General features: G+C 34.0%; 2 protein-coding genes across 6 annotated transcripts; both read left to right on the top strand.

Moving 5' to 3' along the window:
* The first annotated feature begins 26,516 nt into the window (after nt 1-26,516).
* LOC131180086 (uncharacterized) lies at nt 26,517-38,481 on the top strand. Its single transcript, XM_058147696.1, has 5 exons — nt 26,517-27,057; nt 27,187-27,879; nt 28,188-28,231; nt 37,861-38,134; nt 38,240-38,481. The coding sequence occupies exons 1-5, from the start codon at nt 26,517-26,519 to the stop codon at nt 38,479-38,481; spliced, it is 1,794 nt and encodes a 597-aa protein (XP_058003679.1).
* A 5,841-nt stretch (nt 38,482-44,322) lies between these two features.
* Nucleotides 44,323-56,994, top strand: LOC110666082 (kinetochore-associated protein KNL-2 homolog). Of its 5 annotated transcripts, none has more exons than XR_002497100.2 (11): nt 44,323-44,511; nt 44,616-44,701; nt 44,861-45,005; nt 45,855-45,984; nt 46,109-46,182; nt 53,305-53,484; nt 54,588-54,669; nt 54,914-54,945; nt 55,254-55,312; nt 56,126-56,171; nt 56,694-56,994. XR_002497100.2 is itself a non-coding variant. In XM_021826459.2 (10 exons), the coding sequence occupies exons 1-10, from the start codon at nt 44,431-44,433 to the stop codon at nt 56,741-56,743; spliced, it is 912 nt and encodes a 303-aa protein (XP_021682151.2). In that variant the 5' UTR covers nt 44,323-44,430; the 3' UTR covers nt 56,744-56,994. The 5 variants fall into 5 exon arrangements, 3 of the variants coding, with proteins under 3 accessions (XP_021682151.2, XP_021682150.2, XP_021682153.2); XR_009148892.1 differs by having other exon boundaries at nt 53,305-53,463; XM_021826459.2 differs by lacking the exon at nt 54,914-54,945 and having other exon boundaries at nt 53,305-53,463.
* The last annotated feature ends 15,095 nt before the right edge of the window (nt 56,995-72,089 follow it).

The raw sequence follows: 72,089 nt of genomic DNA on the forward strand, positions 1-72,089 counted from the left end.
TTTTTTTTATTATTCATAATTTTTTAGAAAAAATCAAATTACTCTTGATAATAAAAAATTTTAAGTTTTCTTTTTGCAAATTTTTGCTATTAATTTTTCTAAACAGTGAAAAAATGATCCATGTTAGCTTATTAAAATAAATTGCAACTATAGTTAAGAAGCATTTAAAACCACACTAAAATTGTCAAAAAAAAAGTGTTAATTATAATTGTAAAAGTTGGAAATTAATTGACTGTCAAAAGACCCTAAAAAATAATATAATATTATTTTAAAATCTTTAATTCATTAAAATTGAAAAATAAAAGCAATGAAAGTAATTTTAATTCATTAAATTTGGTTTTTTTGGGTTCTTCTTTGAGTTTTTCTTGTTTTGGGTTCTGTGTTTTTTGATGAATAATTTTAACAACCACATTTACCTCAGAATATGGGGAGACTGGCATCTCTTTAATAAACTTATAGCAAAGATGGAGCATCATATTATTGTGATTAGAGATCCTATCAGATACCATCATTTTTTAGATGGAGTTTGCTCTTGTGGAGATTATTGACAACGGAAGACCAAGCATGATTACATTTCACTGCCTACATCCTTAAGCATCTAGAAGATGGATGGGAAATGGGAAAGGCAAGAGACAAACATTGCAATTTACATCTAAGAAAAAAATGAACAGCTTAACAAAATTATTTTTCAAGTGGATTATTAGTCGACTAAAGATAGGTGTGATAGTTTAACAACCCACTGAGGCTGCTAGACAACTCCATGTATCAGTATTACAATAAGAAAATTCACTCGTCAATGAGAAGCATACAGAGACAAGGTAAATAATGTCTGAAAACCATACTAACCTTCGTTAATTCTCTGCATATGTACATAAAAGAAGGATTTTGGATCAAGAAATTGAAATCTAAGATTAAGATTAAGGAAAAATAAATGGACGATGATGATTGCCTTAGTTTAAAGCTCGAGTTTGGAGAAAAAAATAGCATCTCTTCTCGATCTAAAGGAGGAAGATAGCTTATTTTAAATTTGGAAAGCTTACAAAATCAAAGGCTTGTAAGAGAAAGAGAATCTCTTCCCAAAAAAGAGAAGCAGGAAGAAGAAAAGAAAGTGAGGATGCAATGGCTGCAGATGGAGATAGATTTATTGGTTAAGGAGGAGAAATGCTGGACTACTGGGTTCTTTCTAATTGAGGAGGAAGATAACCATTTTAATTTTTTATTAAATAAAACTTCTAATTTTTTTAATTATTCAAAATATAAAATATTTTATTCATTAGCTTTTAACTTTACTAATTTTTTTAACAGCATTGGTTAACACCGTTAATTTTAGATTTATTTGTCTTATTTTAATAGTTGACGAGCTTATTTAGAAAAAAAAAAGTTCAATATTAGGAATTATTTAAAGAGTGAAAATGAGCATTTTACCAAAACATAAATTAGTAAAAATAAGATTTAATATTTAAATTTTTTTTGTTATTCTATTTTAATAAATTAAATAATTTTTAATGAATTAATAATACTTTATAAAATTATATGTTAAGAACTATAATAAAATTTCCAGTATAAACAGAATTATTATTGAAATAATATTAAAATTTTAATTTATACTAATTAATATAATATTAAAAATTAAAATTATCTAGAAATTTAGTGATCGAATAATCATCGTTAAAAGTTATTAATGATGACAATATTATATGGATTAGCCTCTTATCATCAAGTATTTAGATTTTATTGCTAAGAGTTATTAGCGATGAAATAATTTAGACTAATGACAGAGTTTTGTCATTAATATATATCACTATAAATACGTTTTTGATATTTTGTAGATAATAAAAATAATGAGAGATATTTTGTAAAATCTTAATGTCTCACCTTTTCACTTTTACATATTACATAAATACAGATAGATATCGATATTTTAATATACAAAATAATTTTTTTATTAATTAATCTCTTAAAATTTATATTAATTTATATAATATTTATTAAAAATTATTAAATAAATGTAGCAAATTTTTATGTTTTATTAATTAGCTCCTCAAATTTTATATTGGTCTTTAATAATTTAAAATGTATATATTATGATTAAATTGAAATATTAAATTATTTAGTCGTCATTAAATAAAAATAAAAGTTCAACTAAAAATTAATTATCCAAACTTTTATATTTACAAATTAAAATTTGATTGGGAGTTGTTATTTGATGAAAATTAAAGATAAGTTAATCTAATATCCCACAATTTAAAATCATATGGGATTTTTCTGTTTTTATTTTAGCTTTCTTTTTCTTTCTAGATATATATATATATATATATAATGTGATTGGAGTTGTTATTTGATGAAAATTAAAGATAAGTTAATCTAATATCACACAATTTAAAATCATATGGGATTTTTCTGTTTTTATTTTAGCTTTCTTTTTCTTTCTAGATGTGTATATATATATATATATATATATATATATATATATATATATATATATATATATATATATATATATATATTACTTTTTTTCTTTTTTTTTTCTTTACTATTCCTGTCGTTTTGCTTTTTTTCCTTTGTTATATTTTAATTGAAAAAATAACATTAGCGATGTTAACTCTAATGCAAATTTTAGATTGAGCAACTTAATTATATATTTACTTTATTATTTTACTAATTTCTATTTTTCATGTCTCTCTAATTTTAATGTTTATTATTATTTTAGTCTTATGCCATTACATCATATAATCTAATTATTTGAGGATTATTTTTATTTTTTGGCTTTTTTTCTCAAGGAAAATTTCATTCAAACAGAAACACCGTTAGTACATAAAGCATGATAAATGAACGAAGGAGGGACAGTACCCCATTTCTTCATACCAAACTCAGAACGGACTATTGTAGCCAATAAGTGAGCAAGAGTATTCGTTGATCTTTAAGCAAATCTAATCGAGCAGCCATCCAGCTCTGCCAACAAACCACGACACCGTTCTACCACTATCCCAAAATAATTTGTTTCATCATTAATACCATGCAATGGTTGCACGAGCAGCAATGAGTTAAACAGTACAGCCACTTGGCGAAATGCCTTCGACTTCATCCAGATAAGGGCCTCCGGTAAATTCACGACTTCATGTAACCTTGGATTCCTAGGACCCATCATCATCTTCTGGCATGCTTGAACAAATAAACCATCCTCCCTCCGGAGCACCCAGTCAGCACTCGGAAAGTTCTCTACTGCCAATAATGCAACATCCACATTACATTTCATCATCCCTGCTGGAGGGGGTTGCCACTTATCCATATGCAAATGCAAAACTCGTTGAGCAAAACCCTCCAACCTAGCCTGAGCAACAATCCAGCGCTGAAGATATAAGGTAGCCACCCTCCCAACTTGAGAGACGTCACACTGTCTTTAGCTCCAAAGAATTTCATTCTGATTCGTCCATAACATCCACAGAACCATGCAACACATCTGACAGTCCTCTACTGATAGTGTTGAGAAGACCTGACAAAACCATTGAAACACTGGTTGCATAAAAATAGGTAACATAGCTGGAAGGCAACTAGCCCAAAAATCTCTAGCAAAAGGACGAAAAAAGGAAGACATGCTCTAGGGATTCTGCTTCTACTCCACACACAGCGCAAACCACTTCAACATCTATTTGTCTATGCTGCAATTCCACTCTAGTTAAGAAACATCTATTGCAGATACGCCAAACTAGATTTTGAACTTTAGGAGGGATTTTAAGACTCCAGAGTTTTTTTTTAGAATTCCACTACAAGTACTTGCTCATGCCCATGTAAATGTCGAGTTAGGAATTAATAGGCACATTTAACTAAATAGAAAGCCCTCCCTTCATGTACCCACTGAAAACCACCCTCTTACCTATGACTAGCAGTGGAATGTGCAATTAAACCTCTATCGCGCTCATTAAATAACGAATTAACTAGCTCCCATTTCCAATTCATAGTATTAGAATCAATCAAGTAATTGACTGCGAAATCATTTATACCTTCCAGGGGTAAACTTGAAACCCGAGCATTCTCATTATCTGGTAACCATGGATCCTTCCAAATAGCTATCTTAACCTCTTGTCCCACGCGCCAATGGCATCCCTCCAGAACCATAGGAAGAGTGGAGAATACATTCCTTTAGATATAACTCGGGTTAGATCCCAATTAAGCATAAAAAATATTATCCCTGGGAAAATTTTGGCTTTATGTAACCGTGTCACTAATGAATTAGGACTAGTAAGCATACATCAAACTTGCTTACCTAAAAGAGCAACATTAAAATCCCTGACCTTCCTAAAGTTGAGACCACCTTCCATTTTATTTTTACAAAGAAAATTCCAACACTTCCACTTAACGCCCTTTCGTTCAACAGCTCCAGAACCCCACCAAAAATCATTTATAATTCTCTCTATATCCACACGCAGCTCCAACGAAAGAAGAAACACACTCATAACATGCATAGGAATTGCTACACTACAGACTTAAGCATAACCACTTTTCCAGCTCTAGATAAGACCTACGATTCCAAGATTGCATCCTACTCCACACCCTCTCCTTCACATAGGCAAATGCATCTTTTTTGTTCCTACCCACTCTAGTTGGAAGACCCAAGTGGAAACCCAACACCTCCTCTTCCCTTACTTTATAGATAGCATGCACCATGTCCTTATCATAGGCCATAGTATTCAAGCTAAAAGAGATAGATGACTTTTGAAAGTTAATTACCTGTCCCAAAGCAGCTTTATAGAATTCTAGGCACCCTTTAATCACTCTACTTTTAGAAAAATTAGCTTAAAAAAATAGCAAACTATCATTCGCAAAAAACAAATGGGAGATTGAAAGTGCTTTGTTTGCCACACGACACCCATGCAATAACCCCCGCCTCTCTTTGTCCCTTAACACTCCAGATAAGCCTTCAGCACAAATTATAAACAAGTAGGGGGACAAAAGATTCCCTTGCCTCAAATCACATCCTAGAACAATTAGTCCTACCTCCCTACCATCCTAAACAATATTATAGGTAACTGAAGTAACACACATCAAAACCAAATCAATAAATCCCTAAGCAAAACCCATCTTAACCATCATCCCTTCCTAAAAAAACCACTCAATCTGGTCATAGGCTGTAACTCATGTCTATTTTCAATGCAGTAAAACCATCCTTACCCTGTCTCTTCCTCTTCATATGATGGACCAGTTCATATGCAATCATAATACTATCCTAGATAAGTCTCCCCGAAATAAAAGCATTTTAGTAAGGTGAAATCAAATCAGGAAGAACATGCTTAATGCGATTGGCTAGCGTTTTAGACGGGCAAATGGCAAAAAAGGTGTAATAAAAAATACAAAATACAAAAAAAGGGTGAGTTTGAAACTAATTACTAAAAAAGGGTGAATTATACTGAAGTGGAAGAGGTGAGTGCGGGACGCTAACTATAATAGCTTTTTTAAGGTCCGGACGCTATTCAAAATAGCGTCCGCGTCAAAATTTTGAAAGGAGAGCTGGACACTATTCAAAATAGCATCCAGCTCTCCTTGTTTAAAGGTTGGACGCTACTTATAGTAGCGTCCAACCTTTTTTTTTATTTTTAATAATTTTATTTTATATTTTAAATAAATTAAAAATATTATTTTAATAAATAAAATTATAATATGTAATATTATATATTATAATATTTTTATTATAAATATTATTTTTTAATTTAAAATTAAATTAAAATTTAATAAAATTAAAAATTAAAATTAAAAATAAATAATTAAAAAAATTTAAGAAAAGTTAGATGCTACTATAAGTAGCGTCCAACTTTTCTTTAAATTTTTAATTATTTTATTTTATTTTATATTTTAAATAAATTAAAAATATTATTTTAATAAATAAAATTATAATATTTAATATTATATATTATAATATTTTTAATTATTTTACTTTATATTTTAAATAAATTAAAAATATCATTTTCATAAATAAAATTATAATAATTAATATTATATATATTATAATATTTTTATTATAAATATTATCTTTTTAATTTAAAATTAAATTAAAATTTAATAAAATTAAAATTTAAAATTAAAAAAAATAAATAATTAAAAAAGTTTTAAAAAAAATTAGACACATCTAATTTTTTTTAATTATTTTATTTTATATTTTTATTATAATTTTTTAATATTTTTTATTTTTTAATTTATTTAAAATATAAAATAAAATAATTAAAAATATTATATAATATATAATATTAATTATTATAATTTTATTTATTAAAATAATATTTTTAATTTATTTAAAATATAAAATAAAATAATTAAAAATTTAAAGAAAAGTTGGATGCTACTTATAATAGCGTCCAACTTTTCTCAAATTTTTTTAATTATTTATTTTTTAATTTTAATTTTTTATTTTATTAAATTTTAATTTAATTTTAAATTAAAAAATAATATTTATAATAAAAATATTATAATATATAATATTACATATTATAATTTTATTTATTAAAATAATATTTTTAATTTATTTAAAATATAAAATAAAATTATTAAAAATAAAAAAAAGGTTGGACGCTACTTATAGTAGCGTCCAACCTTTAAATTTTTTTTAATTATTTTTTTATTATTATAAGGAGAGCTGGACGCTATTTTGAATAGCGTCCAGCTCTCCTTTTAAATCTTTGACGCGGACGCTATTTTGAATAGCGTCCGGACCTTAAAAACGCTATTATAGTTAGCGTCCCGCACTCACCTCTTCCACTTCAGCATAATTCACCCATTTTTAGTAATTAGTTTCAAACTCACCCTTTTTCTGTATTTTGTATTTTTTATTACACATTTTTTGTCATTTGCCCATTTTAGACACTATCTTAAAAACCACATTGCACAAACAAATAGGTCTAAACTCAATCATATTTTATGGTGATTTCTTTTTGGGTATTAAAACAATATTTGTCAAGTTAAGCTCCATAGGCAACACACCATCATAAAGAATATCAAGATAAGAAGCACTTGCATGGTTGTCGATAATGTCCCAAAAATGGGAAGGCTGGATTTAAACCATATAGTCTAGGGCACTTATTTTGATGCCTAGAAAAAATAGTAGACTTTACTTCGTCTTGTGTAAATGGTTGTACATGGAAACTATTTTGGTCAAAAGAAACGCATAATGAACACAATCATAGACTGGTTGGCTACTCCAACCTACGACTGAAGCAACTCCCCAAAACAATCTCTAATCAGCCTCTTCAAACCAGCACCTCAAGTCCTTCAAACACCATCCCCATCCTATAACCAAGCAATTGAGTTAAGATGCTTCCTAGCTCTCGCATTTGCATGAAAAAAACTTAGTATTGGCAACTCTATCTCTCAACCAATGTTGCTTTGCTCGTTGTTGCCAATAATAGTCCCATCTTCCAAAGCCTTCTCATATGCCATTTTAGCCTCCTCATATTGAAAAATAGAGTTAGGATCCCTATGATCCCTTAAACGCAACATCTGTTCCTTACCTTGCCAAATTTGTTTTGTTTTGCCCCGCAAACACACCACCACACCCCCCCCCCCCCCATCACTGTAATTCCTGACTAGAAAGATATCTTATCCAAAAAAGAAGAAGTCCCCATGGATGACCAGCACTGCAATACAACCTGCTTACCATCATCCTCTCATAACCAAGCATTTTCTGTGACGCCTCTTACCCGTCTACAGTGTAGCCGAGTAAGGCATACCACATTCGGTGCCGGAGTACCCTATCTTGTCTTGTCTTATACCGTATTAATTTAGATTCCATGTATTTGTATTATCTCATATGTTGAATTTTTTTTTAAAACGCGTCACTAGGGGTTACAAACCACCAATTTATAAATCCAGCATCTCTCTCGTGTTTTGCCGATGTGGGATTTGCCTAGGGTGTTACAATCCACCCCCTTATGGGACTCAGCGTCCTCACTGAGATTTGCCCCACCATCGCTCAAGGTTGCACGCGGAGCGGCTCTGATACTACAAATGTAATGGCCCGGTCCACTAGTGATATTGTTCGCTCTGGGCCGAAGCCCTCACGGTTTTAAAACGCGTCACTAGGGGTTACGAACCACTAACTTATAAACTCAGCATCTTTCCCGTGTTTTGTCAATGTGGGATTTGCCTAGAGTGTTACAATCCACCCCCCTTATGAGACTCAGCGTCCTCGCTGAGGTTTGCCCCACCATCGCTCAAGGTTGCACGCGGAGCGGCTCTGATACTATAAATGTAATGGCCCGGCCCACTAATGATATTATCCGCTCTGGGTTAAAGCCCTCACGGTTTTAAAACGAGTCAATAGGGGTTACGAACCGCTAACTTATAAACCCAGCATCTCTCCCGTGTTTTGCCGATGTGGGATTTGTCTAGGGTGTTACAATCAAATGTAACGACCCGGTCCACTAGTGATATTATTCGCTCTAGGCCGAAGCCCTCACGGTTTTAAAACGCGTCACTAGGGGTTACGAACTGCCAACTTATAAACCCAGCATCTCTCTCGTGTTTTGCCGATGTGGGATTTGCCTAGGGTGTTACAATCCACCCCCCTTATGGGACTCAGCGTCCTCGCTGAGGTTTGCCCCACCATCGCTCAAGGTTGCACGCGGAGCGGCTCTGATACCACTGTTATATTAGCGTATAGCGGGTTCTATTATTTACCTGTTAAAAAGAATTCATATCCATTTCACTTATCCATATGTCATATCATGTCATCATAATTCTCGTCACATCATTGTTCACAATCATTTCAAGTAAAATAAATACTTCATTTCATTCATATAAAATTCATATACAATAATAAAATTCATATATAACAATTTACAATCTATTTACAATACCAAAATGAATTACATTCCATTTAAGTACAATGATCAAAATATAAAATCTAAATATACATGGGCCCTATAAAAAAAAATGGACTGCTGAGGTGACACATCACGCTACTGCAAACTTGCTCCAATCACTGTCTGGACTGGTCTTGCTCACCAGTACCTACGCGATGGAAAAACTAACGCGCTAAGTATAATGCTTAGTGGTGCATAAAATAAAGTAAAAATAACTAAATAATTAAAGAAAATTATTCCAAGAATAATTTCATGAATTTTGAGTCATTTACATATTTAATGAACTTTGGGAGCAATTATAAATATCAGGATCTTTTCTGCTCATTTATCTCATATTCAATCTTATTAAATTCATATCAGTGATCTCTTCACGTAATTATTTAATTTTAAAGTTTATTACTCATATCTGTGTCCAAATAACCTATAACAAACTATAAAGACTGGATACACGATAGTATATTAGTTAGACATCCATATGTCTATCATGTATACATCTGTCATGTCAGGTACAAGGCCAACGGGCAGGCATAAAACCAGAAATTAAATCAGGCACAATAGCCAACGGGCAGGCATAAAGCCTATAGAACAACCATATCAGACATATATTGTCTATCAATGATTATTCATGTGGGCAGTATTGTAGTCTGTAGTCCCTAATTGGTATACCAATCGATCCATGCTATATACATAAGTCTAGGTATACTTTGGGCAAATTAATGTTATTAAGTACTTATAATTTCATTATTTCATGTTATGTACTATTTGTGTTTCATAGTATTTTCATGTTACTTATGATGGAAAACATAAGTCCCACATACATATTCATATCACTTTTATATTTAGTAAATCATTTTAGTTAATTCCATATCATATGCCAAGTCATTTTATGAACTTTTTCAAGGTCCAGATTTGGTGTCTTAAATTCACCTAGCAAATTGATTAAGATATAGTCACTGTTTGGCCACACTTCCTTCATAGAAGTTGTTCCTCTATGTCTTATCTTTGTTTTCCTTTTTGAATCATATTATTTAGAGTTTTAGAACTCAAGTTATAGTCAATTTTCCAAGACTGGTCCATTGACCCTTTATTGTTCCAGAAACAGGTAGATTCTGGAGTCAATTTTTGTCTAGTCATTTGGGCATGCTACAGTCATATTTAGGCCTAATGTCCTTCATATGAGTTGTTACCCTATATCTTAGGGTCACTCAGGTTTAAGAATCACAATTTTTTAGGTTATGTAGGGTGAGTTATAGCTAATTTATTGACCTAGACTCATGAACCATGTGCCTTCAAGATTTCAGGTTCAGGTTAGTGCTTTTGGTTCCCATTTTAGGGTCCTTACACTCAAAATTTAGGGAAAGTTCCTAAATCAAAGTTGGAGTTTATTTCTTAGGTTTCCAGAACAATTTAGCTCATTCCAATTGAAGTTTTCTAATAGGAGATATGATATAAATACTATTTTGGGGTCAAGTGGCAGTGTAGTTCAATTTCAGGATTTTGGGATACTGAATTGTTCTAATAATTTGGCCAAGTTCCATTAGGTTCTGGATTTGGGTCAAAGCACCAAATTTATATTTTTAGGTCTTATAAAAATTTTGGTTTTGGTTTCACTGCATTTGCAATTTTGTGGACCAAGTTATGGCATTTTTGCCAAAACTGGTCGGGTAGGTCCATACCCAGAATTTCAGGTCAATTTTGGTTCTAATCAAAATTGTTAACCTAAATTGGTTGGGTTACAGTCAGAACTGGGCTCTGTGTTCTTCATGAAAAATGTGCTCCTATGTCTAACATTTCCAATGGTTCAAGAATCAGGTCATTCTGACCTTCCTAGAGTGAGTTATGGCCATTTGAACTTTTACTATTCATATGATCATTTTTCCAGGTCCAGCATGTGGTTACCCGGATTCAAGTAAATTTTAGGTCTTGTTAGGTTTAGTTTTTAAGGAGGGTCTCTACATGAAAAATGTGGCAAATTGTCCTAGGTATTATCTCCAATTAGGCCTACACCAATTGGAGCAATATAACTCTACTTATGGCCATAAAAGTACATTGGACTCAAGGTCTAGAAATCCTACATGAAAACAACATTCACAATTTCTCAATTCCACCAAACTCCCAAACTTCAATTGCATTCATGGCACTTCAAATAGTCAACAAGCAACCTCAACAACATCAATTTCTAGCCACAATACAAAATTCCCAAATTTAGGTCAAAACCCTAACTTCCATAATCATCTTTCATGCAAACACATACCAATCAACTTATCTATTACATATACTCATTAACAACACTAACAAACAAATTAATTTCATCAAAAATCACCAAACCCTAAATATCCTCATGGCTGTTGAAATTTGGTCCTTCAAATACTCATCATATTTTTCTCAATTTCATACAATTCCTACTCCTTTTAATATGCTTATTATAATTAAAGAAGAGAGAAAGAGGAAATCTTGCATTAACCTCAATTTGACCAATTTCTTAACTTGTAAATCTTCAATTTCTTTCCCTTTCATGGCTGCCAATAGGTTTTCCAAGGTGCAAGATCAATTTTTAGTGAAGGAAAATATGACTTTTAGGGTGAGAAGCTTGGGGAAATCAAGCTTATTGTGAAGAAAATGGTGAAAGCTCTCTCTCTCCCATGGAGTTCAGCCAAGTGAAGAATAAAGGAAGAAGATGAATTTGATTAATGAAATTTTGTCTATTTATATGTACATTTATCCTAATGTATTTGTATTAATTTTTTAATGATGTAATTTTGTCATCATGCTTAAGTCATGCTTGTGTCATTATGAGGTAATGCTTACGTAATAATTCTATTTTCATTTACTTTTCTTTCTTTTTCCATTGCCATTACACAATTCATAATTTTAATTTATTTTATATGTTTTAATCTCTCTTATTTTAATTGACATTTAGGTCAAAATTCAACCTTGAGGGTGAAATGACCAAAATACCCTTTGTTGATTTCATCGAGTTATAATTGTCTGTACCGATTGACTTAATTTTTTTATATTTTTCTTGGCATTTTTATTGTTGTTTAGACTTCATAAATTCCCCAGTTAAGTCCCAATATTTATCTTACAGGATTTTCCCACGAGTCTGGAGTTGCCAATTGTCTTCACAGTCACTTTCCGTTAAGGTTACCCATTGTCGTGACCTCCGACTCATTTAATCGAGCTGCACTTTGCTTCTTTTATTTTTCATTAGTTTTACTTGATCTTTATTCAATCAATTTATATCTTCTCACTCTAGTTTAAGTGTAGTTCTAGACATCCTAACTATTTGAACAGACGATAGTCATAGAAACAATAGAATGTACGGACTACGTAAAGTAAGGGCGTTATATTTTAATACATAAACTTCCTTGCCAACATAGTCTATGGCGTTTGGTTCCACTTAAAAAGAAGGGAGAATGATCAGAACAAGTAGCATCAAGATTAAACATGCTCATCGTAGAAAACATCTCCAACTAAAATTGTGTTACTAACACTTGATCAAGCTTTTCTTCCACCCAATGCTCTAAAGCTCTCCCACGCTCCCACATAAATTAGTGCCCCTCTAAAACCAAATCACGGTGATGAGGAACTGGTTGTACCAATTCCACACCAAGGGCCAATAACTAGAGCAATAGCTAAGAAACTTTAAGGCTTAGTGCATAAGCACATCACCAAGTCCAACCTCTTGCAAGTATTCGGTTTGGACTTGGAAGAGGGAAGCCAACCTTGCTGTACATTCCTCTGCATATTTGAGGAGCCAAGAGACCAAGTGGCATCCATCCAAGGTGGCTTACATGTGGTAGCCACGTCAGCAAGTCCATTCTAGTTGGCATCCAATGTGGCGTCCAGGTGGAGTGCCTAAGTGGCAGCACAATTGCAGCCCATCTCCACCAACCTTTTAAAGATGCTTTTGTCCATTTTGCAAAGATTGGAAGCCATAACTTTGTCCAAGAGCTCCAGCCATGCTTCAACTATTTATAGGAAAAGCAAAGTTACTACTTTCAACTTCAAGACAAAACATCTCTTTTCATATTGTCTCTCATTTGTAGCCTGCCAAATCTGACCTTCCTATTAATGTTTGAACTTTGTATCTATTTTTAGGAGAGATTGGTGTACTAACCAAGACTTGCACATGTCCCATGGTTGTTGAAATGTCTTGGCAGAATACACCAACCCATATTTCTGCCTTCTTTTGTTTCATTTTGGGGACAGAATTTAGATGGTAATTTTTTGAGCAAAATTGCTGGAGCTTTGCTTCAAAGTTCTTCTTAGAACTCTCTCTATTTTTCTTAGCAAATTCTTGTCTTGATTTGTTAAGTTTTATTATATGTTCAAGGTTGTTCATCAGCATAGGTGAATTGGTCTTATTCTTGGCTGCCTTTCTTGGGAATTATATTTTCAATTCTCCATCTTCAAGGTGAAGGGTTGAAGGTTCAAGGGAGTTTCTTGACTTCTTTTGAAGGTCCTTTGGTCTTTCTTCTTAGTGGAATCAGCTACTAAGGGTAGAAACCGTATCATTTGGTATCAGAGCTTAGGCTCTCTTCAAAACAGGTTGGTAATCCATTTTGTTGTGTTCTTATTTTTCCTTTCTCCTTCTTTTATCTTCCTTATGTTTCAGCCTTGAAGGTTCTTCAAGTCCTTGTGTTTTCTGGTGTTTTTAAAAAAATTTGAACATATTCAGGGCTTAGTAGTGAGTTAACACTCAATACTACTAATCTTAGGGTATGCTAGAGTCTTTCTTGCATCTGTCCTTATTTCTCTAGTTTTGTCACATTTGTGTTATTTTCTACCTTAAACCTTTTCTTCACAACTTGGTTATTTGCATCTTTGTGGCTTGTGAAGTGTGTTGTTGAAGTGTTTAGTGTTGGATGTGTTGAGTGTATCTGTTGTGTGGTTACATGATATATATATATATATATATATATATATATATATATATATATATATATATATATAAGAACAAAAAGAAAGAAGAAAAAAAAAGGTAAAAAAAAAAGGTGCTAAAGTGTATGTTTGAGTGCTGAAATATTTTAAGTTCAACATTTCTATTTGGTGGCTATTTTGGGGGAGGTATAACCAAACCAACCCAGAGAATTCTAAAACTTCATAGGGTGCTTTGTAGGTAAAATTAAGCCTAGAAATCAAATTTGGTGTAAAAATTCTAACATTTACTTGGTGAACCAAATTTAGCGCCTATTAGGCGAATTTGGAGTCCAAAACTTCAAGGTGCTTTCTGGAACCTCTAGACTTGATTTTCTCTACTAAAATTATGTCTTGTTGCTGCACTTAAAACAGTTTTACAAAATTCCAACTTTGCCTTTTTTTCGGGGAGAGGCAAAAATAGCAAGCTAATTTTAAAAATTGGCAAGCTAATTTCGACTCCTATTTCACTTCATTGCTCTAGAGCTTGGTGTCTTCATTTCTTGCTTTAAGTGTCATAACAAATACTTATTTCACATGTTTTGCTTGAGTTTGTGCTTGAACACATATTAAAACTTGATTTAAACTTGCTGGAATTGCATTAGTTCTAACAAGAACTTGGTAAGCAAGCTTGAGTGGAAAAAGGCATCGAGTGGCAAGAACTCCAAGAAGGTAAAAGCCTATAAACTGAGTACAAACACTTGAGTGACCGAAAATTGAGTGAATTTGTGAGGTTGTTTTCTATTTTACTAACTTTTTTGTGCAGGTATTAAAAATGTCACAAGAACACACTAGTGGACTTAATATGGATAATCCCTTTTACCAATAAGCACTTGTTCAACATTTGGAAAGAATTGATAGACAATTGAGCAACCTAGCTGACCGAATTGAAAGAATTGATCATAATAGTGGGAATGGTAGACAAAACACAAATGAGGGGTAGAATAGGGCTAGGGGATCTAGAGTGAACAATGCACCACCTATAGATGATTGAGGGGGATGACAATGATGATGATTTTGATGAAGAGGATGACTAGCACTCTGCTACACATGATGACCACCATAGACCGAGAGGGATGAGAGGTAATAGGGGTGGAAGAGGTGGAGGCAGAAACTTGAGAAGAGGTAATATGGAGGAAGTAAGAGGGAGAGAGAGAGTAGATGGTAACATTAGTGGGATCAGAATGAAAATTCCACCATTCCAAGGCAAAGCCAATCCGGATGCATATTTGGTGTGACACCCCTTACCCGTCTACAGTGTAGTCGAGCAAGATATGTTACACAGTGTGCTGGAGCATCATATCTTATTCCATAACAATTTACCCTTCTTAATTCATTTATTTATTAGTCACCAAGTGCAAAATTTTACCAATTATATCATTTATTTACAAATTTGATTAATCTGAATTTTTCATAAATTTTTATAGAAAATTCGGCAGAGTGCCGGCTATAAATTAAAAAAAAAGTTCTTCTGAACCTATTAAAAAAACCACTTCCAATATGGTTTTCAGATCCAAAACTCCAATATACATACATATCAACTCAATCTCTAAATCTTAACAAAATTTTCAAAATTTTTGTTCATATCACAATTCGAATCAATTTCGTGAATAACTCCCCAACATTTATTTTTTAATAAAATATAATGATAATTACAGTAACATGTAATTTCATATATTTACATTATCATATGATTTCATGAGTTTGTAATTAAAATTAAAACTAGTACAAAATGTAAAGTACAAAATATAACCAAAATCCTAATATCCTACCAAGTGCACTACAGATATGAGGTGACTCTAGACTCTGCGCAGATCTGACTAATCACCCGGTCTAAGGTTTGCTGGGCTCTCCAGCTATGTCTCTAGTACCAGCGCGTGGCAAAAGCGATGTGCTAAGCAATTCTGCTTAGTGGTGCCAATATAAAATAAAATAGCTAAAATAAAATGGATGTGTAGAATATATGCTGACATTTTATGTAGACTAAGTTTCTGACAATTATTGTAGTATTATTTGATTAAAATTTGGTAAAATTTATTTTGATTGCCCAAGTAACCTATACTAGTCGACTGGACTGGATAAATGGGTAAACTGGCACTGGGTACCAAGTACCTAGGGCCATCACACCATCGGTCACATTGTGTCTCCCGGTGTGCAACAAACCAGCTAATAAGCTGTAATAATTATTAGGCATGAAACCCAAATATAGTAAATTCAATCAAAATAGCCAAAGACTATTATATCACAGAATGGCACGTAAGGCCATAAAACACAGAATGTCATAAAGCCATATGCAGTACTACTAACAGAACCCTATTGGCATGCCAACCTATCCAAACCAATCATTCTAGGCATACTAGGGCATTTTACACAGTTAATGATTTAATTATTTATTTTTGTAATGTAAAGGTCACTATTCACTTAACTATTTCCACTCAAAGGTTGAATTTTTAATTTATAATAGATTTGTTGAACCTAAGTTCACCAAGATACCACATTTTGGTTCACAAAAGTGTTGGCATTAGTTGCTAATCAATACTTAAAACCAATAGGAAATAAATCAAAATTTTCAGTTTTGGGTGCTAGAGTTCACTATTCCATTAAGCAATTCTACAATGAGAATTTTGTCAAATGTTCTTAATCAAAGTTGTTCATTTATGTGTCTTCTTTAATTCTCTTTTTGAATCACTCCATTGGAGTTTTCTAGCTTAAGTTATGCTACTTTCTTTAGGACTGGCCATATTAGCATCTACCTAGAATTTCTGGGCAGAAATGGTTCTGGCAGTTTTGATACCCTGATTTTGGTTAGCAATTCAGATGAGTTATGGTCAAAATTTGATTTGGTGTTCTTCATGAAAGTTGTTCTAAATTGTCTAAGCTTTTCATTGATATAAATTTCAAGTCAATTGGACTTTTCTATGCTGAGTTATGACCATTTGAACAAATACTGTTCATTTAGTCATTTTCCAGGGATAGCATGTTGGTCACCCAGATTAGGGTAGTTTTTAGCTCAACTTGGTTTGGTTTTTTGGGTAGGGTTTCTTCACCAAAGTTGTGCCATTATGTGTCTAGTTTCATGTCCAATTGGCCCTACACCAATTGAACTAACACAAGTCCAGTTATAGCTGCCCAAATCTGCTAGACTCATACCCAGTCCTGCAGATCACCAAGGACAGCATACCTAATTTCAATTCCCATGGAACAAATCACTTCATCTCTTAATCACACATAGCCAAATGGTCACTAATTGACCATTAGAACTTTCTTTCACCAATACATGAACAAAATATCAAATTTGGGCCCAAACCCTAACTTTACCATTTTAATTCATGCATTAACTTATATTTCATTATCCTAATCATGAGATTAGTGTTAAGGGTAGCTATGATGCCATTTTAATTCAAAGAAATCTTCAAAACCCTACCAATTCCAAGGCTACCAAAATTTGGGGGGAGGTATACACATAATTTTTATTCAATTTTCTTGTAAATTTCTATTCAATTCCACACCCTCAACATGAATTTAAAGAGAAATGAAGAGTTTGGTCACTAACCTTGAATGGAGTCAATTCCAAGCTTGTAAAAGCTCTTCTTTTTTACTTCTTTTTGCTCCCAAAAGCTTCACTAAGATGAAATATTAAGGTTTTATGTTGGAAACTTAGGGTTTAGTTGAAGAAAAACCAAGGAAATAAGCTTTGGGAACCACAGCAATGGAGGAGAGGGATGAGGAACAAGTTTCGGCCAAAAGAGGAGGAAGAAGGCTGATGGGTTTTTCTAGATTTTTTACTTCTTCTTTTTCTTTTTAATGTATTAAAAATGATTTTATTGCATTTTGATTGGCCAAAAATTTTAAATGACCTCATGCTTACCTAATAAATCAATATTATCTTTATTTCTTTTCTTTTCTTTACTGCTCACTTTTAATTTCATTTTTAGCAATGTTTATTCATATTTGATATCATATAATTTATATAATTAATTGGACAAGTTGGTCAAAAATCATCTCTGAAGACGAAATGACTAAAATGCCCTCCATTTGGCTTACTGAGTTAAAATTGTGTGTACCGATTGATTAAAATTTCCTTGTGTTTTCTTAGCATTTTATTGTCATTAAAACCCTAATAATCCTTCCCTGAGATCCCAAAAATTATTTCATGAAGTTTTTTCCCAGGTCTAGGTTTACTAACGGCCTTCGCTGTCACTTCCCGTTAGGGACACTCATCACTGGGGCTATGGCTCATTTAACCTTAGTGCATTTCATTTCTAAAAATTTTCCTTAAATTTTCTTATAATTATTTGATTTATTTATAACTCCTCACTCTAGTTTAATTATGATTCCAAATATTCTAGCTGCCCAGACTGACATTGGTCACCAGAATAATAAAGCGTACGGATTAGGTAAAGTGAAGATGTTACAGCTTTTCCCCTCTAATAAAAAATTTCATCCTCGAAATTTACCTGATGCAAACAGTTGAGGGAACTGCTACCTCATCGTCTCTTCACTTTTCCAAGTTGCCTCCTCGGTATTATGGTGCCTCCAAAGTACTTTCACCAATGGAATATGTTTATTTCTCAGTTCCTTCACTTCCTGAGCCAATATCCGTATGGGTTCTTCTGCATATGTTAAGTCCGATTGAATTTCAATCTCTTCCATGGAGATGACATGTGAAGGGTCTGAGCGGTATCTTCTTAGCATAGGAACATGGAATACATTATGGATCTTATCCAGCTCTGGTGGTAAAGCTAGCCGATAGGCCATTGGTCCCACACGTTCAATAACTTCATATGAGCTAATGAACCTAGGGCTTAACTTGCCCTTTCTTCCAAACCTTAGTACTTTCTTCCACGGTGAGAATTTGAGAAACACTTTGTCACTAACTGCATACTCTATCTCTTTTTTCTTCAAGTCAACATAAGATTTCTGTCTATCTGAGGCAACCTTCAAATTAGTTTTGATTAACTTTACTTTTTCCTCAGTTTGTTTCACCACGTCTAGTCCTACTAGCTTATCTTCGCCCAATTCAGTCTAACATACTGGGGTTCTATACTTCCTCTCATACAGTGCTTCATACGGGCCATTTGAATGCTAGCTTGGTAGCTATTATTATATGCGAATTCTACCAGTGGGAGATATCTATCCCAACTCCCCTCAAACTCAATGACACAACTCCTCAGTATATCCTCAAGGACCTATCACATAACTCACGTTGTTACTATCATTTCAATTTATTATTGGTAAGAATTCAATTAGTTTTTAGGTTTACCTGAATTACTCGTTCCGACTGTCCATCCGTCTGAGGATGAAAAACCATGCTAAAGTGGAGTTGTGTGCCTAAGGCTTCTTGCAACTTCTTCTAAAATCTCGATGTAAACCTTGGGTCTCGATCAAATATGATAGAAAGTGGGATTTCATGTAGTCTAACTATCTCATTGATATACAACTCTACTAACTTCTCCAGTGAGTAGTCAGTTCTAACTAGCAAAAATGTGCTGACTTTGTCAATCTATCCACTATCAGCCACACTGCATCATGCTTCTTCTGGGTGAAAGGTAGACCACTGACAAAATCCATAGTGACCCGGTCCCATTTTCATTCAGGTATGCTTATAGGTTGTAGTAATCCTGATGGAACTTGATGTTCTGCTTTAACTTGTTGACTTGTTAAGCACCTAGTAACGTAGTCAGCTATATCCTTCTTCATACCAAGCCACCAATAATGAGGCTTCAGATCATTATACATTTTTTAGCTTCCCGGGTGCATAGCATAAACACTGGTGTGTGCTTCTTTCAAAATACTAGTCTTCAATTTCCCATCATCTGGTACACACACTCTCCCTTTGTAGTATAGACACCCATCTACTTTTAGCTCATAATTAGTTTCTTTTCCCTTTGAGATTTTACCCACAATAGCCATTAATTTTTCATCTGCCTTCTGCCTATCTTGTATCTGCTATAGTAGGTTTGGCCTCATTTGTAAGTCAGCCAAAATAGCTCCATCTTAAGCTAGAGACAGACGGGCATTTAGTGATCTTAAAGCTGTGATGGACTTTCTACTCAAAGCATCAGCAACAACATTTGCCTTCCCAGGATGGTAATCTATCACATAATCATAGTCCTTTAGGAACTCAATCCATCGCCTCTGTCTAAGGTTGAGCTCCTTCTGGGTTGATAAGTATTTTAGACTTTTATGGTCTGTATAGATGTAGCACTTTTCACCATACAAATAATGCCTCCATATCTTCAGTGTGAAGATAATTGCTGTTAGCTATAGATCATGAGTAGGGTAGTTCTGTTCATGTGGCCTTGACTGCCTGGAAGCATAGGCGACCACTTTTCCCTCTTGCATAAATACACACCCTAACCCATTATGCGAGGCATCACTGTAGACCACAAAGTCCTTTCCCATTACTGGCTGTGTTAACACTGGTGCCTCTGTCAACATAGCCTTCAACCTCTCAAAACTAGCTTGGCACTTATCGTTCCAGCCAAATTTCACATTCTTGTGTAACAACTTAATCATTGGAGTAGCTATGAGAGAGAACCCCTTAACAAATCTTCTGTAATACCTAGCTAGCCCCATAAAACTTCTGACCTCAGTTGTATTTCTGGGAGGCTTCCATTCCATCACTACTTTTATCTTCTTGGGATCCACTCTAATCCCCTCAGCTGATATTATGTGTCCAAGGAAGGAGATCTCACTCATCCAAAAGTCACACTTGGACAACTTAACATACAGCTTCTTTTCTCGTAGGGTTTGCAGAACAATCCTCAAATGTTCATCATGTTCTTCCCTGATCTTGGAATACACTAGAATATCATCAATAAATACCACTACAAACCGATCTAAATATGGATGGAAGATACGGTTCATAAGGTTTATGAATGCTGCTAGTGCATTTGTTAACCCAAACTGCATCACTAGGAATTCATAATGCCCATACCGGGTTCTGAATACAGTTTTAGACACATCTGCATTCTTTACCCTCAGCTGATGATACCCTGATCTGAGATCAATTTTTGAAAATACACCGGCTCCCTTCAACTGATCAAATAGATCGTCAATTCTGGGCAATGGATATTTATTCTTCACAGTTACTTTGTTCAACTGCTGGTAATCAATGCACAATCTTAAGGTCCCATCCTTCTTCTTCACAAACAGCATCAGAGCTTCCCATGGTGACACACTGGGGCATATGAACCCCTTATCCAGTAACTCCTGCAACTGGATTTTCAGCTCCTTCAATTCAGTGGGTGCCATCCTATAAGGAGTAATAGAAATTGATGCTGTACCCGACATTACCTCAATAGTAAATTCGACTTCCCTTTTTGGTGGTAAACCAGGCAATTCTTCAGGAAACACATCTGGAAAGTCTCTTACTGTGGGTATATCACACAGGTTTGGCTTAGCCTGCCTAGTATCAACCACGTGTGCTAGGTAGGCTTTATAGCCTTTTCTCATCAATCTTCTTACAACTATGGCTGAGATGACATTGGACAGGAAATCTTTCCTTTCACCCACAACTGAAATCTCATTACCCTCAGGAGTTTTTAGAGAAATCCTTTTCAGTTTACAATCAACTATTGCCTAATGATGTGATAACCTGTCCACTCCCAAAATCACGTCAAACTCATGGAAGGGCAATTCAATTAGGTCTGCTGAGAATTCATATCCCTGAATCCTCAATGGGCAACCTTTATACACCTTATTCACTACCACACTGTGGCCTAGTGGATTTGTGACCAGAATATCTTAGTCACTCTCCTCTGTTGAGACTCCCCTCTCTACGGGTAGCTTGATGCAGATATATGAATGGGTAGATCCTGGATCCACCAATGCATGCACAGGTAAAGTGTAAAGGAAGAACATACCTCTGATAACATCTGGGGTATCTTGCTCCTCCTGGGCTCTCATCGCATAAGCTTTGGCAAGTACTCTAGCCTCTGGCCTCTCGGCTGACTCAGATGCAGGCCTCTATGATGGACTAGCTGCCTCAGATTTACCGGGCCTTCTACCCCTTTGAGGTGCATGGGTAGGCTTGTCTGCTTGTGCTGGGGCAACTGTAGCAGTCCTCTTTAGACAAATTTTGATCTGATGTTCTGTAGACCCACATCATAAGCAAGCACTAGTCACTCGCCAACACTCCCCCTTATGCTACTTCTGGCAGTATGGACAGGCAAAAGATGCTGGGGCTGGTCCCCTGAACACTATCCCTGGAGAGCTGCCCACTGATGGTGTGGACTGGCCTCTCCTAGGTGTGAACTGTGGTTTGGGCCCCTGAGACTGACCTTGACCTTGAGGCTGACACGAACTCTGAGTAGGAGGACCCTTAAACTTCTTACTGGAGTAGAGAATGAACTGGATTTACCTGGACCCCTCTTCTGCTGTCTTTCCCTTATATTTTGCTCATTTATTCTGACTTTTTCTACTTTCAATGCAACATCAACTAATTTGGCAAAATCCGTAATCTCCAATGCTGTTATCATGACCTTAATATTGTCATTTAGCCCTTCTTCAAACCTTCTGCACCTCTCAACCTCTATAGGGACTATCTCACTCCCATACTGATTTAGTCTGAAAAATTCACGCTCATATTCTACTACTGATAGCTGCCTCTATCTCAGACTGATAAATTCTCTCCTTCTTTCTTCTAGATACACTTTACTGACATACTTCTTCCTAAACTCTGTGAGGAAGAAATACCAAGTGATCTGATCTGGCTGCACCTCACTAGATACTGTGTCCCACCACTGGTATGCATCATCTTGAAGTAGGGACACAGCACCCTCCAGGTTCTGCTCGGGGGTGCAATAAAGCTGTTTCAACACTCTTCTAGTTCTATCCAGCCAATTTTCAGCTGTCATGGGGTCATCCTCCTTCTTCCCAAAGAAATCTATAGCCCCATGTTTTCATAGTTTTTCCAGATGGGACTTATGTGGTGGTAGTGGAGGTTGTGGTGGTGGAATTGCCCTCATTATTTGTCGGTAAAATTCAGTCATTTGCTGAAATAACGCAAACTGAGGTTGGGTAGGTGCCTCAGCTGCTGGTGGAGCAGGTTCTCCCCTGCATCCCGATTCAGCCCTTGGTGGAGCACAACTCTCCACCTCTTCATCAACTGCTCTTTGAGAAGCAGGATCCATATCCTAATCAAAATAAGAAAACAAACAGATCTGCATCAGTGTCACTTTAACACTTACAAATGCAATGCAATGGTATGCACTCTACTAGGCCCAGAAAAATCGATGCTCTGATACTACTAAATGTGACACCCCTTACCTGCCTATAGTGTAGCCGAGCAAGATATGCCTCACAGTGTGCCGGAGCACCATATCTTATTCCATAACAATTTACCCTTCTTAATTCATTTATTTATTAGTCACCAAGTGCAAAATTTTACCAATTATATCATTTATTTACAAATTTGATTAATCTGAATTTTCTATAAATTTTTATAGAAAATCCGGCAGAGTGCCGGCTGTAAATTGGAAAAACAATTCTTTTGAACCTGTTAAAAAAAACACTTCCAATATGGTTTTCAGATCCAGAACTCCAATATACATACATATCAACTCAATCTCCAAATCTCAACAAAATTTTCAAAATTTTTGTTCATATCATAATTAGAATCAATTTCGTGAATAACTCTCCAATATTTTATTTTTCAACAAAATATACTGATAATTACAGTAACATGTAATTTCATATATTTGCATTATCATATGATTTCATGAGTTTGTAATTACAATTAAGAACTAGTACAAAATGCAAAGTACAAAATACAACCCAAAATCCTAATATCCTACTAAGTGCACTGTAGATATGAGGTGACTCTAGACTCTGCGCAGATCTAACTAATCAACTGGTCTGAGGTTTACTGGGCTCCCCAGCTATGTCTCCAGTACCTGCGCGTGGCAAAAGCGACGCGCTAAGCAATTCTACTTAGTGGTGCCAATATAAAATAAAATAGCTAAAATAAAATAGATGTGCAGAATGTATGCTGAAATTTTATATAGACTAAGTTTCTGACAATTATTATAGTATTATTTGATTAAAATTTGGTAAGATTTATTTTCATTGCCCAAGTAACCTTTACTAGTCAACTGGACTAGATAAACGGGTAAACTGGCACTGGGTACCAAGTACCTCGAGCCATCATACCATCGATCACATTGTGTCTCCCGATGTGCAACAGAACAGCTAATAAGTTGTAATAATTATTAGGCATGAAACCCAAATATAGTAAATTCAATCAAAATAGCCAAAGACTATTATATCACAGAATGGCAAGTAAGGCTATAAAACACAAAATGGCATAAAACCATATGCAATACTACTAACAGAACCCTATTGGCATGATAACCTATTCAAACCAATCATTCTAGGCATACTAGGGCATTTTACACAGTTAATGATTTAACTATTTATTTTTGTAATGTAAAGGTCACTATTCACTTAACTCTTTCCATTTAAAGGTTGACTTTTTAATTTATAATAGATCTGTTGAACCTAAGTTCACCAAGATACCACATTTTGGTTCACAAAAGTGTTGGCATTAGTTGCCAATCAAAACTTAAAACCATAGGAAATAAATCAAAAATTTCAGTTTTGGATGCTAGAGTTCACTATTCTATTAAGTAATTCTACAATGAGAATTTTGCCAAATGTTCCAAATCAAAGTTGTTCCTTTATGTGTCTTCTTTAATTCCCTTTTTGAATCACTCCATTTGGAGTTTTCCAGCTCAAGTTATGCTACTTTCTTTAGGACTAGCCAGATTGGCATCTACCCAAAATTTCTGGACAGAAATGGTTCTGGCAGTTTTGATACCCTGAATTTGGTTAGCAATTCAAATGGGTTATGGTCAGAATTTGGTTTGGTGTTCTTCATAAAAGTTGTTCTAAATTGTCTAAGCTTTACATTGATATAAATTTCAGGTTAATTGGACTTTTCTACACTGAGTTATGACCATTTGAACAAACACTGTTCATTTGGTCATTTTCCAGGGACAGCATGTTGGTCACCTAGATTAGGGTAGTTTTTAGGTTAACTTGGTTTAGTTTTCTGGGTAGGGTTTCTTCACCAAGGTTGTGCCATTATGTGTCTAGTATCATGTCCAATTGGCTCTGCACCAATTGAACCTACACAAGTCCAGTTATAGCTGCCCAAATCTGTTGGACTCACAGCCAGTCCTGCAGATCACCAAGTACAGCATACCTAACTTCAATTCCCATGGAACAAATCACTTCATCTCTTAATCACACATAGCCAAATGGTCACTAATTGACCATTAGAACTTTCTTTCACCAATACATGAACAAAATCTCAAATTTGTGCCCAAACCCTAACTCTACCATTTCAATTCATGCATTAACTTATATTTCATTATCTTAATCATGAGATTAGTGTTAAGGGCAGCTATGATGCCATTTTAATTCAAATAAATCTTCAAAACCCTACCAAGTCCAAGGCTGCCGAAATTTGGGGGGAGGTATACACATGATTTTTATTCAATTTTCTTGTAAATTTCCACTCAATTCCACTCCCTCGACATGAATTTAAAGAGAAAGGAAGAGTTTGGTCACTAACCTTGAATGGAGTCAATTCCAAGCTTGTAAAAGCTCTTATTTTTTACTTTTTTTTGCTCCCAAAAGCTTCACTAAGATGAAATATTAAGGTTTTGTGTTGGAAAATTAGGGTTTGGTTGAAAAAAACCAAGGAAATAAGCATTAGGAACCATGGCAATGGAGGAGAGGGATGAGGAACAAGTTTCGGCCAAAAGTGGAGGAAGAAGGCTTATGGGTTTTTCTAGATTTTTTACTTCTTATTTTTCTTTTTAATGTATTATAAATGATTTTATTGCATTTTGATTGGCCAAAAATTTTAAATGACCTCATGCTTACCTAATAAATTAATATTGTCTTTATTTCTTTTCTTTTCTTTACTGCTCACTTTTAATTTCATTTTTAGCAATGTTTATTCATATTTGATATCATATAATTTATATACTTAATTGGACAAGTTGGTCAAAAATCATCTCTGAAGATGAAATGACCAAAATGCCCTCCGTTTGGCTTAACGAGCTAAAATTGTGTGTACCGATTGATTAAATTTTCCTTGTGTTTTCTTAGCATTTTATTGTCATTGAAACACTAATAATCCTTCCCTGAGATCCCAAAAATTATTTCATGAAGTTTTCCCCGGGTCTAGGATTACTAACAGCCTTCGCCGTTACTTCCCATTAGGGTCACTCATCACTAGGGCTACGGCTCATTTAACCTTAGTGTATTTCATTTTTAAAGTGCATTTCATTTCTAAAAATTTTCCTTAATTTTTCTTATCATTATTTGATTTATTTATAACTCCTCACTCTAGTCTAATTATGATTTCAAATATTCTAGCTACCCGGACTGATATTGGTCACCGGAACAGTAGAATGTATGGATTAGCTAAAGTGAGTATGTTACATTTGAAGTGGGAGAGGAAGGTGGAACTCTTTTTTTATTGTCACAATTATAGTGAGGAAAAGAAGGTGAAGCTTGCAGTAGTTGAGTTTACAGATTATGCCGTAGTTTGGTGGAATCAATTACTCACTAAAAAGAAGGAGAAATGGGATGAGGGGTGTTGAAACTTGGGATGAGATGAAGCAAATCATGAGGGATAGATTTGTACCTCAACATTACTACAGGGAGTTGCACCAAAGGTTGGAAGGGCTGGTGTAAGGAAACAAAAGTGTGGAAGAATATTTCAAGGAGATGGAGATGGCTATGATAAGAGCCAATGTAGAGAAGGATAGGGAAGCCACTATGGTTAGGTTCCTAAAGGGGCTGAATCTTGATATTGCCAACATAGTGGAGCTACAACACTATGTAGAGCTTGATGACATGTTAAATATAGCAATCAAGATAGAAAAACAACTAAAGAAGAAGAAAGCATTCAACATGGGTGTAGGTATGAATTCGAGCAATAATGCTCCATGGAAACCGAATTGGAAGAAGGGTGAAACTTGTGATTCCAAGGTTGTTTCTAAGGAAAAGAAAGAGAAGACTAAGGGTGGAGAAAAGCCTAGTGTGACTGAGAAAGGCAAGGGACAGAATACCTTTAGTGGAAGAACTAGGGATATCCAATGTTTTAGGTGCCTATGGAAGGGACATTATGCATCTCAATGTCCTAACAAGAGGGTGATGGTGATGAGGCCGAATGGGAAGATCGAATCAGAAGATGATGATGATGATGATACTAGTGAGAGTATGCCTCCTTTGGAGGAAGCTAGTGATGTAGAGCATGCCGTGGGAGGTAATATTCTGGTGGTTAGGCGTGCACTAAGTGCACAAGTAAAGGAAGAAGAAGGAGATGCACTATAAAGGAAAAATATTTTCCACACTAGATGCTTGGTGAATGGTAAAACTTGTAGTATGATTGTAGATAATGGTAGTTGTGTGGATGTTGCCAGCACACTCATGGTTGGGAAGCTTAGCTTGCGCACCATCAAGCATCCTATACCATACAAGTTGCAATGGCTGAATGAATGTGGGGAAATTAAGGTGAACAAGCAAGTGATTTTGGCTTTTTCTATTGGAAGGTATAAGGATGAGGTGTTGTGTGATGTGGTGCCAATGCATGCTGGACATATTTTGCTAGGGAGACCATGGCAATATGATAGGAAAGTTGTGCACGATGGATTTAGGAACAGGTACTCCTTTGATCATGATGGACGAAGGGTTACTTTAGCAGCATTATCACCCGCACAAGCTTTTGAAGATCAATTAAGGATAAAAAAGACCATGAATGAGCAACAACAAAGAGAGGCCGAACTAAGAGTGCAAAAAGAGAAAGAAAGAAAAGAAAGAGAGGAAAAAGTAAGAGGGAAAAATGAGGGAGAGAAAGAGAAGAGAGGAAATTCAAAAAGAGTGAAACCAAAAGGAAAGTGCTCGGGGCAAAAAGAGAGTTGTGAGAAGAGTGGAGAGAATAAAGTTAGTTTGCTAGCAAAAGCCAAGGATGTGAGGACTGCATATTTTTCTAGTATGCCAATGGCTTTGCTAATTTGTAAGGGAGCTTACACCAATGTTTCTAACCTTGATCCATCCATTCCTAGTTTTGCTTTGCCCTATTGCAGGAGTTTGAGGATGTCTTCCCTGAAGAATGGAAAACTGCCTTTAAGACTCAATATGGACTATATGAATGGTTAGTCATGCCATTTGGCTTGACCAATGCACCTAGTACATTTATGAGGCTTATGAACCATGTGTTGCATGCTTTCCTAGGAAAATTTATTGTAGTGTATTTTGATGATATCCTAGTATATAGCCAAAATATGCATGATCATTTGCTGCACTTGAGACAAGTCTTTGAGGTGTTGAGAAAAGAGCACTTGTATGCCAATCTTAAAAAATGCACTTTCTATATGGACAAAGTTATTTTCTTAGGATTTATGGTGAGTGGCAAGGGAATTGAGGTTGATGAGGACAAGGTAAGAGCCATTAGAGAGTGGCCTACACCTAAGTCCATGTGATGTGAGGAGCTTCCATGGGTTTGCTAGTTTTTATAGGAGATTTTTAAAGGAATTTAGTACCATAGCTGCACCCTTGAATGAAGTTGTAAAAAAGAATGTGGGATTCAAGTGGGGGGAAGAACAAGAGCATGTAACACCCTTATATTCGGTAGTGCGTTCTACTGTTTCGGCGACTGGTGTCTGTCTAGATAGCTAGGATGCTTGGAATTATACTTAAATGTTATTGAGGAGACATAAAATAATGAAATACAATAGAGGAAAATACAAGAAAAACAAAGGAAAAATAAGAGAAATGAAATGTGATTAAGTTAAACGAGCCAAAAACCGTAGCGATGGGTTACCGCACCGGGAAGTTGCGACGAGGACCGTTGACTAGCCCTAGACCGCAGGAAACCCTGAGAAATATTTTTAAGATTTAAATAAACATCTATTGTGGTATAGTTGACTTAGAAAATGTCAAAGAAAATTTAATTAATTAGTACAAAGAAAAATGAAAAATCGAGAAACCGATAAAAATCGGTGTTATCGAAAAATTAGAAATACAACCCGAGGAGGGGCATTTTGGTCAATTGACACATAGAGTGGACTTTTGACCTAAATGTTCATGAAAAATTTGTAGTGTTAAATTTTGAAAATGCCATGAAAAATGAAATTTAAAAGTAAAGTACAATTAAAAGAGAAATGGGGGATTAATTTACAAATATGGAAACTTGGATTATTAAATGTTTAATGTGAGTTAGTGGGGCACTAAGTGGGATTATATAAACTATATAAAGACAGATTTTTCCACTAACACTTCATGAATCTTCTTCTTCCTTAAAAACTTCATTTGGCCAAATTTAACTTCCCCTAAGAAATCTCCATTGACGTCCCCAAACCAAGCTCCATGCATCCATTTTTCAAGCCATTTTTCACATAATTTCCTTCATTAAGTTTAGTCTACACAACTTGGGAAGTGTTATGGCAGTAAAAAGAAGCAAGATTGGTGAGGTTTTAGCAAGCTCCAATAAGAGGTAAGTACCCATTTTCTTCCCTTGCTTAATTAAAACTTGTGTTGAGGTTATGGGTAGTATTTTGGGTGAAGAAATTTGAAGAAATGGTTGAGTTATGGACTGTCCATTTTTGGCAGCCATGGGAGGTGAGTTGCTTGAGTTTTTCTTACATTAAATTGGTAGTAATTGATGGGAATTAGTGTTAGTTGAGTCCATTTGAAGTGCTAGCAATTTAATCCTCTTGTATGTGTGAATTATGAATATAAAGTGAGATTATATATTGAAATTGGGAAGCTTGATGTATATGAGCAATTGGGCAGCCTTGTGATGTATGGTAGAGTGTTTAAATTCATGAAATAATTTACTGAATTATGGTATTAAGGATAGCAGTATGTGTATGTAATTATTGGTGGGAAATTAGATGTATTAATGAGAGGTATTCATGTGTATGTATTGTTGAAGTTGGATATTGTGAAATGGAAGTGTAAATGGTGCATTGCCAATTGGTTATATTCTGCCCAAAGTTACTATAATGTAAACCAATGAATGGTTATGGTTAGTACCAAATGCAGAATTAGGTTTGGCAAGTGAAGTATGGTTAGTTGAATGTGTGAATGGTTGATGCCTCAAAAATGAATTAAGGGCAGTATGCAAATAAGCCTATAACCCTAAGTGTGTGACTCCAATTGGTATGAGGCCAATTGGAGAGGCACAAAATGTGCCAACTTTCATGTTGAAAGCCTACCTAAATTCTGTCCAGAAAGTGACATGAAAATTGACCAAATCCGGATTGGTGACATTGCAAACCTAAAAATTGACCATTTGAACAGCAGTCAGTATTTTGGCCATAACTCACTCAAAATAGGTCTAAATGACCTGAAATTTATTCCATGGAGACATAGAGCTACAACTCTTATGAAGACACCAAAGCCTAGAAATTAACATAAGCAAGTCAAAATGCTTACACAAGTTCGGGTATAAAAACTGCCAGAATCGAAAATGACCTAAAAATGACCTAAGTTTGCCATTTTAGTGCAATCTGTCCAGCAATAGTAAAATGACCATAACTTGGTCTAGTAAACTCCAAATGACCTAAAATTTATGGTAAAAGTTCACTAAGACACAGACCTACAAGTTTGTAATTCTGACCAGAACCCAAAAACTGAGGGAACTAGGTCATCCGTCTAGGTCAAACAACATACCAAAATCCGATAAATTACAATAAATGCAATACACTTAAAAATGAAATTGGTAACATGTACGAACACTAAAGGACTATAAAATGTGACTATTGATAACATTAAAATTTATTCCCTTAGAGTTCATCAAAGGTCAACATTATAGGTTAACTAATGAAAGCAATAGTACTAAATAAATTAATTATTGAACCTTATTATTAGAAACAATTTAACTGAGTACTGAAACACTTTAAACTGTATGTTTTAGTTGAAAAGGATATTGAAAAGCATAAGGAACATTGAGTCAAGGCCTAGAGGCGACTCAAACCAGGTCTGTGCATAATACTTTTTATATTCACTGCTTTTACTAGAAACTTTATTTGGAGAAATGAGTTATGAATAATTTTTTATTGTTTTGGCTTTGGGAATTTTATTTGAGAATTATTATGTTGCCTACTTTGTGAATGAAAATTTTGAGATAAAATATGTTTAGTGGTATCAGAGCAAAGTAGGGACGGTGATACGTAACGCCTACGATTCCTGGGAACTCTCACGCGTGAACTATGGCGAAGCGTGACTCTCTGCACAGAAGCTTGTAGGGATGGCGATACATAACGCCTACAAGTGCTCTGATAGGTACACTATATTCCTCCTCCATTTATGGGGTGAGTATGACTATATTCCTCCCTCTTAGACTTGCCAGTCTGAGGTGAGTATGGATGAATACTCATTAGCTAGCTAGCCACCTCCCTCATTGATTTCGATTAGTGGGGTGAGTTTGCCTTGTCGTGGTGTACAACATGGCATGTTCAGAAAAATTTGTGTCATGACCTAAGTTGTGTTATTGATTGGCAACACTGTGTTATTCAATTGTTTGATCAAATTTCTGTTATATGAGCTTTGAAAATTGTGACATGAAATTGTGAATCATTTGAATTGTAAATTGTTAATAAATGTTTTATAAACCGCATTTTAAATTATTATTGCGCACCACTGAGCAAATTTACTCAGCGATAGCTTTTTTATTACTGTCGCAGGTAAACAGACAGATAAAGCAGCAGAGTAGGCTGCTTGTGACTTCGCATTGGGATTTTGCTGGGTATATTGAGTATACCACTTCCTTGTAAATATTATTGTAATATATGTGAACTATATGTATATATTATACTTGGTCTTGAGTAGTTGTAAAATAAAGCTATAAATTATTTTAGCCTGTAAAAATGTTGTATTATACTTCTCTCATCTCAGCTTTTAAAATACTCATTTATTTTGCACTTTATCTTTGGAATTGCTAAAAGTGATATTGAATTGAGTTTGAACTGTGTTGAGGACGCTGATTTGAGTTGAGCCATATTGGAGTTTGAGATTGAACAAATATATTGGAAGTGCTTTTTATAGGTTTTTGAAAAACTGTTTTGCTCTAAATACAGACAGCACTCTGTCGAAATTTTTATAAAATTTGTGGCTATTTCAGACCTGATGTGTGATTTAACTTCGATTAAAAAAAATTTTAACATCTGTCAAAAGTACTCACCATTGTAAAAAGAAATAAGAAAATGTTTAAAATCCATTGTAGTGTATTTAATGGGTTATCAGTAGACGAAGTTGGTAATTCATTAGGTATACTAAGGGATCATGTTATGCCTTACAGAGGGGTAACGTGTGACATGTTTAAGTGGTATCAGAGCTAGTTTTTAAATTCTGTTTTAACCTGTAATTTGAATATTCTTTCTTCATAGTACAACTACTCAATGTCATGGTTTGATACATACAGTACATTACATTATAAATATACACTAACGGGAGGAAATCTCCTTATGTTATTTGTTCAGGAGGTATAATATCCTCTAATTGACTTGGAAGAAGGGGACCGTTCAGTCGATAATCAGTAAAGGCTGAGGTGCAAGGGGAAGCCCCAGCCCTTCAAAATGTGAGTGGATCAGCTGCACCAATCCCCTCAATACCATAGTTCCCTGCTCAATTTGCTCAGCAGATGGGTGCGATTTTCCAACAGATGGCTGGTAACATGCCCACTCAAGCCCCATTGTAGACACCAGTAGTACAACCACAACCTTTAGCTAGGCAGTACAATAAGTTGATTAAATATGGGGCTACTGAGTTCAAGGGGACAGTGGATCCGCTAGAGGTAGAACAATGGTTGGAAAGGATGTAAAGAGTTTTTAGGAAGCTGCACTGCACCGATGAACTGAAGTTTGAGTACTCAGTCTCACTTCTACAGGGGGGTGCATATAACTGGTGGAAAACCATTCCCCATAGTTTGGTGGAACCTCCAGTGCTGACATGGGACGACTTTCTCAAAGAATTCAGACAAAAATATGTCCCAGATGCCTATGTGGACCAGAAGCTATAGGAGTTCTTAAGTCTAAAGCAAGGGGACAGAACAGTGGCAGAATATGAGAGAAACTTCTCTCGATTGAGTCATTATGCAAGAAGCCTGCTTGCCACTCCTAGAGATAGATGTAAACGTGTTGAGGCCGGGTTAAGGCCTAGCCTAAGAATGCAAGTTGTGGGGTTCCGGCACCATAATATCTTAGAGCTAATATCGCAAGCCCTGGAACTGGAAAGAATTGAGAATGAAGAAATAGTTAAAAAGGGTATAGAAGAAAAAGAGAAAATTAGAAAGACTATTGATCAAGTTCCTGATAGTAGGTCAGGAAAGAGAAAGCACTTTGGAGGATCTAGCTCACGCGAATCGGGTAGAGATAGATCTTTTGGATAGAAACCACCCTGATCGGATCAACAAACTCAGTAAAGACCTAGAAATGCACTGTCGAATCGACTTTGTGAAACTGGTGGTAAACCACATAGTGGGGTATGTTATAGAGCCATAGGAGAATGTTTTAATTATGGAGAGAATGGTCATTTTGCTAAGGATTGTATAAGTCCATGCTGTTCCGGATCATTTACTACACCAGAAGGATCAACCCAAGTTTCTACCTCAAAGAGTTCACCATCAGTTAACAGAGGCAGAGATAGAGGTAGGGGTAGTATACCTGGAAGTCAGAGTACTGTGAATCAGCCAGAACAAGGTGATGCTTCAGCTAGAGTATACACAATGGGGCAGAGGGAAGAAGCTGAGACTTCTGACATTGTTGTTGGTACTTTCTCAATTTTTAACTAAGATATATATATATGTATTGTTTGACCCGGGGTCCACATACTTTTATGTTAGTGCCTACATTGTTTGCCTTCTTGCTGTCCCTCATATAAAAAAAAAAATTATCAGTTACCTAAAAGGAAGTACAGTAATGGAATTGCTCTAGATGAGGGCAAAGATATTACAATTAGTAATTGTCAATGGATATTGTAATCAGAATAAGTTTCAAATATTAGTGAATTCGAGAAGGATAAAATATAGGAAAGTTTGATCTATTGGAATGTATCGTAGTAACTATGCAATGTTCTTAATGTTTGTACTGTAAGCTGCAGATTATAGTAATGACTTGAGATTATTGTGTAGAGCTACGTACTACTCGATAGTACACCAAGATAAGAATAGTTGCCAACGACATTTGTTTTGGTATAGTTATGCCAGGACAGAATTTTATTGTTGGAAATGAGTTTGGAAATCCTACTCAGGGATTTAAAACTCGAAAGTTAGAATATTGAAAGGTTATAGTTTAGTGCAAAAGGAAGTAGGTTATAGAATATTAATAGATAAAAAAGAGTTGTGGAAGTAAAAATTTGAATAGTTTGTTCAAATATAACAAAGAAATGTTACAAATATGAGTAAGATTGTCGACTAGAATGGTCAGAGGACCAATAATTAGATAAATAATTTGAACATGACCTCAATGGTCATTCAAGAAGGGAACATGAATTGAAATATTAGACAAAATGATAGTAAGAAAAGATTAGTGTTTTACAAATAAATTAAATGTTGTATTAGATTGTTAAAAGTTTTACATAAATTCAAAGGAAAGAAGATTATACAATCATATAGAAAGGAGAAAATAAACGTATGGCAATTGTAAGACGGCTATTGGGTAAAATTTCTAGACGAAATTTATTTTAAGGGGGGTAGAATTGTAACACCACTATATTCGATAGTGCGTTCTATTGTTCCGACGACCGGTGTTTGTCCGGACAGCTAGGATGCTTGAAATTATACTTAAATGTTAGTGAGGAGACATAAAATAATGAAATACAATAGAGGAAAATACAAGAAAAATAAAGGAAAAATAAGAGCAATGAATTGTGATTAAGTTAAACGAGCAAAAAACCGTAGCGATGGGTGACCTCACCAAGAAGTTGCGGCGTGGACCGTTAACTAGCCCTGGACCGCGGGGAACCCTGGGAAATATTTTTAAGACTTAAATAAACATCTATTATGGTATAGTTGACTTAGAAAATGTCAAACAAAATTTAATTAATTAGTACAAAGAAAAATGAAAAATCGAGAAACCGACAAAAATCGATGTTATCGAAAAATTAGAAATACAACCCGAGGAGGGGCATTTTAGTCAATTGACACCTAGAGTGAACTTTTGACCTAAATGTCCATGAAAAATTTATAGTGTTAAATTTTGAAAATGCCATGAAAAATGAAATTTAAAAATAAAGTACAATTAAAAGAGAAATGGGGGATTAATTTACAAATATGGAAACTTGGATTATTAAATATTTAATGTGAGTTAGTGGGGCACTAAGTGGGATTATATAAACTATATAAAGACAGATTTTTTTACTAACACTTCATGAATCTTCTTCTTCCTCAAAAACTTCATTTGGCCAAATTTAACTTCCCCTAAGAAACCTCTATTGACGTCCCCAAACCAAGCTCCATGCATCCATTTTTCAAGCCATTTTTCACATAATTTCCTTCATTAAGATTAGTCTACACAGCTTGGGAAGTGTTATGGTAGCAAAAAGAAGCAAGATTGGTGAGGTTTTAGCAAGCTCCAACAAGAGGTAAGTGCTCATTTTCTTCCCTTGCTTAATTAAAACTTGTGTTGAGATTATGGGTAGTATTTTAGGTGAAGAAATTTGAAGAAATGGTTGAGTTATGGACTGTCCATTTTTGGCAGCCACGGGAGGTGAGTTGCTTGAGTTTTTCTTACATTAAATTGGTGGTAATTGTTGGAAATTAGTGTTGGTTGAGTCCATTTGAAGTGCTAGCAATTTATCCTCTTGTATGTGTGAATTATGAATATAAAGTGAGATTATATATTGAAATTTGGAAGCTTGATGTATATGAGCAATTGGGCAGCCTTGTGATGTATGGCAGAGTGTTTAAATTCATGAAATAATTTACTGAATTATGGCACTAAGGATAGCAGTATGTGTATGTAATTATTGGTGGGAAATTAGATGTGTTAATGAGAGGTATTCATGTGTATGTATTGTTGAAGTTGGATATTGTGAAATGGAAGTGTAAATGGTGCATTGCCAATTGGTTATATTCTGCCCAAAGTTACTATAATGTAAACTAATGAATGGTTATGGTTAGTACCAAATGCAGAATTAGGTTTGGTAAGTGAAGTATGGTTAGTTGAATGTGTGAATGGTTGATGCCTCAAAAATGAATTAAGGGCAGTATGCAAATAAGCCTATAACCCTAAGTGTGTGACTCCAATTGGTATAAGGCCAATTGAAGGTGAAATTAGGCACAAAATGTGCCAACTTTCATGTTGAAAGTCTACCTAAATTCTGTCCAGAAAGTGATATGAAAATTGACCAAATCCGGATTGGTGATATTGTAAACCTGAAAATTGACCATTTGAACAGCAGTCAGTATTTTGGCCATAACTCACTCAAAACAGGTAATGACCTGAAATTTATACCATGGAAAGCTTAGACATAGAGCTACAACTCTTATGAAGACACCATAGCCCAGAAATGATCATAAGCCAGTCAAAATACTTGCACAAGTTCCGGTATAAAAACTGCCAGAATTGAAAATGACCTAAAAATGACTTAAGTTTGCCATTTTAGTTTAATCTGTCCAGCAATAGTAAAATGACCATAACTTGGTCTAGTAAACTCCAAATGAAATTGGTAACATGTACCAACACCAAAGGACTATAAAATGTGACATATTGATAACATTAAAATTTATTCCCCTAGAGTGCATCAAAGGTCAACATTATAGATTCACTAATGAAAGCAATAGTACTAAATAAATTAATTATTGAACCTTATTGTTAGAAACAATTTAACTGAGTAGTGAAACACTTTAAATTGTGTGTTTTAGTTGAAAAGGATATTGAAAAGCATAAGGAACATTGAGTCAAGGCCTAGAGGCGACTCAAACTAGGATTGTGCACAATACTTTTTATATTCACTGCTTTTACTAGAAACTTTATTTGGAGAAATGAGTTATGAATAATTTTTTATTATTTTGGCTTTTTGTAATTTTATTTGAGAATTTTACTCATTAGCTAGCTAGCCACCTCCCTCATTGATTTCGATTAGTGGGGTGAGTTTGCCTTGTCGTGGTGTACAACACGGCATATTCGGAAAAATTTGTGTCATGACCTAAGTTGTATTATTGATTGGCAACACTGTGTTATTCAAATGTTTGATCAATTTTGTGTTATATGAGCTTTGAAAATTGTGACATGAAATTGTGAATCATTTGAATTGTGAATTATCAATAAATGTTTTATATACTGCATTTTAAATTGTTATTATGCACCACTGAGTAAATTTTACTCAGCAATAGCTTTTTCATTACTATCGCAGGTAGACAGACAGATAAAGCAGCAGAGTAGGCTGCTTGTAACTTCGCATTGGGATTTTACTGGGTATATTGAGTATACCACTTCCTTGTAAATATTATTGTAATATATGAGAACTGTATATATATATTGTACTTGGTCTTGAGCAGTTGTAAAATAAAGCTATAAATTATTTTAGCCTGTAAAAATGTTGTTTTATACTGCTCTCATCTCAGCTTTTGAAATACTCATTTATTTTGCACTTTATCTTTGGAATTGCTGAAAATGATATTGAATTGAGTTTGAACTGTGTTGAGGACGCTGATTTGAGTTGAGCCATATTGGAGTTTGGGATTGAACAAATATATTGGAAGTGCTTTTTACAGGTTTTTGAAGAACTGTTTTACTCCAAATACAGACAACACTCTGCCGAAATTTTTATAAAATTTGTGGCTATTTCAGACCTAATGTGTGATTTAATTTTGATTAAAAAAAATTTTAACATCTGTCAAAAGTACTCACCACTATAAAAAGAAATAAGAAAAGGTTTAAAATCCCTTGTAGTGTAATTAATGGGTTATCAGTAGACGTAGTTGGTAATTTATTAGGTATACTACGGGATCATGTTATGCCTTACGGAGGGGTAAGGTGTGACAGAGCATGCATTTAATTCACTTAAGGAGAAATTATGTTCTGCACCTTTACTTGCTTTACCTGATTTTTCTAAAACTTTTGAGATCGAATGTGATGCCTCTAGAGTGGATATTGGAGCTGTTTTGAAGCAGGAAAGGAGACCGATTGCCTACTTCAATGAGAAGCTAAGTGGGGCTACATTGAACTACTCCACTTATGACAAAGAGATGTATGCTCTAGTGCCTGCACTTGAGACTTGGCAACACTACTTATGGCCGAAGGAGTTTGTCATTCATAGTGACCATGAGTCACTCAAGTACTTAAAGGGGCAGAACAAGCTCAACAAGCGCCATGCCAAGTGGAGTGAATTCATTGAAGGTTTCCCATATGTGATTCAATACAAGCAAGGCAAAGAGAATGTGGTGGCTGATACACTTTCAAGGAGGTACACTTTACTTTCCATGCTTGACGCTAGACTTTTAGGCTTCGAACATGTGAAAGAAATGTATGCTAATGATGATGGCTTTGGGAAAGTGTTGGCCTTTTATGAACATGCTGCATATGATAAATTCTATAGGCATAATAGTTTCTTATTTAGGGAAAATAAATTATGTGTGCCTAAATGCTTAATTAGAGAGTTGCTTGTTAAAGAATCACATACTGGTGGTTTAATGGGACATTTTGGGGTTGCAAAGACCTTAGAAATTTTAAAGGAACATTTTTAGTAGCCACACATGAAGAGGGATGTAGAGAGAGTGTGTGCTAGATGTGTGACTTGCATGAAGGCAAAGTCCAAAGTAAGGTTGCATGGTCTATACATGCCATTAAGTGTTCCTAGTGAACCTTGGTTAGATTTATCCATGGATTTCATTTTGGGTTTACCTAAGACAAAGAAAGGCCATAATAGTATTTTTGTTGTTGTTGATAATTTTTTGAAGATGGCTCATTTCATACCATTTTACAAGACTGACGATGCATCTTACATTGCTTCTTTATTCTTTAGGGAGATAGTTAGATTGCATGGCATTCCTAAAACAATAATTAGTGATAGGGATGTGAAATTTCTAAGCCATTTTTGGAAAGTCTTGTGGGGAAAATTAGGAACCAAACTTTATTTCTCCACCACTTGCCATCCACAAACGAATGGGCAAATAGAAGTTGTCAATAGGACCGTGGGCACTCTTTTACGTGCAATGATTAAACAAAACTTGAAAGCTTCGGAGGAGTGCATACCATTCATAGAATTTGCATACAACAGGTCTATGCATTCATCTACTGGTTATTCACCCTTTGAACTTGTATATGGTTTTAACCCACTAACTCCTTTAGATTTGTTGCCCTTGCCTACTAATGAGCTTGCTAGTTTAGATGGCAAAAGGAAAGCTGAAATGGTGAAACAAATGCATCAAAAAGCAAAGCAATAAATGGAGAAAGTGAATGAGAGGAGGGCAGCCCAAGCTAACAAGTGGAGAAAGAAGATGATGTTCCAACCTGGTGATCTTATATGGGTTCACTTGAGGAAGGAGAGGTTTCCTACACAAAGGAAATCAAAACTTCAGCCTAGGAGTGATGGACCTTTTGAAGTGCTAGAAAGAATTAATGACGATGCATACAAGATAAACCTTCCAGGTGAGTATGGTGTAAGTGCTACATTTAATGTGACTGATCTTGCTCCTTTATATGCAGATGATGACAATTCGAGGACGAATTCTTTCGAAGAGGGAGAGGATGATGAGGAATTGGTTGCACCAATTTCACACCAAGGGCTAATAACTAGAGCAATGACTAAGAAGCTTCAAGGCTTAGTGCATAAGCACATCACCAAGTCCAACCTCTTGCAAGTATTCGGTTTGGACTTGGAAGAGAGAAACCAACCTCGCAGTACATTCCTTTGCATATTTGAGGAGCCAAGAGACCAAGTGGCATTCGTCCAAGATGGCATACATGTGGCAGCCACGTCAGCAAGTCCATCCTAGTTGGCATCCAATGTGGCATCTAGGTGGAGGCCTAGGTGGCAGCACAATTGGCAGCCCATCTCCACCAACCTTTTGAAGATGCTTTTGTCCATTTTGCAAAGATTGGAAGCCATAACTTTGTCCAAGAGCTCCAGCCATGCTTCAACTATTTATAGGAAAAGCAAAGTTACTACTTTCAGCTTCAAGACAAAACATCTCTTTTCATATTGTCTCTCATTTGTAGCCTGCCAAATCTGACATTCCTATTAATGTTTGAACTTTGTATCTATTTTTAGGAGAGATTGGTGTATTAACCAAGACTTGCACATGTCCCATGGTTGTTGAAATGTCTTGGCAGAATACACCAACCCATATTTCTGCCTTCTTTTGTTTCATTTTGGGGACAGAATTCAGATGGTAATTTTTTGAGCAAAATTGTTGGAGCTTTGCTTCAAAGTTCTTTTTAGAACTCTCTTTATTTTTCTTAGCAAATTCTTGTCTTAATTTGTTAAGTTTAATTATATGTTCAAAGTTGTTCATCAGCATAGGTGAATTGGTCTTGTTCTTGGCTACCTTTATTGAGAATTATATTTTCAGTTCTCCATCTTCAAGGTGAAGGGTTAAAGGTTCAAGGGAGTTTGAATAAGGTCCTTTTGTCTTTCTTCTTAGTGGAATCAGCTACTCAGGGTAGAAACCGTATCACACGAAATCCACACATTTCCATAGCCTCATGAAAACCCGATAATAACCAATCTAGTTGAGGCACCCTGCCCTTTTTCTCACATTGCCTAAGAATATCATTAAAATTGCCTAGACAGCACCACGGTAGGGAAGAATAAATTTCATGAAAGTCGACGTTCACTTCTTTCAGGCCTCCCATAAAACCCTATCAACCTCCTTGAATTACCATTTGCAGAATCTACTACTATATCAACATGAAAATGAGAGAAACTAATCAATGAAATATTTGTATTCCTATCCCAAAGCAAAGCAAGACCATCACTTCCACCCTTGCTATCAACTGAAAAACAATGGTCAAACACAACACGACCATCTTCACTCTATCTAACTTTGTTTCAGTAAAGAAAACCAAAGAGGGCTTGTATGTACAAATTAAATCTCGAAGGACTTGAACTATCCGTGGGCTGCCCAAACCATGATAGTTCCAGATTAAGATACTCATGGCCTTCATTGGGCCTGGAGTCCAAGTCCTACTACTAATTCAATACCAACTTCATTAACTTCTTGAACTGAATCAACCATCATAAGTTGGGCTGTATCCTTAAAGCCCACTCCTGTAGGACGACATCGCTTAGACTCTAAAATAATAACCACGTCATGGAGGATAACCTCATTGGCCAAGCATTATCCAAATATGAAGATCATGCATTTCCAACAGGCCTCCTAGCTTATCACACCATGTCCTTACCCTTCGCCCCATGACCATAAACAAAATCTTGAGCACCTTTCTCATAATCGCCTACCATCTCATCCTCCCCCTCTTCCCCTAGGGTTGTATACTATAGCCACCTCTCACTAATTAACTATTGAGCATGGTGAAGTTGAGCTCGCAACCATGGCCCATATGCCCGTTGAAGAGAGGAGCAATCAGACGAAAACAAATAGTAACAAAAGCTCCGAATGACCAAGAATACCACATAAAAAGCAGAACATTGGCAAAATTTATATTGAAAGGAAATCCATAACTACTCTCCTCCGACCTTCTTAATCTTCATTCTTTTTTTTTTCAAAGGAATGCAAACATCCAAGCAAACTTTAATATGCATGAAAGAATGCGACAACCCAGAAAATTTGTTCTCATTTGCTTCAACAAACACACCCACGAAGTTACCAATATGCTGGGCAACATTGACAGACATAAATCCTAAAGGCAAATCATGCACTTGAACCCAAATTAACGTCTCATGCAGGGGAACACATTTAGGATGTTCATTATCATCCAGTTTGTGGAACAATAACGTATGCTAGTTGAAAGGTCCACGGACTCATATTAATAACCCGTTGAATGTCTAGTTCATGAAAGAATAGAAATAGGAATAGAGATGGCTCAATCTCCCTTATACTAACTCCTCGCCTAGGTTGCTAGAGAGACGCCATTGTCTATTTCATGGCATTGAGATTGATCATTTTCTCAGTAAGAAAATGCCCCACCAGAAGTAGAACTCATAGCCTTTGAAGCTCACAACTATGATATATATATATATATATATATATATATATATATATATATAAAACTTACCAAAAGCCAAGATGAAACTAACTTGTCACACATAACAAGACTTATAACTACCAGAGAGAAAATTTCTGCTTCATTTTTTTGGCTTTTAGATCTATGAATTTTACATAAAAATTTGATATAATACATTGATTTTAACTATTTTTATTTTTTAAATAATATAATTTATATTATAAAGTTATATTATAATCAAAACTATAATTTTGCAATACTTATATTTATTATAGATATTTTATAATTATTCATATGTGTGTAAAAAAATATTTTATTGATATATTGCGATTGGTTCCCTAATTAAATTTTTTTTCTCTTCTGTGGCACCACCAATGGCAATGGGGCAACACTTAGAGAATAAATCATACTGTTATCAAAATCATTAGGATTAGTATTTCATTTTCAAATTCTTCACTTTCTAAGTGACCCTTTGATCCTTCTCTTCTCATGCATCGCCTTCTTCTTTTCTCTTTTTATATGTATATATGATTTCAATGTTCATGGGATCCAATTTCTTTCTTGTCGTTAATCACTTTAGGCCAATTGAATTAAAAACATCAAACATTACATTCTCGTAATTTTGTAATTTTATCTAAATGTTTCGATTTTGTATTAAATATCCCAACCCTATATACAGTGGGTCTAATTATTGCTAAAACTTAAAATTAATTTGGAGAAATTCAAATTTTATTTATTAAACTTACAATTATGATAATCAAATGACATAAATTTTAAATTTTATTATCTAAATCTATAAAAATTTATCAATATATATTTTAAATGAAATGATTTTATTTTTTTTATTAATATGGTAATAATTTTTAAAATAATCAATCAACTTAATTAATAAAGTATAAAATCTTTTTTTGGGCATTTAATTATTATAATTATAAGTTTATGACATTTTATTATCATAATTATAAGTTTGGTGAATAATAAATATAATTGCTTGGTTGTGATACATAGTCTAAAATTAAAACGTTTAGATAAAATTGTAAAATCACGTAAGTGTTTTAAATCCAATTACCCTTTTTATTTCTTTTTTTCTCCTCTTTATTTTATTTTACAGAAATGGAATACTCGTTATTTTTGTTCAGTGTTCACTATTTCAGGCTCTATTTCCCTAGTATTTTCTTAGGAACCAAACTGCGCAATAGAAACAAATGAAAAAGAATAATTGAAGAATCTCCAGAGAGGTAGATGAAAGACAAGCAACGAATGTATTCCAGGAAGAAAATATATGAGCACGTGATAAAACCATCAAGAACGTTAGCAAAATTTACATTCGCCAAGTATTGAAAATAATAATAATAATAATAAAATAAAGTAAATTAAATAACATTCGCTAGGCTCGTGTCTAGGTCCTTTTGACTTCATTTGACGATTTTGGGCATAATTGATGAAATTCGAATACTTTAAGGACTTAATTGTTTAACCAACTTTTATGCTTAAAGTTAGGGGTTAGTTTGGACATTTGGACTCTATCGCTATATAAGTTAATTGTTTTTATAATTACATTTCTTTAAGTTAAAAAATTTATATCTTAAATAATTTAACAATTATTTTTTATTTTTAATGATTAAATATAATTTCAACATATAAAAATATTAGTTTTAAAACCTTTTTTTTTTCAAATAAATAAATACCTATGCCCGTTACACATAGTTTTTATTATTTTTAATTATTAAAGTTGGCTTATTTTCTATTTCAAATATACTAATTATTTTATAGAGAAAGACCAATAATAAAACGCTAAATTATTATTATTATTATTATTATTATTATTATTATTATTATTATTATTATTATTTAAACATTAAAAAACTTAATAATGATTTTTTTAAACTTAAAAATTTTATTTATTTATTTATTTTTAAAAATTATTATTTAATTTTATTTATTATTTATTATTTTATTTTAAAAAATATATTATTTAATGATACTATTTATTTTATTTATTTTTTAATCATTTTATTATGTTTTATTAGTTTATGTATTTAAATGAAAGAAAAAATATTATTATGATGATTAAATAATTTGAGATTTAAAAAATAAAATGATTATATAATTATATTTTTTAAATTAAAAGGATTGAATAAAATTTAAATTAACCTTTAAAATGATTGAAGAGGCTGAAGAATTAAAAAAAAAAAATTGAATGGATTAACTAATGAATTTTTTAAATTAAAAGGATTGAATAAAATTCAAATTAACCAGATGATTGAATAGGCTGAAGAATTAAAAAAAATAAATTGAATGAGTTAACTAATGATTTTTTTTAAAATAGGAAGCAGAAATATTTATTTTTGTTAAAATATATGAGCAAATAATAATTTGAAAAAAAATTACCCTTTACAATTACCATTGCCAATAGCTTTTTAGACTTCCCGCCTGAGGAATGTGGATATTTGGTTCTTGTGGTTTCGTTTCTCCGAATTCAATAGCTCGAAAAGCTACATTACCTTCCCATGGCTGCTGTTTCTGTATCCGATCTAAGCAACTCCCACCACGACAATGACAATCTTTTCACATCTTATTTTCAAAAGACAGTTGAGAGCATTTTCTCTGCTTTCTCGTTGCTGTTTTTCTCTTTAATTTCATGCTCTCCTCGACTCTCTATTTGCTTACTCTTTCATTTCTCTTTGAAATTAAGGTTTCATTGTGCGATTGGTGGTTGATAAAGGCTGACAAGGACTTCCAAGGGAAGAGGCTTGCTGTTGCCGGCGTCACTTCAAGAGAGTAAGCTCTTCCTCTCTTCTTTTCGAGGGTTTATGTCCGTTTGTATTTGGGTTTTCTTTGAACTGTGACTTAATGAAATTTCTTTAATCTCTGCTTTTGGTTGCTTTTAATTGATTAATTACTGGGCATTTTAGAACTTAAAGTAGTATTATACCTCAGGCAACAAGTACTGCGTGTGTTTCATTCTGCACCCATTACCAAAAGATACGATGTTTTCACTCTTGAGACAGCTGATGGTATTATTGTTGTTTTCCAAGGCTTCATTAACAAGACACGCACAATTGAAAATGGGTTCCCTTCTGAGGTCTGCAGAATTTTCCCTCCTTTGTTTTTTATTTTGTGCCTGTGCATTTGTGTGTTCTTTATTTCTTCTCTGCATTTGATTCAAATATCTAAACCTTAATGATAAATATTTGCTTTTCGTGGCCTAGGAGTATCATATTGGAAAGGGTATTCTCTATTAGATTGAAATGTTGTTATATTAAAGAGTTGTTATATAGATTGCATTACCATAATTATATTAATTTTCATCTGCAATTTCTGATATCCTAAGCAATTGGAGCATTAAGGAATTATTTTTCCATGAAAAATTCTTGACAGAACAATTCAAACCAGTGAACACAGTGATTTAAAAAAAAAAGTTTAATTTTTTTAGCATTTCTCAAGCCTGTATGTTACTTTATTGAAAGCATGTGCGCACTGCATGTGGTGCTCATTCCAAAATCATGGGACCACTATTGATTTTGGTGGCTTAATTTTACCCATGGTCATTGAACTTATCATCAACTTCAGCATACACACTAAACTTGAATTTGTATCAACAAAATCACACATCTTCATTTTTTGTCTCAAGAATTCACCATTGCTAGATTTAGTAGAATTTTAGTCAAACTTTTAACATGATAATGAAGGAAAAATTTTCTAAAATAGTTCTATAAGCTATAAGGTTTTCATACTTAACCCTTGTACAAAACGTTTGGCTAAATCTCTACCAAGATTTAGCAGTAGTGAACTTATAGAAATAAAAGAAAATAAAAGTGGGTTTGCTAATGCAAATTGAAATTCAATGATAAGCTTAACAATTATGAGCAATATTAAGTTGATTTTTTTAAGATCAGAATTGAATTTTACACCCTTTGTTTCATTCTAGCAGGTTTTCAGTCATTTCTTGTTTGGTTTCCCACCTTATTGGGAGGAATACGCTGAGAATTGCTTCAAACAAGCTGTTAGTTCTGACTTTGATTTTCAGAATGCCTCTGATTTTGATGAGTCCACCGATCAAGGTTGTAATGTATGGAGTTTAAATTAATTTGCTTTTTTTTTTTTTGGTATCTGACAATTCTGGAAATGTCACCAGTATTTTCATCTTTTGTATTTTCTGCATAATTAAAGTTGCATCTGTTGCAGGCTCAGAAGATTTTAGGCCAATTCCATCTCCATATAAAAACAAGGACACTAGTGAAAATGAATTAAATATCAAGGTTTGTTCTTATGATGTGTCTAAGAAGTTTAGTGTTGATGCTTTGAAGGATTCTAACTTGAACAATTATGCAACTGATTTTAGAAGTTCTGTTCAAAAAAATATCAATACCTATTCTGTTGTCCTAAATGATAAACTCATGGCAAAACTTTCAATATGCCAAAATGATCCCATCCTAGTTTTTTTGCATGTCCAAGCGATGATGATGTTGATAATATGGAGTACGATGCCTCCAAGAACGTCCCACCATCATCAAATTTTCTTAAAAATGTTGTTAATTCAATGAAGGATAACATAGCAGTGGAAACACGACCTTCAAGCTATCATTCAGTAGGATCTTCTGGAAGGATATGTGATTCCAAAAGTGGTAAGAAATCCAGAAGATATGCATTAGAAAGTATCAGTTGGTTTAGAAAGTACCATTATCAAGGATAATGCATCCGAAGAATGTTCAGTATCCAAATGTGCTTATATGGGCAATCTCAATATAACCAAATTTGACAAGACAGCAACAGCTGGAGCTGAAGGTGTGTCCGTGACTGTCTGCAATAAACCAAAGAGTTCAAAGAAGGAAAATCAAAACAAGGGAAACAAGGGTTGGGTTGAAGAGTGGAATTAAAAATTTATCGACTGGTTCTTTGCCTCAGGATTTGGAGGCTGTATTAGAATGTGTTGATGAGGGAGAAGTAATATGTGAAGAGTCTTTGTTAAGGTCACCAACTGCTGGAGATTTTGGTATTTTGAAACAACCATCAAATAATTTTCAGGAGACTATGCTTTCTACGATGAAGACTTTTGCAAAAGTGAATGATGTTACTCCATCTATGATAGAAAGTATTCCAGTGAATACTATTCCAAGTAATTCTGGTTCTCAAAAATGTAGTAGGCCTTTGGGGGATTTGAAAGAAAATAAGAAGCAGAAGCCCATGTCTGGATGCTTAATGAATTATAAAAACAAAGAGTTGATATCAAAGGTTGATGAGCTCCTAGGTCAAAGAAAACTGTAGAAGCGTTCACATTTGTAGAAGTTTAGAGAAAGAAAGGGAAGATTTGGGGAATGAATTACTTGATTATTCCCTCAAGCAATGGGTTTAATACATAGTTTTGAAAATACATCAATTTAGGTAATACAATCAATATCTCTATAATCAATCGTATAATCAATATCATGATTTACAAAATCAATCTATTCACACACAATTAACATTCTAACACTTCCCCTCAAGCTGGGGCATATAGATCATATGCTCCTAGCTTGTTACAAATGTAGTCGATTCGAGATCCTTTAAGGGATTTAGTAAGGATGTCCTCCAATTGGTCATTTGAATTGACGAAACTTGTGGCAATACTTCTTGACTCAATTTTCTGCTTGAAAAAACGACAATCCACCTCTATGTGTTTTTTCTTTTCATGAAAAATAGGATTAGAGGCAATATGTATTACTGCTTGATCATCACAAACCAATGTCATCTGTTGAAAATCCCCACACTTGAATTCTTGGAGAAGCTGTTTTAACCAAACAAGCTCACAAGTGGCTAAACCCATGGCTCGGTACTCTATTTTTGCGCTTGATCTAGTCACAACATCTTGCTTTTTACTTTTTTAAGGTATTAGATTTCCTCCTATTAGGACACAATACCTTGAAGTAAATCGTCTATCTGAGGGAGAACCTGCCCAATCTACCTCAGAATATCCCACAATTTGATTATGTCCTTCTTCTTCATCAACAGTCCTTGTCCTGTTGCTCCTATGATGTATCTAAGGATGTGAATTGTTGCTTTCTGTAGAAAGAGATGATTCTCATTGATTTCAATTAATCTGTACATGGGTATATATATACAATTGATTCCTATAATTGTGTTCTACTAATTAGGAAGAAATCCTAAATAAGAAATCCTAAATAGGAATACAGAATACAAAATATACAAAGAAATATTATAGTGATTGACTTTCCATAACACTCCCCCTCAAGTTGGAGCATAAATGTTAATCATGCCCAACTTGTTACAAATGTAGTCAATTCTAGCTCCATTCAGAGCTTTTGTGAAAATATCTCCTAACTGCTCTCCAGTTTTGATGTGTCCTGTTGAGATGATATGTTGTTGAATCTTTTCACGAATAAAGTGACAATCAATCTCAATATGTTTGGTCCGCTCATGAAACACCGGATTAGAAGCAATATGAAGAGCAGCTTGATTATCACACCACAATTTCGCAGGCAGGGAGGTCTTAAAACCTGTCTCATCTAGTAATTGAAGTATCCACATTACCTCACATACTGATTGTGCCATGGCTCTGTATTCGGATTCAGCACTAGATTGAGAAACTACACTCTGCTTCTTGCTTCTCCAAGACACCAAATTTCCTCCAATAAAAACACAATATCCAGTAGTTGACCTCCTGTCAACCTTAGATCCAGCCCAGTCGGCATCTGAAAAACATTCAACATTCAAATGCCCATGATTACCATATAGCAAACCTCTTCCTGGAGCGCCCTTCAGATAACACAAGATTTGTTCCAAGGCTTCCCAATGAGCAACAGTTGGGGAAGACATAAACTGACTTACTACACTAACGGCATAAGCAATGTCAGGACGAGTGGTATAAGGTAGTTTAATTTTCCTACCAATCTCCTGTATCTCTCTGGATCTTCAAACAACTCACTATCCCCTGCTAACAATTGTAAAGTTGGAGTCATCGGTGCGCTACAAGGCTTAGCACCTAATTTTCCTGTCTCTATCAATAGATCGAGGACATATTTTCTTTGAGACAAGAAAATACCCTTCTTACTTCTCATAACTTCGATACCCAAGAAATACTTTAACAATCCCAAGTCTTTGGTCCAAACGAATTTGGAGGAAGGTTTTAAGAGATGAAATACTGTGAGTCACTCCCCGTGATGACAATGTCATCCACATAGACTACTAAGAGAATTAGACCAGCCTCAGATTGCCTATAAAATACTGAGTGATCACACTTACTCTTTTGCATACCAAATTCCTGTACTGCTTCACTGAATCTCCCAAACCATGCCCTAGGATTTTGTTTCAAGCCATAAAGAGACTTCCGAAGCCTACAAATTTTACCCAACTCCCCCTGAGCAACAAACCCAGGTGGTTGCTCCATATACACCTCCTCCTGAAGATCACCATGAAGGAAAGCATTCTTGATATCCAATTGATGCAGGGGCCAATCATATGTAGCTGCTAAAGAGATAAACAAGCGAATAGAAGTAAGTTTAGCTACAGGAGAAAAAGTATCAGAGTAATCAACCCCATATGTCTGAGCATATCCTTTTGATACAAGGCGTGTTTTTAACCTAGCCACAGAACCATCAGGATTTACCTTTACTGTATATACCCATTTGCAACCAATAGCTTTCTTACCAGTGGGCAAAGGCAATAGTTCCCATATACCATTAGCATCTAAAGCCTCCATTTCCTCTTTCATAGCATCACACACGGCGGGATGAGACAATTGCCTCATCAACGATTATTAGGGATAGGAACAGAGTCTAAAGAAGTAACAAAACACCGAGAACAAGAAGACAATTGATTATAAGAAACAAAAGAAGAGATAGGGTAAGTACATGAACGTTTACCTTTACGAAGAGCAATGGGTAACTTTAGATCAGAATCATGATCAGTATGAGGTACAGGATCTCCCAACGAAGTAGCTGGTGGAGGATCTGAGTCAGGAATCTCCAATCTCCTGGAATAAACATGAACAACGGGAGGTCGAGTAGGTCTAGAGACAGAAGGAGTGTGGGAGAGGACTAGACATTGGTTGGACAGTATATATTAAGAGATCATCCTCCTCCCCCTGACTCTCATACACAGATGATGGAGGAAAAAATGGAGTGGACTCAAAAAATGTGACATCTGCAGAAACAAGATAACGATTAAGAGTAGGAGAGAAACAACGGTATCCTTTTTGGAGTCGGGAGTACCCAAGGAAGACACATTTGAGAGATTTTGGATCCAATTTAGTAACCTGTGGATGAACATCACGCACAAAACAGGTACAACCAAAAATACGGGTTTCAATAGGGAACAAAGATTTTGTAGGAAACAAAGTAGTATAAGGAATATCCCCATTAAGGACAGAAGACGGCATACGATTGATCAAAAAACATGCCGTAGAAACTGCATCCGCCCAAAAGTGTTTAGATATTTTCATCTGAAAAAGAAGAGCACGAGTTACCTCAAGAAGATGACGATTTTTTCTTTCGGCCACGCCATTTTGGGATGGGGTATCCACACAGGAAGACTGATGAAGAATGCCATTTTGTGTCATATAAAAATTTGAAATTGTCTTTGAAAAGTATTCTTTGGCATTGTCACTTCTTAATATATGCACAGAAATATTAAATTGAGTTTTGATTTCATTACAAAAAGCACAAAAGATAGAAAACAACTCAGAACGATTCTTCATTAAATATAACCAGGTAACACGAGAGTAATCATCAACAAAAGTAACAAAATAACGAAATCAAGTTTTAGATGTAATAGAACAAGGACCCCAAACATCAGAATGAACTAACTCAAAAGAAGATGAAGCCCGTTTATTGACTCTAGACACAGAAGGCAAACGATGATGTTTTGCAAACTGACACGACTCACATTCTAGTATTGATAAAGACTGAAATTGAGGACACAGCTTCTTTATGGTAGACAAAGAAGGATGACCCAATCTACAATGAGCTTCAAGAAGTGTTAAGGTACTGGAGCAAACAAGCGACCGCGGTACATGATTTTCCAGAATGTAGAGACCACCTGACTCGCGTCCTCTACCAATAATCTGCTTCGTCGTAAGATCCTGAAACAAACACCGTCGGGAAAAAGAAACAGAACAATTTAAGGTACGAGTAAGTTTACTAACAGAAAGTAGATTAAAAGAGAATTTTGGTAGACACAAAACAGAAGACAAAGAAATTGACGAAGTCGGGTTCGCAGTTCCAAAACCCATGACATAAGAAGTAGAACCATCAGCTAAAAGTGATGAGGAAGTGAGATTAGACGTAAAGCGGATAGAAGACTAGAATTACTGTCATGTGATGCATGCACCAAAATCAATAACCCATTTGGATGAAGAAGACACAAGGCATGTAGTGGATTTACGACTCGTGATCGCGATGTGAGGGGAACTAGTAGGCTTTATAGATGCCTGATACTGGGAAAATTGTGCAAAATCCTCTGCAGATACCAAAATAGTTTTCTCAGAGGAAGATACTGTAGAATTCTCTGCTGCCATATTTGCCATCTGTGATCGCGATTTTTCTCTGAAGTTGCGGACAATTATATTTTGTATGGCCGGCTCATGGCAATAATAACAAATGACTCCTCTTGAGTCTGATTAGAACTAGTCTCTCCATTACGCTGATTACTTACATTGCTGTAATTCCTCATCTACTTCCTCTTCTATTACCACTGTTGTCCATTTGGATTACGACTAATAAGAGCACTCTTGGCGGTGTGAAGATTGAGTACTCTGCATGCGAAGGGCCGTGTGAACGTTTCATGCAAAGAGGAAATCTTAGAATCGAGAGGATCGAGATTTAGCAGCCTCATACTGAAGGAAGGCACATAAGAAAACTCATAACGAGTTGCTCCGTTGGGCTCTTTGAACTTTCACATCGTGACTAAAAGGCAACAATACATTAAGTTCCTCATATACCCATTTAAAATCCATAAAATAAGTCGTGAGAGACTTATCCTCTTTCTCAAAGACGGTAGAATGCCTTACAAACATCATAAATACGGAGATATTCCCTTTACTGAATCTGAGAAAATCTAAGTAATCCATCAATTCCTTAACAAATTCACAGTGATTAATTAAACTAATTACCTCACTATGAATCGAGTTCCGAAGCTGCAAAAACAACCGAGCATCCTCCCTTAGCCAAGTTTGTCGTGTATCATCAGTGGGTGGATCTTTAGTAAGGTGATCATCCTTATCAATGCTACGCAAATAGACCCTAACAGTCTTACTCCACTCCAGGTAATTCGAACCATTAAGTTTGTGTTCCGTGATCTTAGTCATCACCGGAATCACATCAGAAATAACATTCTTATTGTCTGCCATTTGTTGAGACAAAGAAAACTAACCGAAACGCTAATCCAAAGTGCTTATAGCAGCAAAATAACCCAAAATCACAAATCAAGCAAATACCAAAATAGGATCTGAGAGCCAAACCTCAGAAGTCCTTTAATGGTTATACTGGATCAGGCAACAGCACACAGTGGTGGAATGAGGGGGTTGAGACGACGCCGGCGATGTTGATCGGGGTTGAAACGGCCGGTCGGCGGCCAAGGTCTCTCCTGAGCTGGGTAGTGAGAACAAATAGTCACCCTAGATTGATGACCTGCTCTGATACCATGTAGAAAGAGATGATTCTCATTGATTTTAATTAATCTGTACATGGGTATATATATACAATTGATTCCTATAATTGTGTTCTACTAATTAGGAAGAAATCCTAAATAAGAAATCCTAAATAGGAATACAGAATACAAAATATACAGAGAAATAATATAGTGATTGACTTTCCATAACACTTTCCAATGACTATTAGAAGGAGCTTGAAGAAATTGACTAATCACACTTACAACAAAAGAAATATCTGGTCGTATGATTGTGAGATAGTTAAGTTTACCAATTAATCTCCAATATTTACCAGGATCTTTCGATGGCTTCCTTGTCTAGGAACAAGTCTAACATTTGGATCCATGGGAATATCCACATGTTTGCAGTCTAACTTGCCAGTCTCTTTTAGTATGTCTAAAGCATATTTTCTTTGTGAAATAGCAATACTTGTCTTGGATTGAGCCACTTTGATCCCCAGAAAATACTTTAACTTTCCCAAATCAAATAGGGAAAAAAAATAGGGGATTCAAACCTTAGGCTCTAAGACCATGTAGAAGTTTAAGGAAAGAAAGGGAAGATTTGGGGAATGAATTACTTGATTATTACCTCAAGCAATGGGTTTAATATATAGTTTTGAAAATACATCAATTTAGGTATTACAATCAATATCCCTATAATCAATCCTATAGTCAATATATGATTTACAAAACAATCTATTCACATGCAGTTAACATTCTAACAACATTCAACTTTTCAGGCAGAAGTGAACATATCAGAGAAAATGCTAAATGCTGCAAGAATCTTGAGAAATTTGTCGGGGAATTTGAAAAGCAAAGAGAAGAGTGAACAAATATCGGTTGATAAAGGAAGTTCATCCATGAAGAAAGCTAGAAGGAAGATTAGTTTTGATGAACAAGTAAACTCTTCCAAATCTTCTGTATGTTGCTTGCTTTCCTTATGTTCAATAGCTCCATGCTTATGAGGCATCTGGTTTTGTTGCTTTAGCAAAGCGTCTTTACTCTTTAGTGACAAGTGATTATAATGTACTTGCATTTTTGTAACTTCTACTTGGGTCTATATTTTGGTTGTCCAGGTGAATGCATCTTTTGCATATTTTTGTACTACCGTACCTGTACTTTCTTCTTTTGTTTTATTTTATTTTATTGTTTCTTTACTCATGCTTTTTCTGCACGCTCTTGTATGTGTTGGGGCCTTAATCACTACATTAGTTCACTATTGTGTTTAAATTTTGGCTTGGGGGAATGGATCATAGTTTTTAAGAAATAGAAGATATAATGAGTTTGCTGAAAATAAACTGGCTTTGCTATTATAGTTGGATATTGACATTGGAGTTTTACTTGGGGTGCTTGGATTATTTCTTCAACAGGGTAACTAAGGATCATGCATAAGCCACTGTATTTCTTGTTTTAGCCTACACCTACATTTCATTTGTAATCCCCATTTTTTGTCTGGGATTTTGTTATTCACGTTTTGCTTGTTGTAATGCAATTTATGAGAAAAAAGGTTACTTGAAATTCTATTTATTTCTAAACATATAAAATTAGTATAAATAACAGTTCTTACTTTTAACATGATGAGCAGAAACTATAACTACCTCAATAAAGCTGCTTGGTCATCTCATGACCAAGTCCTTTTAAGATTATGATCTCTTTGACTCAAAATGTTGTCAAATGCAAATGCTAGACACATAGGCACTGTTAGCATCTGGTTTCCAGTCTACTGTATCTGAGGAAATTCTGTCATCAATTAATTTCAGGTTCTTTTTTCCCTTCAACATTTTTTTTAATATGAATCAAATCTTACTTTCTCTCCTATTAGCTTGCTATTCAGCATTCATACTTTTTTGGTAAATAAGTCACCAATTACTGGCTATATGTTAATAGGTTTTCTCATGATCTCTTTTCCCTATTTGCATTTTTGCTTTGCATGTACTTGGCCTGCCAGCTGCCACTATTTATTTTTGTATATATTTCCTTGTGTTCCATCTTTATGTGTTTTCCTTTAAATTTGATAATATAGGCAAGTCCTCTTGCTGGGAAAAGCAAAGAGAAAATATGTATTCTCTCTCCTGAATCCTTGAGTCTTAGAAGATCGAGAGCAGGTGAGTTTGCTGTTGCATAATGGAATAACTTCTAACATTCAAAATTAAGATGTTACGTTTAGGCTTTAGCCTCTCTATGACAAAGAGGTTGCCATGACCTCACTCTCATCTCTCCCCCTCCCCACAAACTTTTTTTCCCCCTGTTTATGGCTTTCTTTATGGGTGTGTCTGCCTTCAAAATAATTTCCCAGTTTAGCACTGCAAGAGAAAATGAAGTATGGCTTCCAATTTTGCTACTTTTCAGCTAACTACACGCTATATACAGATTTGATGGATGTGAGTTATTTTCTTCAAGTTTTTACTTTATGTGTATACACACACACACACACACACACACACACACACACACACACACGATCTCAAAATAATTGAAGTCAACTTCCTTTCTTCCATCTTTTTGGTTAAATTTAAGTTCTTGAATTTGTGAATTTTGCAAATGACCATATTTTAGAGCATGTTTTCCTTCATAGTTGGAAGTAGGTAGTAAATATTTATTTCTGTTGGATGTCTGAATACCCCTTTATAACTACATTTTGCCATAATTGTGCATGCTCAACTGTTCAACTAATTTGCATATGTTGTAGGGAGACTACTTTTACCTACTCTAGATTTCTGGCGCAACCAAATTCCTGTTTATGATGCGGTTAGTTATTAATCTGGCTTACTTATATTTTTTCACATATTAGATTTTGATAGTATCTGCATGGTTTCAGCAAAAGTTGCCCATGTCAAAGTCAAACAGTTTGTCTGCTGCAAGAAGTCTGCAATTTAAGGCTGCAGTTGATCTGTGTTTTTAAGTCTAAATTGGTGAAAATTTCTTTTTGAGAACGACTTGTGGCATTGGGATAAAACAGAGGAACTAGAAAAGTAAGGGACTTGACTTTTCAAAGTGGATATGTGTTGAGATTGACATGATGAATGTGATAATAATATTGGTGGGATGTGGGAAGTATTAATCCACATGCTTCTGGATGCATACCATAGAGACTGCTCATTATCTGGTCAATTTGCATGGTTGACATCACTTCTTCAAAGTGACAAATGATTGAATGAAACTGTGATGAGTTATATGAATCCTTTTACAAGTTTCATCCATGTAAGTTTGCAAAATTCATGATGTTAGGTTGAGACGCGTTTCAGATGGAGTATAACTTCCTCCACATGCAGTGGAGTCATTCATTTCATACATTCCATATTTGATATTCCTTAAGAGTATTGTACTTTAATTGTTTATATAAATTTCTTGCTGCAATAATGTCGTTGCTTGTTTGCTGGGGGATCCATATTTTATTACTTGCGGACGCAACATGCATTTCCTTTTTGTATGCTTCCCATGTTATTTTCATTAATTATGCCACTCTCCTCATACATCTAGCAGTCGTCATTTTATGAATTTAAGTATCTGGACCTTGGTATTATTTGGCTTAGGAAGATGACGAACTTTCCTTCATTTCAGGACCGTAACATCACTGGAATCCAGGAAGAATTAAAAATTTCTGGAGGTATGCCTCTTCTTCTTTTTTATTTTTTTATTTTTTTTTAATTTTTTTTTAATTTGAACTGTTGACTCAGTTTGGCTCATTTTGTCTAGATAAAAATGAAGGCTATTCTCTCATTGGTATTGTAGTGATGGTACCATAGATAAGAGTGACATATCACAATTCAATTCAATAGATTTCTTTTTGGTTAATTTTCATGTTTGGAAATTATATAAAAAAAAAAACCTATTCTTTTTAACTTAAAAAAAATATATATTTTCAAAAAAAAAAATTTTTCAAAGAAAAAGAAATCAAGTATAATTATGTGAGATGATTTTGAATTATAGCCAATGTTTAAAATTGTGTCAAATATATGGATAATATTTAATATTAGTCATATGAGTTAAATTTTAGTTAGCAACCCTTTGTATTTCTCTTACGAGTTACAAGCAGTTAATTTCTTTATTTCGCATTGTTTTGATCAGATACTAGTGGATATTGTAATATTGTATGTTCCACTCGTTTTGTGGCTAAATTTTTCGTTAGGGTGCAAGTCTGAGCCTCAGAGCAGAAGCAAAAGAAAAGGCAAGTCATAATTTAGAAAACGGAGAAGCTGGGAGGATGATAACAAGACAATCATATTTTACGTGCAAAGGACTGCTCATATCTGCCTTTTGCTTTTGCCTATACAGGAAAATGTGATTGTGAAAAATCTGATCCCAGTGCACTTTGTTCTCTCAAATAGTTTCAGATTGCAGCTTTGCCTGCCTAATTGTGTAATTATCCCTGTAATTACATGCTGAGTAATTAGTCTTTTATAGGGTAAATTTCAATAATTATCTCTGAACTTATATAGTTGTAACATTATAGTCTTTCAACTTTAAAATGTAACATAAAATCCTCTAAACTTTCAAATTTTATACAGTAAAATCTTTCTGACTTTTAATTACTGATTTTTCGGCTAGAAACTAACGTAAACAACTTTCGCATGATGCTTAGTTAATATTTTTCTTTCATCTCTTATGTAAAATTATTCTCTCTACACGTGAAAAATTAGTTTGTTTACAGAGAGAAAAATGATTCAATTTATACATGGCTTGAGAGAGAAAAGAGAAATACTAATTAAATTTCATGCTGGAACTGTTCAAGTTAGTGTCTAAATGAAAAATCGGTAATTGAAAGTTAGAGGGATTTTACTGTGTAAAATTTGAAAGTTGATGGAATTTTATGTTATATTTTTAAGTTAAGGGATTGTAATGTTATAACTAGATAAGTTTAGGGACAGTTGTCAAAATTTATTTATCTTTTATATATTGTGTTTTCTTGTTTCTTTTAGAATTGAATTGAACCTCGATTTGGTATGGTGCTTTAGTGTCGGTTCTTGATTTTGGTTTGGGTTTCAATTCCTGATAGGGTTTAAGGTTTTATTAAGTTTACAAACCTCAAAACTACATAGTTTTGAGGCATAACAATTTAGTTTACAATCTTAAATTAATTAAAAGTTTATTTTCTTAAATATAAATACTATTTAATAACTTAAAATATTTTTTAATAAAAAAAATTAATATTTTACTTTCATAAAATGATTACTTTTTTATTAAATTATAATAAAATTTATATGATGCGTTTATTTAATTTATAGTTTTATTTTCATTACTAGTTCACTTAATTTTATCACATAATAAATTTTATTACTTAATTAATTTTGATAAATCATTTAATTATATAATTTAATGTGTTTGTGATTTGTAATAATTTGTTTTATCTTATCATAATATAATAATTAAAATCTTCAACTATGAATGAAGTCTAATTAAAGAAAATTTTAATTTAATTGATTTAATATGTTTACAATTATATATTATAAAAAAAGTTAAAAAAAATAAGAAATCATATAGTCTAAATATAAATTACATATGAATACAAATGTGGTTGTACATATATAAAAGTTGTATATTAAATGTTTAATTGTATATAAATTATATATAATATATTAAAATTATATAATGTATTTAGAAGATATTAAAAAAATATATAAAATGGATTCTTATTTTGATTATACGGGTTTGGTACGATTCTCTATTCGATTATTAATAAAAAAAAAATCTAAATCATATCAAAACAACAAGTTCAATTCGATTACCTGTCATCTATAGCAAAATTTGTGCAGGTTTTACTGCTGAGAAGGAAACATCAGCAACAGGCCAAATCGATTTTAAGCCAATGGCTATACAAGGCTCATTGCAGATGTTTCTTGCACATTTCTTGTAAACATAATATGAAAAAAAGACCTAATTACCAAAATAATAATAATAATAATAATAATAATAATAATAATAATAAGTTTGCGCACAATTGCAATTTAATCAAATCTTTCAACTTTAACAATTTAGGTCTAATTTCTCCAATTTTGATACAATTTTATCCAAGACCCAAAATCAACTTGGGAAGAGTGTTTTTATTGATACGGCATGCCACCTAGAGTGCCATGTCAACAATAACACTCTCCCCAAATCTTTCAATTCATAGGATAAATAATTTGGAATCTTTTAGGATGTCTGGCATTGGCTTTGTAATTTTCTGAGAACCGTTGAATTTTTGGCGAATTTTCAAAAAAAAAAAGCAAAATTGGAAAATTGATCTTTGACTTGAACGTGGCATGCCAGGTTAACAAGAACACACTTCCTCCAAATCAATTTTGGGCCTAGGATAAAATTGCACCAAAATTGGAGAAATGAGTCCTAAATTGTCAAAATTGAAAGAATTCAATTAAATTGCAATTGCGCACAAAAGTTGGATTTTTTTTTTTTTTTTTTTGTAACTAGCCCATGAAAAAATGGACAATTTCAAAGATATTGATCAAAGGGATTTTCCCCCCTGACCATTGCTAATTCCCAATGACAAACATAATTTAACCATTTTATGTTATTTTCTCTCATATTAAACTACAAATGAAAAAAAAAAGTACTTGTCCGTTCAGACTTTTTTGGTATCTTTATTTATTGAAAGGAAATTAAAATTTTCAAATGCTAAAATATAATTTCTAACTAATTTTCAAAATTGCAATGAAACAGTAGAAAAGAAGTTATTTTCTCATAAACATCTTCCACAAAGTTATTTCTGCAAACAAATGGAGCCAAAGAGTTAGAAGAACAAGAAGGAAGTTTTGCACCTACCTTGGTGCGCCAACAAATTAATAGTGCATGGAGGCATGAATAGATCCATAATCAACCATATATAATGAATAAAGCCACCTATGTTCCATTCCCTTGAAGCACTCGAAGAAAAATGAAGCAAAAAGTTTCACTAGTGGCAAACATGTTTATTCAAAAATAATTTAACAATTTTGGTCTAAAGGGCCACAGCAACAACCATGGAATTATTAACAAAGTTCTAACCAAAACTAGAGGTGCAATAGGTTAGTAACAGGATGTGACACGTAAGCAACATCTTGCCCACTGATAACAGACAATGACAAGAAAACACTTACAGAGGGGTGCATTGACATGGTCAATAGAGGCAATAATACGAATATGTGAACAAGAAGCAATTTGTGAAGGATAATGCTGGCTTTCAGAGTCTTTTAACCCAGGCCCATCAATGTTATGAATGACAACACATACAAAAGATTCATTTTCCTCTGCCTCTGACCAATCCAAAAATGCAAGAAGATCATCCATTGAGCAAGAACTAAATGGCTGTTGAACTTTAGTAAAATCCCTAATGAAGTCCTTTGTTTGATTCTCAATTGATACCACCAAAGTTCAACTACAGCTATCATGACCTAAAGCATCACTCTATTTTAAATGAGCATGATGTAAAACATGTTAGGAATATGCAAGTGAGGAATTCATACATCGAAAAAAGATGGGATGAGTGAGAGACATATAAGTGAGATGGATCCATAAAACTATTGCCTTAAGGTTTTGGGTTGGATGTGGTGTCAAGCCCACGAGTGTATTCTTTCACAAGACCAATCAAGAAAGATTCTCCCCAAGGCCCAGATCACTAACAAAGTGGTATCAAAGTGAATGGTTTGGCAAGGAACGAGTATGAAAACAATGGTCAGTGATTCTCGTGTGCTCTAACACATGGATGGAAGAGTCGAGAGACTCCTAATAGGCCCAATGGAGCAAAAAGACACTCTTCTGGAGATGAGCAGACTGATGGAGTGGCACTCTTGGTACACGTGATGGTGGAACACGTGATGGCTTTAGCGTGGCTTTTAAAGGTGCATGCTTGAGTGGATTTGGTGGAGTAATTGAGCTCTTGATGATACCGTAATACTTGAGTTAAGAGAAAAAAGGCTTCCATTTGAGGGGGAGATTATTGAGAATATACAAGTGTGAAATTCTCATATAAAAAAAGATGGGACGAGTGAGAGACATATAAATGGAAAGGACCCATAGATCCATTGTCTTAAAGTTTTGGGTTGGATGTGGTATCAAGCCCTTGAGTGTGTTCTTTTATAAGACCCATCAAGAAGGATTCTCCCCAGGGCCCAGATCTCTAACAAAATTGTTGAATAAAATTAGTGGTTTATTTTTTTGTGTTTAAGTTTGTCCTAGTTCTTAGGATATTCAGTTGCTTTGTTAGTATTTATCTAGTCCATAGGAATCTATTATGTAGTTCCTTCTTTTATGCTTTTGTTTGTTACATAACAGCCTATATTAAGGCCATTTGTTAAATTAATAAAATGTGTGCAAACAATTCTTTTCTCTTGTTCTATTTTCTTTTAGCTTTTCTACTCTTGACAGTAACAGTGGTGTTAGAGCCTGAGTGAAACACGTGAGGGAGAGAAAAAAAAAAAAGAGTTTGCAGCAGCAAAGCAAGTGACTTATGGCTTCAGAAAATTTTGTACAACCAGTAATTCTTCACTTTGATGGTCATTATGATCATTGGAGCATGTTGATGGAGAATTTCTTGAGATCGAAGGAGTATTGGCAAGTTGTTTCCGATGGAATACCAGAACTAGCAACCGGCACAGTAGTGTCAGATGCATAGAAAGCTAAAATAGAAGTAATGAAATTAAAAGATCTCAAAGCAAAAAATTATCTCTTTTAGGCTATTGACCGTCCAATCTTAGAAACCATTCTTTGCAAAGATATTTCTAAGCAGATTTGGGGTTCTATGACACAAAAGTACCAAGGAAATGCAAGGACAAAGAGGGCACAGCTTCAAACACTTCGTGGCAAGTTTGAGACCTTGTGCATGAAGCTAAGAGAGACAGTTTCAGAGTATTTTTCAAGTACCATTGTCATAACCCAAATTCTGGGCCGGACCGGCACTAGAACTTGAGTCAGCATAAGGCCCTTGATGCTCAAAGTAAGCCTAACTATTTTTAGCCCAAACATAAAGCCCATAAATGTGGTCCAATTTCAAGGAAACAAACGGACATAGTCCGACTATAAATTGAACTATCCAATGGGGAGCATTAACTTACCCAACCTGTAAATACAAATTATCAAAATCTGGGGAGCTCAACTCACCCTCACAATCTTCAATACAGATAATTAATCAAATGGGAGCTCAACTCCCTAAATCCATAGAAAAGCAAATATCTCAAACATCTAAGCATATCCACAAAAATGGTTTTACAACTCCAAAAGATTAAGTTATTACAACCCTAGATAATATTATTTCACTACTAGTATATGTGGAGTTCTATAATTTGAAATAAGGAAAATAAAAACACAATTAAGCTTTTTTAGTAAACATATGAGAAAGAAAGCAGATTATTCTCAATAAGTCTATCTGTCACTTGAGGAAAAAATTATTGAACAGGGGCGAGCATTTGACTCATAGAGTAAGTTATTGATTTTAAATACAATTTTTATAATTATCTAAACCTATGCATTCCTATGTATAAAATGCAACATACACACATAATTTCAAACAATTCAAACAATATTCACATAAGATAATTTGGAGTACTCATATACCCATGTGTCACATCAATATATATACATATATATATATATATGAGAGTTGATCTCCTATACAGCTCTCTTAATTCCAATATCTGTCAACAAGATAAACTCAAGCTGGACTTTCTCTTAATAATCCAAGTGCAGGGGTCAGTGAGATCAACTCCAAGCCGTATTCACCCCGACTTATCTACACATAAGGATTGGGTCCTAGCAAGTCAAGCTTCAGCCACGACTACCCATCCTACCCATATCCATATCCACACCACATGCATGCCAACACACATACAAAGCTCCAAATTACCTAAAGGTGACATCCACAACAATTTCATCAATAAAATATGCAACACAAGAGAGTGCCTAGCATTTAACTATATATATATATATATATATATATATATATATATATATATATATATATATATATATATATATATATATATATATATATATATATAAGTGAATGCATAAGCATGCATTGAATATATAATAATAATATTGACATTATAAATAAAAATAATATCTAATCACAGATCACCTGAAGATCACTTAGGCAGCTGGGCAAAGAATGAGGGTTAACTCGGATTACCTAAACAATTATATTCATGAATCTATTAATATTTAAATAAATCAATAATTTAAAGAGTCAAAGACATCCTAAATTTATACAGGAAATCAAGTAGAGTTTCCTTTGCATCTAAAACCTACTCAACCTGCAAAGCAACTCAAATAATACTTCAAAATCTAATGGCCTTAGGCCCATATCACAACAATATCATACTGCCCCTCCTGAGCCCGCCAAACCAGTCAAAAATCATATAACTGCACACTTCAGCTATTAAGCTTAAAATTAAAAATTTGCAAAAACTATCCAAACTAACCCCAAAAATTTTTGTAATCATGCCCCATAGTCCTTAGCAATGCTATTATACTATTACAAAAGGAATTATAATTTTTTGGCTACCCACCAATATTTTATGAATTTTATTCTAAACCTAGCATTAGGCCAAAAGGGTAATTTAGAGTTCGGGTTTACCTACGCTAATTTTGACAACTAGAATGCATCCGGGGTGTCTAAAAATGGTGAGAAGCACTGTAATATTGACCCACTTCTGAAGTAGATCCGACAGCTCACCTGTCTGGCCCGAAAATGTAGTCCCGGTCGGCCTATAGAATTTTCTCAAAACGAGAATACCTACGCAAAGCTCACAATACTAGGAGTTAGAATATACTTCTTATTTAATTAAAAAGTCTCGTTAAAGACCTAAAAAATTACTACTAAGTTCATGGGATCCATCAGATTTTCGATGTCTGAAAAATTTCAAATTAGTGTCATCACGAAGCTCTTGATAAGTGGAGCGTGCTGGTGGTCTCGGAAAAGTGGAAATGCCTTTTATTATTAAAAATATGTACAAGATACATACTAAATGATATGCTCTAGGGCATACTACTAACAAAACTGCCATATGAAAATTGGTAAAATAGGTACCTATAGAAATCTCTCGATGAGTACAATACAAAGGAAACTGGACCCAGTCCGATTGCTAGCTAGATTAGCCAGAATCGAACATGGAAGGTGAAACAATGCATGGAGGAAGGAGGGACTTTTGAGGGGTTTTTTGGGCCAGCTGGAGGGGCGGCGACGACAGGGGAGGCTGGCTGGAGGTGTGTCAGCGTGTGGAGGAGTTAGGGGGTGGGTCGGTTGGCAGTTGAGGAGGGAGGAGAGAGACAAAAAGAGGAGGGAAGGGAGAAAGGTGGTGCGCGAGGGAAGAAGAGGAGGAGAAAAAGAAGGTTGGTCTAATTAGATCGGTTTGATTTAAGGTACCTGAAATTTAATTTTTGCTTTGCCTCGGGACCCAAAACGAAGCTTGAAAATTCTGAAAAAAATACAAAAAACTTAAAAAAATTTATGGAGTCTAAATATATTTTTAAACTTACCACGTGGTCTTTAAATTAAATTTTAAAAATCATCAAAATTAATTTTCTCGAAAAATAAAGACCTAATTTTTGAAAACCCAAAAAATTCAAATTAAATACCATCATATTTAATGCATTAAAATATCATAATTTACACAAAATAATTATTTTAAAAATTTAGAATGTTACAATGATGGCCATTGCAAACAAGATACAAATTCATGGTGAGAAGCTGGAGGATGTCACCATCATAGAGAAAATTATTCGCACAATGATAGCAAAGTTCAATGTTGCTTGTTGCATTGAAGAATCCAAAGATATTGATGCTCTCTCAATTGATGTTGATGAATTGTAGAGTTTTTTTATTGCTGCATGAACAAAAGTTGAATCAGCAAAACAAAGAGGAGCAAGCGTTAAAAGCATTAAAAAATCCAAAAGGAGATGGTCATGAGAAAGGAAAAAGTAAGGGCAAGAGTGGACAACATAAAAATGAGAAGAGTAGAGCTTGTGATTCTAAAAAAAAAAGAGAAAGGGCGTGACAAATCATATGTGGAATGCTTTCGATGCCATAGGTATGGACATTATCGTTCTGAATGTCGAATTAATTTAAATCAATATCGTGGAGGCAGTTCTAATTTTACAGAGGCAAAGGAAGCATAGGCACATGAAGAAGAGGTTTCCCTTTTGATGGTGTGTCATCCCAAGGAAGAAACTTCCTCAAATATATGGTATCTTGATATGGGTTGTAGCAATCACCTGTGTGGGAACAAATTAGCCTTCTCTGAATTGGATGAATCTATTCACAACACTGTGAAATTTGGAGACAATTCCACTATTTCTGTCATGGGAAAAGGGAAGGTACAAGTCCCAACTAAGAACAACTCCATTCACACAATCAATAATGCTCTCTTTGTTTTAGATTTGAAGATAAATTTGCTAAGTGTTGGGTAGTTTCAAGAAAAGGATATGAGGTTAACATTAAAAGTGGAGTTTGTGAAATTTGAGACTTAAAATTGGGCTTAATTGCTCAAGTTAATATAATGGCAAACTGAATGTTTCCTTTATAACTTCACAACACCACTCAATTATGTTTCTCTGCAAAAGTGAAGGATGAAGCATGGCTATGGCATTACTACTATGGATATCTAAATTTTGGTGGATTAAAAACACTGTAACAGAAAAACATGGTGTCTGGCCTCCTGCATTTTGAGTCTCCATCAAATATTTGTGAAGAATGTGCCGTTAGCAAGCAACATCGTGAACTTTTTCCTAAAGGGAAGGCATGGAGAGCAAAAAAGGCACTGGAAATAGTTCATTCATATCTGTGTGGCCTAATAAATCCTACATCTAATGGAGGTAAACAATACTTTATATCCTTCATTGATAACTTTACTCGAAAAACATGGGTTTATTTTTTACATGAGAAATCTGAAGCTCTCTTAGCCGTTCAAATTGGCTATTGAAAAGGAAGCTGGTTGTCCAATAAAAGTACTTCACACAGATCGTGGTGGAGAATTTAACTCTTAAGAATTTGCAAATTTCTATGAGAAGCATGGAATTAAAAGACAACTTACTGTAGCCTACACTCCTCAACAAAACGGCATATGTGAGGAAAAATCACGCACTTCTCAACATGGTGCAGAGTCTTTTGGCAAATAACAATGTTCCTAAAACCTTTTAGCCGGAAGCAGTATTTTGGAGCATTCATATTCTGAATAGATCACCAACTTTTGTTGTTCAAAAGATTACTCCTCATAAAGCTTGGAGTGGATGTAAACCAACAGTTGCTTAATTTTGGGTGCATAGCATATACTCATATTCTAGATGCAGTAAGAAGAAAATTGGATGACAATGGGCAAAAATGCATTTTTCTTGGTATTAGTGATGAGTCAAAGGATTACAAATTATTCAATCCTATTACCAAGCAAATTGTTATTAGCTGAGATGCAATTTTTGATGAAAAAGCAACCTGGCATTGGAGCAATAATGGTTTTCATCAACAAATTACAACAAGATTAGAAGATGAGGATGAACAACAGCCTATGGAAATCAGTCCACAAGTTGGTCCAGTGGTACAAGAACATGGGGGGCTATAACTGCTTCAAATCCAATAACAAGTAAATCAAATGTTGCCCAACCTACCAATAAATGCCTTAATGAATTAGATGGTTACCTGTTTGGATGGAAGACTATGAGGTACATGGAATTGACCAATCTGAAGATCCTCTCACTTATTTTACTTTATTTTCATATTGTGATCCAATGACTTTTTAAAGTGCCATCAAACAATCAAAATGGCGAAAGGCTATGAATGACGAAATTGCAGCCATTGAAAAAAATGATACATAGGAGTTGACTGATTTTCCAAAAGGGCATAAAAAGGTTGATGTCAAACAAGTCTACAAAACAAAATTGAAAGAGAATGGAGAAGTTGACAAGTATAAGGCATGTTTAGCGATTAAGGGCTACAAATAAGAGTTCGATGTGGATTACAAAGAAGTTTTTGCCCCTGTAGCAAGGCTTGATACAATCAGATTGGTGATTGCATTAGCTACTCAAAGCTCATGGTCCATCTACCAACTAGATGTAAAGTCAGCATTTTTACATGGAGAATTGCAAGAATAGGTATTTATGGAACAACCTCCTGGCTATGTGAAAATTGGTGAAGGGCATAAAGTTTATAAACTGAAAAAGGCTTTATATGGACTAAAACAAACACCTAAAGCTTGGTATAGTTTTATAGATACTTATTTTCAAAAGTAAGGTTTTCAAAAATGCCCATATGAGCATACTCTTTACACAAAATATGAAGATGGAGGGAAGATGTTAATTGTGTGCTTGTATGTAGATGATTGATTTATACGGGGAATGATGGGGTCATGTTTGAGAATTTTAAAAGGTCCATGATGCTTGGATTATATATGTCTAATCTTGGATTGATGCATTATTTTCTTGGTATAGAAGTAGTGCAATCTGCTAGTGGCATATTTATTTCTCAAAAGAAATATGTAAAAGAAATTTTAGACAGGTTGCAAATGAGCAATTGCAATCTTGTTACCACACCATCAGAAGTTGGGTTGAAGCTTAACAAAAATCTTGAAGGCAAAAAGATTAATGGCACTCTCTACAAACAAATTGCAGAAAGCTTGATGTATTTGACTACTAAAAGGCTAGATATCATGCATGTTGTGAGTCTTATCAGCAGGTATATGGAAAATCCAAAAGAATTGCATCTTCTAGCTGCTAAAAGGATGTTTCGATAGTTAAAGGGTACTGCTGATTCTGGGTTATTGTACAAGAGGGGAGAAAAATCATATTTAATTGGGTTCTTTGATAGTGATAATGCTGCAGATGTAGCTGATCAAAAGAGTACTTCAGGATATGTTTTCATGCTAAGTTCAGGGGCTGTTTCATGGTCATCAAAGAAGCAACCAATTGTTACTCTATCAACAACTGAAGCTGAATTTGTTACAGTAATAGCTTGTGCTTGTCAAGCTATATGGTTGAAGAAAATTCTTAATGAGCTGCATTTTAGGCAAGAAGGACCCACTGCAATTTTTTGTGACAATAGTTCATCAATAAAACTCTCCAAAAATCCTATTTTACATGGTCAAAGAAAGCATATAGATGTACAATATCATTTCTTGAGGGGCCTCACTAAAGATGGAGTTATTGATTTAATTTACTGCAGAGGTGAGAATCAGATTGCTGATATTCTAACCAAACCCCTTAAATTTCCAACATTCCAAAAGTTTAGAAAGTTGCTTGGTGTTTGTAGTTTTGATGTTTTAAATTTGAGGGATGATGCTTAGAAGTATGCTTAAACTGAATGTTACATATAAAACATCAGTTTAAGGGAGGGATTGTTTAATAAAATTAGTGGTTTGTTTTTTCGTGTTTAAGTTTGTCCTAGTTCTTAGGATATTCAGTTGCTCTGTTAGTATTTATCTAGTCCATAGGAATCTATGATGTAGTTCTTTCTTTTATGCTTTTCTTTGTTACATATTAGCCTATATAAAGGCCATTTGTTAAATTAATAAAATGTGTGCAGACAAGTCTTTTCTCTTGTTCTATTTTCTTTTAGCTTTTCTGCTCTTTATAGTAACAAAACAAACAAAAAACTAGATATGGCTTGCCTCCAATGCTTATGACTTAACTTGCAAAAGAGATGCCAAGCCAAAAAATAAAAGGAAAGAAATGATCTTAAATGTGATAGGAAAAGAAATGGAGACTTTAATATTAAGAAAAGTATACATTGTGTTATTCTTCCAACAGACATAGAAATCATTGAGGCTATACTTGCATCTGAGACTAGGCAATGGTGATGTGCAAATTAATCATGTCATTCTGCAATTATGTCCAAGTGAATGATACCTGTTTTAGATTAATTGACTGAAGATATCCATTGATTACCATTTACGTAGCATGGAAATAGAAACACGAACGCAGACATGAAAAATGCGAAAACGAACGTGAGGAAAAGATATTTTCAAAAATTTAGGAAACAAAAACGTGAGAAAACATATAAATATAAGAAATAGAATGATATATATATATATATATATATATATATATCCACTTCATATTAATACTTCAATCTTTAAATTCTTTTAAAAATAAATAATTTAATATATTTGATTTTGTCATATACTTCTATTTATTCATTTATTTTTATAATTTTTATTGTTAATAAAAATAAAAATATTTTAATACTACTCAATATAAATTATTAATTCATTAATAAATTGAAATTCAATCTACTTTAAGTGAATTTTCATTTGTAATATTTTTTTATTTATCTTAAATATAATAAAAATTATGAAATCTAAACTTTCATAGTCATAAACAAATGCTTAATATATAGATATTATTGAAGTTGCCGTTTTTAACATATGCCTCACAATCATACAGTGGAATGGCATGTATCATACACCTTCACCCTCATTTTTGCTCTTGTGATATACCTTCTTATAACTATTCACAATCATACAGTTCAAAAACCCATCTGGGATATACCATCTTATAACTATTCACAAGAGCACTTATTTGGTTCAATATTAGCTGCAGCTGCTCTCAGCTCTAAAAAGCCATTAATCCTTTAAAAGGGGGGAAAAAATTAAAGAAATGTGTTATTGGGAGAATTTAGAAACAGAACCTGTTCATCAACCAGACCAATATCGGAAATCCTGAGGGTTGATTTCTTACCTGAACTGCCTAACTCTTTTGCAAGAAAGTAATACCTGGAGAACCCAAATGCCTCTTCATCGCCATCGTTAATATCCATGATTTAAGAAATCAAACCAAACAAGAAAATGGTACGCAGGATTTTTTAGTGGCAGCGTTGGCTATAGGCACCTTGGCTGGATAAGGGCGGGCCTATGTAGCGGGGATTTTGAAGGGAATCCAGGTTCTTCCTCCTTGATTAAGGTGCGGATGAGGGCCCAATTTGATCCTGATTCCTGAACCTGGCACCGGTAGCATGGGAAATTAGCTTCAAAATCAATTTTTTGGTCCAATGAGCATTCAACTTTTGTTTTGCAGCTAGTTAGGTCCAAATTCGAATATATATAAAACAGTATGGCCCAATACGCGTGTGGAATTGTTCATTTCGTCCCACCTGATCTCCTTGGTGCACATTCAATATGGGATTCAACAAATGACAACACAGTGCCTCTTAGATGGTTGTGATACCAACTATCAGGCAGATACATGCTAGTATTTTTAGTCAATGGAGGGGTAATAAGTATATACAATTAGAGACATTATACACATGTATTTAAATAAAAATAAATACCAAAAATATTAAGAACAAAGTAATAAAACTTATTAGAATTTATATATATATATATATATATATATATATATATATATATATATATATATATATATATATATATATATATATATATTTTACAAATGATTAGATTTTCAAGTTCTTATTTTATCATACATATACATATACATGTATATGTTACTTAATAAGCTATTCACCATCTTTGTAATTAATTGTTTGAATTTTTATATAAGAGTGAATTTAACTGTAATGCATTCTTTTTAAGAGATAGTTTTTTTTGTTAAAAAGATAATTGAGAGAAAAACAAAAACTAATATGTAATAAATATTAAAGTTTTATGATATGCATAGAATTTTTTTTTATTATTTTAGGGATGGGATTGTTACTAATGACATTAGTAAAATATACATTACAATAAACAAATTAATTTAATTTAGTTAAATTTCATATATATTTTTTATCTTTAGTAGCATTTTAATTAAAATTAAAATAATAATTTTTATTTAGTAGAAGTACAATAAGCAACTTAAACAATATTAATAAATGTAGTAGGGCAACATTAAACATAACCTAAGGTTTTCTAATGAGTAATGGGGACAAGCGCCTCATTGCACCAAGATAAATGAGCCATAGTAGTATTTATATATTTTGCATGTGAATTACACGTATTTATATTTTTAGTCCATCATAAACTTTTAAAAAAAAATAGCCAAAAGATATATATTAGTAAATTTGTACCATTTCTTATTTTGTGTTTTGATTTTAATATAATTTATAAAAATTGACTTATTATTTGCACAAATATAAATATTTATGAATAAATATTAATTCATAAATGCATTAGATAACTCATTTAAATAGAATTATATTTTCTAAAGCATTTTATTACACATTAAATTTTCCCTACACATATATAATCTAATTTTGTGGCTCTTCTTTAAACTCAAAATATTATAATTTAAATTAACTGCATGAACAATATAACTTTGGAGAATGAATGGATAATATTTAGTAGAAAAAATAATTATTAAAGTATATATTTAAATTTGAAAGTAAATATATATATCTTTAAAAGTGGAAAAACTCAAATATATATATATATATATATATATATATATATATATATATATTTATTTATTTATTTTACATATATTTAAAAGAAAATTGTGGGGGTAGTGGGGAAATGCCCCCATTGCTCCACCCTAGATCCGTTCTTGGAGTCAAGCTTAATGTACGTGAAGAATTGTCTGCTTTTGCCTTTCAACCTAACAATTTTATAGATTAGCATGAGACGGAGCAAAGAAATTTTTATTGAGAGCCAATCATAATGCATTAATAAGATATTCACACATATACATAAAATGTATAAATATAGAATATGAAATATTAAATTATAAGAATTTTTTATTAAAAAAATTTATAACAAATAATTATAAGAGTTTTTTGTATGTTCTATTGAATTTTTTGTATAAATTTTATATATCATATGTTATGTGAAAGGGACATCATATAAATTTTAGTGGAGAAAAATATATATATTTTTATAAATAAAAATCATAAAATTTGAAAAAAATTTAAAATTTTGGTGGGGACTCCTCTAGATAAGTATGAGCTCCACCAATGAGATCCATGTCGCTTGCGAAAAAGGAATCTAACACTATGGTTTCATGCCAATCAAGGCAACGGATTATCTCAATAATTCAATATCAAAATTCCCAAGGGCCATGCCAATACCTTGAAAATAGAGGTGAAAAACTTTAAAGGAAAACACCCATAGAGTAAAAAGGAAAAAACAACAAAAATAAATTAAAAAAATACATTTTAAAAAATGGGCTCGCCACCAACAATTTTATTAATTAATTTATTTTTAACAATAATGGCATCCCCAATGTTTTGCATTGGGGTTAAGGGCATGTATACCTACCCTAGTTTTTAAAGGTAAGGGCATTTGAACCCGTAGCCTTTCTCATAATTCGAATCCCCGTTGATTAAGAGAGGACCACACTCCTTGATCAACGAAGGTAATCCTCATAGATGGCAATTTTATTATTAAAAATTTATAGGTTTTAGAGAGAAAAATTTTTTATTTAAATTTTTAATATTATGAGTACAAACACTCTTTGATGATTTTTTTTTATTATCACAATAATTATATATTTTTTTTATTTTTTTAAAAAAATAAATTGGATTATTAAGATTTGAAGGAGTTTTTTTTTTTATTACCAAACAAATTTTTACTATTGTACTAGAGTCCAATAACCAAATATTTTTTTATAATTGTGAATTTTTCTAGATTAACTATCA

This window comes from Hevea brasiliensis, chromosome 5, assembly GCF_030052815.1.
Source record: "Hevea brasiliensis isolate MT/VB/25A 57/8 chromosome 5, ASM3005281v1, whole genome shotgun sequence".
Taxonomy (NCBI): Eukaryota; Viridiplantae; Streptophyta; class Magnoliopsida; order Malpighiales; family Euphorbiaceae; genus Hevea; species Hevea brasiliensis.

Coding starts and splice junctions, on each gene's coding strand:
- LOC131180086 (XM_058147696.1), top strand. CDS start 26,517: ATGGAGATGGCTATGATAAGAGCCAATGTAGAGAAGGATAGGGAAGCC. Junction 27,058..27,186: donor TGTAGAGCATGCCGTGGGAG/GTAATATTCTGG, acceptor GTATGATTGTAG/ATAATGGTAGTTGTGTGGAT. Junction 28,232..37,860: donor TTGAGGTTGATGAGGACAAG/GTAAGAGCCATT, acceptor AAAACTTTTGAG/ATCGAATGTGATGCCTCTAG.
- LOC110666082 (XM_021826458.2), top strand. CDS start 44,431: ATGGCTGCTGTTTCTGTATCCGATCTAAGCAACTCCCACCACGACAAT. Junction 44,702..44,860: donor GCCGGCGTCACTTCAAGAGA/GTAAGCTCTTCC, acceptor ATTATACCTCAG/GCAACAAGTACTGCGTGTGT. Junction 45,006..45,854: donor AAAATGGGTTCCCTTCTGAG/GTCTGCAGAATT, acceptor TCATTCTAGCAG/GTTTTCAGTCATTTCTTGTT.